The sequence below is a fragment of the Toxorhynchites rutilus genome, chromosome 1 (assembly GCF_029784135.1).
Source record: "Toxorhynchites rutilus septentrionalis strain SRP chromosome 1, ASM2978413v1, whole genome shotgun sequence".
Taxonomy (NCBI): domain Eukaryota; kingdom Metazoa; phylum Arthropoda; class Insecta; order Diptera; family Culicidae; genus Toxorhynchites; species Toxorhynchites rutilus.
Genome location: NC_073744.1, coordinates 93,682,727 through 93,754,815, shown reverse-complemented (window position 1 = coordinate 93,754,815; position 72,089 = coordinate 93,682,727). Strand labels below are relative to the sequence as shown.

The following is a 72,089-nucleotide window of genomic DNA, read 5'->3' as shown; positions in this document are numbered from 1 at the left end:
AACCATTGACAATTTTCAAACGTATTTAGACCTTGAAAATCAATTTAAAAACTTGATCAAAGGTAAAAAACGTGCTTATTGGCGAAATTTCGTGGGAGGTTTGTCACGAGAAACGTCAATGAAAAAATTATGGAAAGTGGCTCGAAACATGAGAAATCGCTCTTCATCGAATGAAAGCGAGGAACATTCACATCGATGGATTTTTATTTTTGCGCGAAAGGTTTGTCCCGATTTCGCTCCCGTGCAAAGAATTGATCGAGATATACCACAAGATAGGTGCGATCTTGATTCCGAGTTTTCGATGGTAGAATTCTCTCTTGCTCTCCTTTCAAGTAACAATTCGGCTCCAGGATTGGATAGAATTAAGTTCAACTTGTTGAAAAACCTCCCCGATGTGGCCAAACATCGCTTGTTGAATTTATTCAATAAGTTTCTGGAGCATAATGTTGTTCCGGATGATTGGAGACAAGTACGAGTTATAGCTATTCAAAAACCCGGAAAACCCGCGTCCGACTTCAATTCGTACCGCCCGATAGCAATGCTGTCTTGTATACGGAAATTGTTGGAGAAAATGATCTTGTTTCGCCTTGATCGATGGGTTGAAACGAATGGCCTACTCTCAGATACACAATATGGGTTCCGCAGGGGCAAGGGGACGAATGATTGTCTTGCGTTGCTTTCTTCAGAAATTCAAATGGCTTACGCCGAAAAAAACAAATGGCTTCAGTATTCTTGGACATAAAGGGGGCCTTTGATTCAGTTTCAATAGAGGTCCTGTCAGACAAATTACACTCTCGGGGTCTGCCGCCTCTATTGAATAATATGTTATATAACTTGCTTTGTGAGAAACATTTGAATTTTTCTCACGGGGATTCGACAGTAAGTCGGGTCTCCTACATGGGACTCCCCCAGGGCTCATGTTTAAGCCCCCTTTTGTACAACTTCTATGTAAGCGACATCGACAATTGCCGTACACAAAATTGCAGCCTAAGACAACTTGCAGATGATGGAGTGGTGTCTGTCGTAGGATCAAACGAATCCGACCTGCAAGGACCCTTACAAGATACTTTGAACAATTTTTCAACCTGGGCCATTGGGCTAGGGATCGAATTCTCCACGGAGAAAACAGAGATGGTGGTTTTTTCTAGGAAGCATAAGCCAGCAAAACCAAAGCTTCAACTTTTGGGTAAACCGATCACTCATGCTATGTCATTCAAGTATCTTGGGGTCTGGTTCGACTCCAAATGTACTTGGGAGGCCCATATTAGGTATCTGAGTAAAAAATGTCAACAAAGAATAAATTTTCTCCGTACAATTACCGGCACCTGGTGGGGAGCCCATCCCGAAGATCTTATAATGTTGTATCGAACAACTATTCTCTTAGTAATGGAGTATGGCAGTTTCTGTTTTCAATCAGCTGCCAAAACACACCTCATTAAACTCGAGCGAATTCAGTATCTTTGTCTCCGTATTGCGTTGGGATGTATGCCCTCAACGCATACTATGAGTCTCGAGGTTTTGGCAGGCGTACTCCCACTAAAAGATCGCTTCAAATTATTATCTCTTCGGTTCTTCATCCGGTGTAAGGTTATGAACCCATTGGTGATCGGAAATTTTGAGCAGCTGATCGAGCTAAATTTTCACTCCGGATTCATGAGTTCATATCATGAATTCATCTCCATGCAGGTTGATCCTTCTTCGTATATTCCCAACCGTGTTTGTTTTCCTGACTACATCAATTCCTCTGTGCATTTTGATCTGTCCATGAAGCAGGATATCCATGGATATTCAGATTATCAACGATCGAGGATCGCTCCAACGATCTTCGATTCAAAGTATGGGGGTATCAATTGTGATAATATGTACTTTACTGATGGGTCCTCTATGAATGAGTCCACAGGATTTGGAGTGTTCAACGAAATTTTTAGCACCTCCCACAGTCTTCAGAATCCTTGCTCAGTGTATATTGCTGAATTGGCAGCGATATACTGGGCGCTGGACAGCGTCGCCTCACGACCTGTTGAACACTATTACATTGTAACGGATAGTCTTAGCTCTGTCGAGGCTATCCGTTCAGTGAGGCCGGAAAAGCACTCGCCGTACTTCCTTGAGAGAATACGAGAAATTTTGAGTGCTTTATCCAGACGCTGTTATGTCATTACCTTTGTCTGGGTCCCTTCTCATTGCTCAATTCCGGGTAATGAGAGGGCTGACTCATTAGCAAAGGTAGGTGCGATTGAAGGCGACATTTACCAGCGTCAAATCGCCTTCAATTAATTTTCTTTAGTCCGTAAAAATACCATCGCTAACTGGCAACGCAAATGGAACGAAGATGAATTGGGCCGGTGGTTTCACTCGATTATCCCTAAGGTTAGCCTCAAACCGTGGTTCAAAAGTCTGGACTTGAGTCAGGACTTTATTCGCACCTTCTCCCGACTCATGTCCAATCTCTGTACGTTAGATGCGTTTCTCTTTCGTTTCAATCTTGCCAGCAACAATCTCTGCGTCTGTGGTCAAGGTTATCACGACATCGAGCATGTTGTTTGGTCGTGCGAGGTGTATCTGGTCGCCAGATCGAATTTAGAAAACACCCTTCGGGCCCGAGGAAGACAGCCCAATGTGCCGGTGAGAGATGTGTTGGCTCGGTTAGACCTTGATTACATGACCCAAATATATGTTTTCCTTAAAGCTATCGATCTTCGTGTGTGATTGTACCTATGTCCTTATACCCTCCTTTTCATCCATTGCGAGCGATTGGCCCCCTTGGTATAAACAGCAAAATAAGTTGAAATGTAAATATACAATAGATATACGAATAGATTTAAGAATCGAGTGTGATCATCAACATTGTAACAATTCCCTTATATCCCATCCCTTTCCTGAAAGAATATGTCACCCTCTAAACTTGAGTAAACCGCGAGTAATCGGTTTTCCACTAACCATAGTGTTAGGAAAATTATTTATGTATAGTTTTAAAACATATATTTAAGAATTCGGCTCCTTTAAACTAATGTAACTGAGCCTGTAAAAATAAACGATTTATATAAAAAAAAAATAGGACCAATTCACCCCACAGAAAGCTGTCCATGTCACCCCACACAACATGCAAAAATTAAAATGCAATTAATTTCATTCATTGTTATCAAACTTACAGTTTCGCTGCATCAAATTGTTCCTCTTCTGTAGACGAACAGAACTTTACTGCACAATACACGAAAAGATTGTTTAATCAGCGGGAAAAACCTTAAAACCACGATCGGAAAATTCACATTTTTTGACAATTCAATAATAGACATGACATTATAAAAATCCAAGTTGAGCCGTACTTTTTGAGATAAAGGGGTGGTCCAAATCACCCCGTATGTCCAACTCACCCCGTGTTACCCTTTCCATGCTTGGTTTAACACGTTTACAAATACTCACCCAAACCATCACGAATGCATCCCGCTTTGGAACAGTGGAATATTTTCCCACTATCTAGGATATTCCTTGAACGGTAGGCCCACAATCTGTTGTTTTGGGCGAGACTGCTGCAGGACAATTAACTTGTCATCCGAAAGAACAAAGTCTTGTCCACCGTGTCGTGACAGTAGGAGGCCCCTTTGAACCGTTTCTTCTTCGAAGCTTCCGTAACTTCTTGAATTTTACGTTTCATTAAAGTTTGGCATCTCAGGTAATGTTTGAGCATATCGTGCATTGTCGATTTCAAAACATTGTTTCACTCCCTGGCGTTCTTGATTATTTGCTCAGTCCTTGTTGAACGTCTTCTGCCGGATCTTTTCCGGTCATCCAATGGTAGGTTGACAAAATAGCTCAGGAATAAAAACGGGACGCCATGAAAACTGTTATGTCATAATATAGGGTGTGCAACATAAATCGCCCCGTTTTTTGCATGAAAAATACATTTATTTAAATGATAAAATGAATAAAAACATTATACAAAGCATTGGCCATCGCTAGCCCATTCTTTTACCCATCGGATTCCATCGAGAAGTGATCATCTTCTGAGCTTGAGCTTTGGTAGACTGTACACTTCGTAGTTGCTCTCCGTGATTGACCTGAACCAGCGAATTTGCGCGAATTCGTCTGTCACCGTCGACTATTTATAGCACCCCTAGTTTTATTGAGTGAATGAAACCATAAAAAAACCAAACAATTAGACATTCTTGGATGTAACTGTTCTCTAGAACGAAAGTACATTCAGATAAAGGAGCAACTTTACGAAAGAAAATATGATTTTAGAAAATTTTATCATATTTTTTTAAAATCCAGACCAACGTTCAGTAATTACAACTGGTACGGATCTTTGTCCCAACTTTTTATCTCAACAATTCCAATTCCTCTAATCATTGTCCGCTCATCAAACAAAATGTGTTGATGCTACTTTGAATAAAATCGAAGAAATTTTGTCTCCCTGTATTCCATATTCAACTAGACTTTTCAGAATAATTTGGACCTCATTAGCCAAAAACATTTCCTCCTTTTTGGGTGGAAGAATACTAAGAAAATGATCAAAATTAACAGCAATTTCAGCAACATTGTCTAAAGAAGGTCAAATTATGTTTGAAAGGACACTAACGATCTGTGGTGAAAAGTAACCGTAGTTTGAGACCCTTGTTTTCAAATTGATCGCGTAGTACAACAAGACGTTCTTCTTGTGAATGAAAATAGGAAGGAAATTGGATAAAAATATTGAGAATCCTCTCGATAGAAAGTCCAATGGAAGTCGCAAAAACACTTCAATTATTCTGCCTTAACACACAATTGGCAGACAAACTCTTTCCCTGCGAACGCAAATTTAAAATCCAAATTCGAAAGAAAAGCATTGATAATAATGATGAAGAAATAATTATATATATTTTATATACTCAAAATACGGTACAGATTGGTAAAAAATCGGGACAACCACAAATGATCGAAAAAACGGTACTGTCCTGTTCAAAACGGACGTTTGGTCAGCCTATCCAAGGGGGAAGTCTCACGATTCCTAATGGTTCGATAAACAGCAGAAAGCTTCGCTCTCAGATTTTTCAAACTTATGAAACGTTTTTAAGCCTGCTACCAAACCTGGGTGCACTTATTCCAAAAAAAAAGTTTAAGGTATTGGACACGGTGTAAGTGCTATATTCGGATTAATTAAATTGGAAGCAATTTTATGGGCGACTTTCCTGTCCAGACTAGGATTGGGCGATCTTGGATCGATATTTAGAAGATCGATCTTTTCCCTTCTCCGATTCCCGATTTTTTGGATCGATTCTTTGTACTCAAAAAAATCACGAAGATCGATCTTTTCTTTCCGATCTTTTTTTTCTGATCGCAGATTTTTTTTTTGTAAATATGTCTTTCAGCGAACATTGATTTTAATCTCACAAAAAATCACCTGACAAATTTCATAAATATTGGATCCCTTCCAAGTTTGTCAAATTAGTGATCGTAAATTTAGTAGAAGCAGTTTTGTAAGTTTGGCCCTTAAAAACAAGTGACCACAAGTTATATTTACACCATCACATTCACTAGACTGACAGTGAAAATTGTGACGAAATTGGATGGTGACATTAGATCCAGCTGGAGCGTTCTTCTCTAGAACTAGGACTGCTAGATGCCAGACGTATACCACGGTTGTATTTTTTGGTATTATTGTCAGCGGAGTTCTGGATAGATATCATTTGCTGAATCTCTAATGATAATTTTCAATTAATTTATTTAATTAAATAATTTCATGACTGTACAAGATGAATACCCTGAAAAAATAATATACAACAAATACATTATACAATATACACCTTTCAAGTTTTTTTGTGACCTTTATTCTGATAATTAAAATAAAATGTCTTTCATGTTTGAATAGAAATGTGAAATGTTTATTCCATGTTGGAACAAGTAAATAGATTGGAAAAAAGGCATTCGATTTATCAAAGATCGATTCTTTGGTACCGATTTATTCAGTGGATCGATCCCCAAGCCATTCAGAAAATTGATCCGTCAAGATCGATCCTTATTTAAGTCCTAGTCCAGACGTTTTGGATGGAAAACGATTTTGGTTTGTCCGATTTATGGTGTTTTCACGCAACTAGTAAATGCAAATCGATTTTTCTTAATGAAAATCACATATAAACAAGATAACATTTGAATTATCACATAGTAGGAAAAAATTCAACAGCACCAATCATTATCGTTTGTGTTTGACGTTTGTTTTGCGTGAGCACGTAAATTTATCCCGTGTTTCATCAGTTCTCATCATCGTTAACAGTTTACTGTGATTGCTTGGTAAGTGTTTCGCAGTTGACTATAAAATATAATCAAGTGTAATGTAATTTTCGTCCATAAAATTACAAAATAATGTGTCCGAAATTTGAATTCAATCTGTCCAAAATTTGATTAAGTGTCCGAAGTTTGATTCTTATTTGCTTCATTTGAAAAGCATTTTATTCGATGATTTTATTATGTTTTCAATCAAATAGGTACCAAAATAGAAAGCTTGAAAGCATACTGAACTAATTTATTAAAAATATCTACCAAATAATACCTGTGCATAAAGTTTAGATTTGTTTTCTGCATCATAAGTGTCCGAAATATGATTCGGAACGGTATATAAATCTGATCCAAATGGTGTGCAAGCTTGATGTTCACAAAATTTGTAAGTGTTATAATCCAGAAAAAAACTCAATGCGTACCTAATAATCATCTGGTGGTTGATTAAAAGTAAGCTCAAATGAGGGGCGCTTTAAAAGAAGGTAGACTTTATAGACCTTTAAAACATGTGAATCCGTGAAAATATTCTATAAAACTACTGTAAAACATGGACAAGACTATTTTATTTATATGTTTGGAAACATTTGAATACCTGATTTGGTATAGCTGAGCTAGTGCATTCAAAAAAGTGGACAAACCATGATCAAATTTTCGACTGAGCAAACCAACATACTTTACCTTATGAATGATACATGCTTTGTTTTAGCTAATTGTCAATTTCTATCATAGAACTTTTACTGTTGTAAAGCAGATTATGAAAACCACTCTTTGTTGCATTCGGAAATAATTGATACTTTTTAGCGTCATCCCACATTTGGTCGAATTACCAAAATCCGCATGAAAATATAAAAGTCAACACCGGATAGGATGCAGAGTGTTAAATTTTAATTGCTTTTTCGCGAAAATATTTACACGGTTTATCTCACGAAGTAATACGAACAATTATTTTTCTTCGCTCTTCTCCAGTCACGAAAAATATGGTTAATATATAGGGGACTGACTGCTGTGTGTGGCTGTCGCGGGGATGTGCGGCTCCATCCAACATCTTATCACTTCTTCTATCATAATGGAGAAAACCGGCCTACGAAGCAGCTGAATGAAAGCTCTCCACTCTGAGTGGTGGGTATATATGTGTATAATTATATCACCACCTTCAACTATAAAACCGCCCAGTTGTGCTAGCACAAACATACCTAATTATAATCACATGCTATTCATCAGCAATGAGACTTGTGGGGGATAATAATGATATTGGTTGTTGGGAAAAAGTTTTTCGCGTTTTTTTTGTTCAAGTTTTGACTTTATGTGAATATGTTTTTTATAAAGTAGTATATAAAATGAATTTCAACGAATTTTCACTATTCTTCGGGTACAGATAAACTTTTATTTTTTTTTTGTTGAAAACAGTATCAGGTGGCTTTCAGAATTTTTTTTGTAGATATTCATTATAAGCTAACGCATTAATAAAGCATTGCTGATGTTAATTCGATACGTAAGGTTAGACGGTTCAGTCTGTGAGGAATCTATACATCTCCTTTTTAACATCTCCTTTTTTTGGTTTTCTAGTTCTGTTGTAAAATATTAGGAAATATAACGATGGTTAGTACGCGTCGTTAACCTTGAACGGGTAAATACTAAACACTGCACAATCTTGAAAATTCCATGTGTGTATTTCAAAAATAAGCGATTCTAATATAGCTAATTTTATTTGTTCCTATGTGGAAAATCCTATGATTCCATAACATATTCAGCGAAAATGACAAAAAGGTAAAAATATACAGATTATAGAAGGCATTGTAAGAGCATTGCTTTGCATTGCTTTGATCGCCGGAGAATCATAGTGTTAATGATTACAGGGTTCCCATTCAGGATAAAGTAAAGCTGTCTATGTCATATTAGCATCATTAATCGACATACAAAAGTGAAGACGACATTGATTTACATTCCATTTTATTCTTTCGGTTTTCATCATTTATTTAATTTTACTAAGTATATTGAATGTATTCTATGACTGTTTTTAAATCAATAAATCGTTGTTTTTGAGCAACGCACCTTGCGTAATTGTGATATTGGCATTTTTTCGTTTGACTGAGCCACATTATAACTTGATCGTTTATTCATGCATTCAATCACAATATTACATGTATATTTTGTGCCATTTTGATATGTGATTATTAACTTCCAGATTTTCTACGGGTTGTTCTATCTTCTGTAGGAGCTTTGTACCACTGCGACCATTAGTTTGATCTATTGTAGTGCACTATGCCTCATTTTAATAATTGTTTTTTCACACAGGTGTAATTTTGCACATAATATTGGCCCATTTCTTTTACTTTTATTCATATATCACTTGTTGCGATTTTCTATCGAAAGTGTATCACAGTTTTCGGTTACGATACGTGAACGACGGATGCTATCACACCAGAATTCAGGCAGTTGTTTTTTTTTCTTGCATTTTTTTTTCTTCCATTGCTGAGAAACAGTGGATGTGTTTTTGGAGGCCGTATCATTTTGAACTTCTAAAGAGCAGAAACCTTAAAATTCCTGCGATGAATATTATTCCTCGTGAGCCAGCTTGCAGACAGCGGCAAATGATTTCAAATTTGGAATTTTGTACACTATAGTCTCGTCTGCATAACATGCTTATCGCTGGAGTAGAAACTGAATAAGCAAATGAAGATGATTGATCGTTCTCGGCTTTGCCTTCGGGCCATACGAAACAGATGTGTTTGAAAATCTATTTTCTTGAATCCATTTCATTATTCATTAATGCGTACAAATCCGCATCGCTTGGCTGTGATGCGCTGTTTCGAATTAGGTGTGAAGATATTGTATGTATATTTATATCAAAATCACGAGCCGAAGGTGTCTAATTTTGATACCGATGCACACAGTCATATGCGTAATTCAGTGTTTTGGTGATCCCAATCCTAACGTGCACTGCACTCAGCGAAAAACAGTTGTTGATTTTTGAAGGAACATAATGTTGCCTTCTTGTTCTCGCAGCAACAGAAAATGTCATAAATTAAGCTGCATTTAATTTAGAATGCATAAATTCCGAAACATTTTAATAATGTGTTTAAATGTTTGTATGAGATTATGTTACCGAATGTGTCCGATGCTCGCAGTAGGCTTGAGGAAAATCATTTGCAAGATGATCTCTCCAGTATCGTTAAAACGTAATTCCGTACTCTCAAGGCCTACTTGATGCTCAAAAGCAAACACATTTATCTTTTTTGACTCATACTTCTTATTTTTAATTTCTGGCGTAGCTAAGCTGCCTTGGATCGACTCACATGCACCTTTGATGTCCATCTTGCACCAATGTCTCTACCGCGGACAAAAGAATCCCGTGTGTACAGGAAAGAGAAAAATTCACTTCGAAGCGAATTTACCAAAGGATCGGCCAGGCCCGTGATGGCGATTCTTCATTGCGCACAACGAACCGCTGCGGGTTCGATGAGATGAGTATATAATTTTTCGATTTGCAGACAATAATGAACTTATTATTGACTATAAAAATCTCCTTTTTATAAACCATTTCATTTCATTTGAATATAATTTATTGATCAATGTGATTATCATAAATCCATATACGTAATGTTGTTCGCTTTTTGCCACTACATGAACACTGTTTTTTCATTATTCATTTATGTGGAATTTTCTCACCTTGGTGATTTTAGATATGTTAGCAAGTCATTATCGACCAATGTTGTCAATTCGTAGCGCTAGTCAAGTAATTTTGAACAGGGACAAACGGTACATGTGTATAATCATACTGGCCCTTAATCAGTCAGGTGGAAAAAATATGAATAATCTTCTGTGTAGCCTAATTATAATTTCAAAAAAGAGTATGGTCAATGGAAATTTTCTAATTGACCAATTTTTTTAAGTATACAATTTTTTTTGGACTTTGTCTCATTCGTCTTTATCTTCAAAAGCCATATCTTACTTATTAATATGTTCAATATAGGGTTACTTGTGTTGATTTCATTAATACAATGATCGCCGCGGCTTTTTTTTTGCACTGGTGTATACGCAAGCTCCAATTGTGCATCATTTCCGCTGGATTGGCAGCAATGGCATCTCATATTTTGACAGCAAGTTCATCAAAATGACGGTTTCAGCTTAAAAAACCAGTAATTTTATGATATCGAAATTTTCTAAAATTAGCATGATCCTCATCAATCCTCATAATGAAGGTTTACGAGAAGTTTTGTTGCGAAGAACAAGTGCAGCGGAAACTTATCGTTTACTAGTGGACGACAATGCTCCATCAAATACAGTTCGTGAAGTTGTTTCTTGTATTTTACCGCTTCGTGTGAATTATTTGCAGCTGTTTGTCGCTGTAACTTAGCCTTAACATTTTCATTTATATGAGGCGAACATCTCTTGTTTGTTTATATTATCCACAGATAATCGAGTAAGGGCAAAACCAGCCCGTATCGACATTGAGTTTGAATCCCGTTCAGAGTGGAAACAAACAAAAATAGACATCAACATTATTTAGTAGCATTCACGGTGGGAATGAGCATTGGAATTAAAGATTCTGCGACCAATTTGGGCTCATGAGCATTTAATATGACAGCAAGAACCGCAATATTCGCTGGACAAAACCTCTCCGGATTATTACTCTTCTTCTGATTGGTAACAAGAAAACGATTCGTCGATATGCTCAAAAAATAACACAAAATTGGATTCCACAAATAGGTCATCTAAAACATAGCCGTGGCTAACATTCACATGAAATAATCTTTAAAAAAATAAATAGCATGAATAGCATAATAAATTTCAATTTGTTTGTGTTTTAAAGTCTGCTTCATTTAATATTGGAACACAAACAATTACGTGTAGTTCAGTCATTTATTAACGAATTCATAATTTGTTTTTCATACAAATTTCTTTACTCTTTCATAAAAAAAAAATTAAAAAAATTATTCATTGCTGTTTCGAAGAAATTCTCGTACTTTTCCCGTAATACGGCACATTAGGCGGCGCACACCCTTTTCGTCCACCGTTTTGGCGATTTGATTCCACCAGTTCTTCATTTGAGTCATGTTCCTAACAAGTTTTCCCTTTGCCTCAAGCCTCCGCTTCGTGATTGCCCAGTATTTCTCTATTGGCCGGAACTGGGGGCAGTTTGGGGGGTTGAGGTCCTTCGGTATTACGCTGACCCCGTTCGTTGCGTACCATTCCATAACCGTTTTGCTGTAATGGCAGCTTGCGAGGTCCGGCCAAAACATTACTGGACGGTCGTGGGCACGAATAAACGGCAGAATCCGTTTCTGTAGGCACTCTTTTTTGTAGACTTCTGATGTCATTGTCTTGTCAGTGAGAAAGACTTTGGTTTTCTGTCCATAACTGCATATCCCCTGCCAAATCATGTACTTGCGGGCGAATTTATCCGCAAACACGAACTTAAATTTTGCAGGTACATCCCCCCGAGCCGTCGCCAAATAAAATTTTTGACCTGGGATTTGCCCAAAGTCCGCCTTCACGTAGGTCTCATCGTCCATCAGAATACATCCGTGGAACTTGGTCAGCACTTGGTCGTACAGCTTTCGAGCACGGATTCTGGCCACATTGTTCTGCTTCAGCGTCCGATTTGGCTGTTTGCTGGATCGGAATGACCTTATTCCTTCCCGGAGACGAATTCGTCGCACCGTACTGTGAGCGGCCTGGAACTTATTGGCCAAATCGCGGTCTGAAAGATTTGGATTCCTCTTGACGGCCTTGATGACTTTCCCACGCAGTTTCCGGTTGACAGTTCCACTCCGACGCTTCGAATGCGGCTTCCGAGCCGTCATCAATGTTTCCTTGTACTGCTTGATAACACACCATACGGTATTTCTGGGCATTTTAAGCTGTTTAGCTAGCTTAGATGCCGACAGCAATGGATTTTCAAGAAAACTGTGCACAATTTTATCTCTCCGTTCGGCTTCCATGGCGGTTGTTTACAAAATGCTATCGTTTGGTGTTATGACATAAATACATGGTGAAAGGTGATGAATTTCCGGACACGTGGGTGAAAAAAGTTTCCAAATCCGTCCACTAGGAGCGCCACAATGAGCAAAAGAATTTGTTCCAATATTAAATGAAGCAGACTTTATCTGTAAATAGAATGCTGTAAAATGAAACTATATGCTCAAAAAACAGCCTTTGGAACCACAGTAGGCATTGGTTGACAGGTTGATTTGTTGATAAAAAAAAGATGAGGGCTGAATTGAAGAAAATTAAGGCCCAGATTGTGTCGGACTCAACAAGCAAAGCGAAATTTGAAGAAGCGCTAGACAGAAAAAAATTGAAAAAAAACATTGTTAACAAAACACGATTATGTGGTTATGGACGACGAAACGTACTGACCTGGCAGTTTTCGATCAAATTCCTGGAAAGGAGTTAATGGTTTATTAAGTTTTCTACGATAATGCTTTGACGATTTGGCAGCTGGCCGGATCTTTAGCCATGGCCGATGAAATGACGAATGTCGGCATGTTCTTCAGCTCTTTCGTGGGCTTGCGTATCAGCTGCTTTTCGGTTTTATCACGAAAATATTAGAACTTCCGTTATAGGTTCGCCCAAACATTTTCTATCGATCGCCGCTGGGGGAAGTATTTACGGTGTTCGGTACAACGTTTAGCATACGCCGGTCCATCTCTTCCAGTGATCTCTTGGCAAAATGGGCTGAGGCCATTTCCGGCCTTATGACAACATCCTCTTTCGAGTACAGCGGCTTGGACTTACTCTTCTCGCTGATCGTCCTTCACAGACCTTCTTCGGGAACTTGATGTGGGTCGTATATTTAACGTGATCGCTTAGCACCTTGGTACGTAAAGTACCCGGTCATCTGCCAAACGTTTTCAACCAGGGTCAAGTAGGTCTCGTCATCCTTTATGACCACGTTGCGTTTCGCTGGAAAGATATTTTTAACCTTTTCCTTTTAACTTCCTCTTCAGCTTTTGCTGCACTTTAGATCGCGTAGCACTGTTAGGCGGACTGAACCAGGCTTCCGTTCGTCGCTCTAATCTTTCTCTAGAAATGAGATTTGTTCTGGATGTTTCGGTTAGAAACAAATTGCGTGTTCTTAGTTGACGTCCAGGTAGGTAGAAATTTAGTTTTTCTAGTAATTCAGCTGATTGTACTCGTTATTAACCAAAGAAAGCATTGCAAATTCTCGGCGATCTTTTAGTACTTGGAGCATGTAGCGTGCTTTATATGAAGCAAGTGGAAATGAGGTCCACTTCAGTTTATGAAGTGCAAATAGAAGAAATTGTTTCTGGACTGGCTCAATGCGTCCTTCATATACGACCATATACGGATTCCAAACGATGCTACAGTATTCCAGAACAGTAATATATACGAATGTGATGTCATTAACGTACACAATGAAAAGAAGAAGACCGAGAGAAAAGGATGACAGCCTTGTGGGACTCCCGAAGTGACTTTTACTGAATTTAAGAGAGAATTTTGAAAATGAACAATTTGTTCACGATTTGTTTTATAAGAATTGAGCCAGTTGAGGAGTCCTTGTTCCATTCCAATTCTCTGCAATTTGAAAAGTAGTAATGGAATGTCTATGCGGTCAAAGTGCTTTACTGAAGTCAGTGAAATAAACTTCTACGTGTTTGCCATTTTTCATTGCATTCAAAATAAAATTCACAAATGCCAACAGATTAGTTGCAGTTGAACGGCCTGTGACTGTGAACGGCCTGGACTGTGAAATCCCGTTCATAAAATGCTACAACTTTGTAATCATTAAAGTGTGTTAAGTTTTGTCAAACACTTCTCGCATAACTTCCAGGACCCATACACAATAAAGCTATTAGAAGCCATGTTGCATACACGTTATTCTATTCTTTACTTGTTGGAAGACTTTTTTATTCACTATTGCTTCGTATAGTTTAGGAATGCAAGAGATAATGGCAACTCCACGATAATTACGTACGTCAGATTTAGCACCTGATTTAGAGATGGGTACCAAAAAAGATTGTTTCCCTATTTTCAGGGAATATTCCAGTTTATAGAGGTGCTTTTCTCTCAGTTCCTGGTCCTTTCGTTCCGTCTAATTTCTTTAATGCATGTCATATTCCTTGATGTGAAAGATAGTTCACCGATATGTCTTTAGGGTATTCCGGTAAAAATTAAAATTAGTCCCGATCGCGATTTTCTCCTGAAAATGTGGTATATACTCCCTAAAAGAAATTTGCAAATTACAAATGGGAATGTTGATGGGAAGCGATGGGAAGTTGTTGCTTTTGAGATTAGACTTTACCTATTTATTTTAATTTATGATTTTTTTTAATTTTAATATTTTGATATTCCAGCAAATGTTGACGATTTTTGTCTATTTTCTATTTTTGGTGTGCTTTTTGTTTTCTATTCTTTAAATTTATTATTGAGCGTTAAACCAAATAGGATATTTGCTGGTTGAATTTCTTCGGCACAAATTTTGATACCATGTTGTTCAGAATTTTGTGAAGAATATGTACGGATAAGTGTACATCTCGTTCGCTGTTTAATAAAGTTTGCCATTCTCTGGCTTGTAGACTACATTTGATAACTTCAAAGTTCGTCTTGTATTATTCCGGTACTTCTTCATACTCCCAGTCGATGGGCAATTGTCTTTTTTGTATAAAGACTGAGTATTCAATTGCTTTGTGAAAGTTTTCATTTTTCCAAAGTCATGGACTCATTCTCACAAAAGTCGTCGGTGATGTTAGTGAATATCATGTCTAATAAATTATTTTGGGAATTTTACACGTGATTTACTTGATTAAGACCGAGATGTGCAATTTCGTCAAATATATAATGGAGGGTTTCATTTTCCCCGACGACTGGAAGTAGAATGCATTCATTATTGTTATCGGGAATGAAGTCTATTTTATTTCGATTGAAGTCGCCATTTTATTAAGAGAGTCTTATTTATTTTATATTATATTACATTAGTCTTATTATTATAGATTTATTAAGTCTTTCAGTAATGACCTTGACATGGTTACATCAATTTTTTTTCGCGGTTACAATTACAAAGGATGATGAAACTCTATCCGGCGTGATTTGTTCTTCGGTAATTTAAGTTGAAAATGTTAGAGTTTCTCAGATGGGTGCCTAAAAATTTAGGTTTCCCAATATTTCTACTGAGTCCACTCGTTGTGGTATGATGTCAATAATGAATAGAATCATGGCAAAGTTTCAATGTTTTTTAAGCTTTTCATGTTAATTAGCAAGCAAAGTTCTTCATATGGGGGAGACAAGACCAGCCTAGTTTACGAAGAGCAAAAAATAAAAATTGTTTTTTTACATATTCAATTGTGTCTTCGTGTGAAGTTATGTACGGGGACCATATAATACTACAATATTCGAGAACTGACCTGATGTTTGTTATGTACTATGTTTTATTGTGTACTGGAAATTATAGACAGAGCGTTTAATAAAGCTCAACCCATTATTATCTCTATGTATGATAGTATCATAATGATCGACGAAGGTTAGTTTGGAATCTAAGACTACACCTAAGTTTTTTACATGTTGACATCTGTTGGGGTTGGGGGACTGATTTTCCAGCTTAATACCATTGTTCGAAGGTGTTCAAACATTATTAAGAATTATTTAAAGACGCTCAACAACAACAAATTTGCTGGAATTGGTCAAGTTCATTTTGAATATAATGGATGATGGTAATCAAGTTGAAGCACTGACTTTAGTAAAGCTTTCAACCGTGTTAATGTACCATTACTATTACTCAGCGGCGTAGTTAGGTAGACAGCGCCCCGGCAAACTATGAAAATGGCGCCTCAAAAAAGTACCACTTTCTTTCGATTTTTCACTAGTTTTGAGATTGTGATATTTTGAGAAAACCACAACTGTAAACAATTTGCGTTCGTACGATGCCACTGTCTGCTAGCGAAAATTCATAGCACCCTCTCGATTTTAGGAGAAACTACTTCGAAAGAAAATCCGAGAACAATGTTCAGGATGGTCAGGGAATAGATTCTTCATATACGTCTTGAACACTTCCACTTCTGACACAAGTTCGTCTGTATCAAGGTCTGAAAAATACTTCCATCCGAAATATGCCGCAATTGATCATAGATGTTAGCCCGTCTTCCGTTATAAATAAAAAATCCGATCCTATATAGCCTTACCAACTGCAATATAATTTTCTCGAATATAGAGATAACCTCCAGCCGAAAACTATCTTGACTCGTTAGAAGGGCTGTGGAGTTTCCAGTTTTTTTTGGTTTTCCGTGGTCGAGTAGCTTTAAAATTGTTGGGGATACCGAGTTGAATAACCTTTTCTTTTGCGTACTGAATGACATGATTAGATGCTTCCTCCTTCATTTTCTCGAATGATGCACTGGCTACGTCTAAGGTATAAGACCTCTGGATTGTAACGATTCATTCACTTTGTCTATACTATTTAGGATTATTTCCCAAAGTTCCAGAGAACGAAGAAACTTAAAATCTATTTGATTCAGTAAAACTTCTGCCCCGTACACGGTGGCACTGTTGTGTTTGGTCGAATCTATCAAATCAGTAAGAACAAAAAAGACGGAGCAAATGGAGCAACGCTATCGACCGATGATTTCAATTGTCCAAGCCCGACAATTGAGATGATCGGAAGGGGGGTATTTCCGAGGAGGAATCGATTCCTCCTTTGAGCGTTAACAATTCTTTTCCGCTTAAAAAAATCACTGATAATCACTTTATTCGAACGTTAGTCCTACGTCCACCTTGCGGTTATATCAAAGATATAACCCACTTATAGTATTGTTACTCAATTGAAAGATGGAATATAATACGGGGAAATAATTGATATTGAAAATTCTAGGATTTTGGCGCCCAAATAGGTCACACTACGCTGCTGCTCCTACTTAAATATAAAAGATAGAGATAGACGTCAAGCTATTGAAATGGCTTCGAAAGCAATACTTGTTACATCTGGATTTCCATTGAATCATACTATTTGTATACGGTCAGTCAAATATAAATAAATGTTCGGATAAAACTTAGCTTTTGGAGACTGAAATACAAAATTAATATATTTATGAAACTTTGTTATTTTCATTTGGATAATTTGAAAAAGTAATGTGAATTAATTGCATAAAGTATTGCTATCAAGAAATATTTTCAAAGTGAGAACCATCTGAGAGGAGAAAGTGATGAAAATGTAACCGATAGAGCCACGATGTTACAAATGGAAGTGAAAAATTTGCCCGTCGCTACGTTCAAATTTTCGGGAACCATCTGCATATTCTTCCCTAGATGAAAAATTCTATATTTACAACAGCACCAGCACCGTCGGGGAATTGAACTGACTTCACGCTGTTAAGGTTTTTTTCCCATTAGAGGCAGGCGTGGCTCGACATGAAGGTTGGCGGTGTTTGCCGTAGGTTTGCCTTTCGTGATTCCATCTTTCGAATGTGAACTTGGGAGGTTTGCCATGGTGACACGTTATTGGAATAGTTTGGATGTTTCAAGAACAGAAGGAAATAAAGTATGGTAACAATACTCTTTTTCTACAGCAATTTCACTAGTTTAAGACTCTGAGTATAACTAATATAATTTCCATAATCGATCTGATCTTAATCGTTCGATCGTTCATCGGATATCTCTTTCAAATACCTTTATTTTTATTCATAGTCCATCCGTAATTCATCAATTCGAAAAACGGATTGAATCAAAAAGCAGATTGTAGAGTGGTTATTGTGAGAGATTGTTGGAAGTTTTTAAAAATGAAAATAAAATTTATATACGTTTATTGAACAAATTATAAATTCATTCTCTTAGTATATTTATCTGAATTCAGTTCGATGACACATGATATTTTCAGGTAGTAGGCGTTTTTTTTTATGGTGCGAAAAGGATTCTAAAAATCGATGAACATGACATCTTGAATGAGTATTGCTAAAATTCCATCACACTGTATGTATATTTTTCCTATTATTTCAGATCAAAATGAAACTTTTTTTTAACACTGGTACAAAAATCGCCCTGATGCTGATGGTATTCTTTCATAGTGCATGGTCCTTCTATTCTCATGTAAGTGTCTACGTGAAAAATATTGCAGTTCTTCTGACGGGCTCTTGATTAGTATTGCTTTCATACTCAATAATTTGGATAATTTCCTAAACACATTTTCTTCTGCTTTGGCTTTGCAAGCGAAATTAGTTGATATTGGTTTCATGTATGAATTGGGATTGGAAAAAAAGGAACTTTCGGTTTTCGTACGTTCCTATCCATACTTCAAAAGTGCTGTCACGATCAAATTTTTTATGGTTTCAGCGTAAAAGCTTTGATTCTTAATCGACCAGGTTTGGCCGTTCCCCGTTTAACATGAAGTTTGAGCCATGTAGAACCCGGGATCAGTGCCTTATAGCAGCGCGCCGGTTCTGTATTGTTTCGACACAAGATTGTTTTGAAAGTGGTCCTTTTTCAGTGGTGCTTTCAATGCGGTCCGATTTGTTCTGAGTGGCTAAAAGCACCGTCTACTGAAACATTTCAAGGATCGATTGTCCCTGGAAGGATCGGAAACCGTGTCAGAACGTCATGAAGGGTTCTAATCAGAGCCAGGATTTTCGGAAGTGGATACGGTCACTACCCTCGATGCTGTTCGCAGTACAGTTCGGACCAAACGCATCCGGGAAGTTCAGGCAAAAGCATTCAAATATTGGGCTGTTAAGTAAACAAAACAGGACCGTTAAGCAGAACATTACAGGTACATACTTATGGGCATATGCTTTACTTTGGACTTCAAACAGCTTCCAGGACAAAAAGTTTTATGGGGACAGGGTTCGCGGAGATGTTTTTTTTCAGAAATATAAATCAATTTTTGCGTACAAGTTTGCCGGTAAACTTATAATCTAGCAGTGAATCTTTGGCTGTTCCCGTGAGACTCTGATTCTCATCATAGCCAACATATGAACGGACAGTCATACATCAACGAATGCCTTGGAAAAAATATTGTAGTTCAACCCGTCAAGTTATGGCCGGATTTGGATGGTTGCCACTACAGTAAGAATGCGCAACGGTGATATCACGATAACAGAGTAGACTTCAGAGGTGGGCCCCCTGATAGGAATTAAGCCCATTCCAAATGTATCGGGGTGTCATCGAAGCTAAACTGAACAAGAGTGGAAAAATGGTCAATTATTGGATAAAGACAGCCGATTAGGTTGATCAGCAGCCTGCACTACAACAGAACATTTTCTTCTGATAATGTTTTATTATAAACCAGACAGATTTTGAGATATATCCGATTGAAAGCGTACCGATTCCGTACCTACCGATGGCAGGGGCTCAAAGTTCGAGAAGAAGCAAGTTCAGGGGGGGTACTCGCTGACAAGCTTGTTGGAATATTCCTTCCTTACAAGCGAGGCTATGAGCTGTCACTACAACTGAGAAGTACTGTAGTGGTATCGTACGAGTGAATTCCATCGAAAGGGATTTCAACTCGTCAAGAAACATCCAATATCGCCCAATCTGGAAATATTGCGCAATTATCGGATAGAATCGCGAGAAGAATGGAATTAAATGGTCGCTCAGGTACGGCTTAGGAAATATGATGCAGGTTATTCAATGAGAAGTCGTTGAAACCATATCGGAATATTTTGACGTAGGACTACGTCTAACCGGAAGATATAGGGGGTGAAATGAAAATCTAGGCACTGAACAAGTAGGAAAAAATGCAAGATTTGTTTATAACTCGAGCATTTCTCAATAGATCGCAAAGGTGTTTGCATCAATTGATAGGAAATATATCTACGCATCTATCATAACGAATAACATTTAATTTTTCTTGAGATAAAAAATTGAATAATTGTGAAATATCAAGCATTGTCCAAATTCACTATGTGCCCATTTTTGATTGGTCCATTTTGTGGTCCTCAAAAAACGGGCAACCACAGCAGCAGCGAAATCCAATGCAGCACGATTGGAAAGGAAGAAGAAAAAAATGAACGAAACATTGGTCGCAGTCTCACACATGCGTAATTCTCGAGCGAGCCAGACGATCATTCTCATCCAAACCGTACACCATATCGTTTCGCATCACATCACATCAACAAACTAACACAAGCAGCCATGTCTGGACATGGCAAAGGAGGAAAAGTGATGGGAAAGGCAAAATCCCGCTCGAACCGTGTTGGACTGCAGTTTCCCGTAGGTGTATTCGCCAATTGCTCCGCAAGGGTAGCTAGGCCGTGCGCGTTATTACCAGTGCACCAGTCCACCTAGCCGCCGTTATAGAGTTTCGGCTGCCGAAGTGATCGAGTTGGCTGGCAAAACTGCTCGCGTTTTGGTTCGGTGGACATCAAGACAACAACAGGTAGACGCAAACGCAATCGCAAAACGGCAGCAGGTAGCAGAAGAAAAGAGTTTGTTCTTTATACAATCTGCTTTGGTGGCAAATCCAGAACAAGGCAACATCGAGGGCGTTCGAAATGGTTTTTTTTATTCAAAACCACGAGTACTAAGTTTTCTAAATTGGAACCATTCCATAAAACACGGCGCTTTTCAGGGCCATTAAACCTTTCAAAGAAGATTTATTAAAAGTTTTCACAATACCAATGCATTCTAAAGTGACATAATATGACATATAATATAAACTGATTGATCATTCAGTTTTCACAAACCCATGCATGGTTTCAGAATAAAAAGTGGCTTCAAATTACAACACATTGTATGCAGGATGGCATTAACGATTTTTCTCGGTAGCAAGAACTGCTTTCTTTGGTTGATAATTGATGTTGAAAATTGACTGACGTTACATCTGCATTGTATAGAAACATAACTAAGGAGCAACATGATGAGCTATGTATTTCCTGCTGCTCTGTTCTTATTTTAAAGGACTTTAATCCTGTGTTAATTTACTGTTGCTTTTACAGAACGCTTATAGCTCGTTTAATTCTCGACAGATCGTAGAGTTCGTCTCCAAAACCTCAGTTCTTTTTCATTCCTATTTACTTTGTTTGCGGAGATACAAATCTTACAATTCATTCGAAACCACAGTTTAAGGTACGGTAATGTGCTCAATATTGAAATATATGATAGTGAATGAGCTGATGACCACCTATGCATTCCCTATCACAGCCATCATTTTGATTGTACGATATGTGCATACGCCAACAGATTCCCGGCGTTGAACATTTAATAAGCACAAAGCCTTCAGAAAAAAATCAAGAATCAACTATGAGATAGTGAGCAAACATTGAGAAAGTTTGTAAAAAAAAGCAAAAACACAACACAAAAGGTTCATTTCAGAACCGCCAACATGTTCATAAAGAGTAAACAGTAATCTAATTCATTTTTCAGGTAGATAGGTAGGTATTCACGTAGGAGAAGAAAATAAAATAATATAATTAAAATATATATTTAGCAAAAGCTGTCCCCTTTGTATAGTCCTACGTTACTCCGGTTATGTCCCCGACATTACCCACCCGTCTTTTTTTATATGTATATTTTTATCTCTATTTTTTTCGTTATACCTTCCCGCTAATTCCCACACTAGAAAGCTCAAATAGAGACCCCCTGGTAGTGGACTTTTCTAACAGACAACAAATATGACATGAAGAAAACAAAACATGTTGGATCACTGTGGAACATTAGTCTTTTGGAGGTATCCACTTCATTATACAACATTAGAACGATGTAGGAAAAAAGAAAAGTACACCCAGGTTTTTTTACGCGGTTTTTTTACGTATCCGTTTTACGTATTACGTAGGTTTTTTTACGCGGGGGATACGTAAAAAAACCGCGTAAAAAAACCTGGATGCAAAGAAAAACATTATTAGCCAAAGTCTACATATATATAAAATGGTCGGCATATTTACAGAGTATATTGATTTATGTTGATGATCATATACTGTTCCAGCTTACTTTTAAAATATGTTCATTGCTTATTGCTTTCAGATCATTGGGAAGTATGTTAAACTTCAATGGACCATAACTCTTAATGCGTTTAAGCCCCAATTTCGTATAAGCTCTGCTTCTCATTAAGTCATTTGCATTTCTCGTATTTGAAAGATTTATTCGAGTAGAGAATGTGATATTATGGTGAAAATGACGGTTTTATATAAAATTACGAATATAATATATAAGCGAGGAAAGTTGAAAACTACTTTCCCACATCTGTTTCGCAGCGTTTGATTTTTTTTCAATTTTGATTTTGCAGCATGACCCCAGACTACAGCAACAAAGATTACAAAGATCATTAATAAAAAGATCGTGTGCAACTCCTCTTACCTCTTAAGTTTTTTCAGTGGAATTTCGTGGTTAAGAATGTCGAAGGCTTTCTTGAGATTGATAAGTAAGCCTCCTACGATCCTTTTTTGATCAATTTCGCAGATCAGTTCGTCGACGAGCTCTGTAATAGCGGCCATTGCACCACAACCTCCCCGAAAACCATATTGATGTTTGTATATAATATTGTTGGCACAAAAGAAGCCGGTAAGTCTACTGCTCAAGAGTTTTTCCAAGATTTTGTTGAGAACAGACAATTTTGATGTTGGTCGATAGTTCGAAGGATCACTATTGTCTCAAGATTTAAACACAGGTGAAACTTTGGCGACTTTTAGAATATTCGGATGAACTCCAGTTAGGATTAATCTATTGAAGATTTCGGAAATGATTTCATAGAAACGACCTATGTTGGCCTTTATCAAGTCTGCAGTCAAGGTGCGAACTTCGTTCGCGCTAGCAGGTCTCAGAAAGATTTCTTACCCCTTTTTTTGTTTCAGATAGTCGAAATTTTGTACTATTAATTTACTAGCCAAATTGTTACCAATACTAGAGAAATAATTATTAAATACTCCTGCAATTTCAAAAGTTGAGTTAATGGTTCTATCATCAACTCTTGGTTCAATTTGCTTACCAGAGAGACCAAAGACGTTCAGTTCTCAGAGAGAGAGACGTTCAACTTTTTTCATACATTGGAGTGATTAGAACCACTGAGCATAGTTTCATATTTTTTGGATACATAAACTAACATATCTCAGCGCGTACATCATTGGGCCTGTTTTTCACTTTTTCGGGATAATTATTCTTGATCTGTATCAACTTCCAAAGTCTATGAGTCATCCATGGACATGGACCCCTTTTTATTGGGTATGTTTAGTCAAGGTTCTGGCACGGCTTATTAACAGGTTGTTATAGGTTGTATTAAGAGAATCCAAAGTAGCGTCAACATCGTCAGTAGCTACAAAATCATTCAAAACAATTGAGGACTGTTTTTCAAGTTTAACATGATTAACAATATTCATTCTCAGTTCTTTTTAACTCCTTCCATTAAACAAGGGAAAAGAAGAATAGGAAGATGGTCGCCAACATCATTGAAAATAGTGTGAATTTGTAGATTTTCACCAAGGTTGATCGGACATATAAAACGGCCTAAAATATTTTTACTTGCTGGACGAGTTGGAATTGTATTTGTACACACATAACTATAAGATTGTTTTGATTGGTTTGTGTACCTGTTTACTACGTTGTTGTTTTCCAGATTGATTGGAATATTGAAATCTGAAGGAATTAGAAATGGGTTTGATAAAGTAGCAGTTGATACCCAACCTTCTAAAACATTTTGAAATTCGTGGTAATTAAACGAAGAAGGACGATAAACACCAGCAGCTGTATAGAGTTGACCTTCAAGTTTGAGTTCTAAGTGGATATAGTGGAAACTGTCAACTGTTTGAGTATCTATCAATTTGTTTTCGAATGAACTATTAACGAAAACTGCTAAACCACCAGAAGGATTATCACGGCACGAGAAAAGCGCGCCAGGATAATCCAGCCAGGAATATTGCAAATGTGTTTACTTTCCTTCTTCATCCAGGTTTCACCAATAACAATAACGTCGATATCAAGTTTAAATTCAGTTACAAAATAATTTCATAGCACGCTTTGTTTATATGTCAAAAATCGAAATACAAGTCATTTAGTCGCGATCATAAAGTTGTTTCCGAAATGTCGCGGATGGATTTGGAAACTAAAAAGAAAAATCTGCACAATTGGTGCACCGAAATAACACCCATACCACAAAATAGCATAGTTTGGCCAGAAAGGATGACGAAACATACGTCAAAGAAGATTCAATAACGCTGCCGGAGCCTCAGTTTTATACCAAATCAATTGGAGAGAGTGTACCATTAGCGGATACGACTGTTGCGATGGAAAAATTCGGCCGAAAAGTGCTCATTGAACGTTACTGGGCTATTGTCAAGGCCAAGTTTAAGAAGGAAGGTACAGTGTCTAAAGATATGTCAGAGTTCGAGAAGAATTGGTCTGCATCGTATAGAAAGTGCACAAAGACTACTGTGCAGAATTTGATGAGTGAAGTTAAATCTATGGTTCGAGCATTTTTTAGAAATCAATAATAAGCTTGATTTTTTCATTTCATTGCTATTTAAACATAATATCCTTTAATAAAAATCACTTTTGTAAACACCTTCTGAACGTTTTCAGTTTTATTTTTATGTTTGAAAGTTTAAAACCACTTTTCGATACACTTCTTACGTTCTGGCTTACACCCAAATGTATTTCATGTTGATTAACTCTTGATAATCTCTAAGTTCTTTGAGCAATTCCAGAGATAACGAGGTTAGCTCATCACACAATGTCACATGCATTGCTCTCCCGTTCACCATAAATCTTGAATCAATAAAAGTTTTCTGTTTTGAAAGACAATTCTAATAGGAATCAGAGCATTATTGCTATTACCATTGTTAAACATTCGCTCAGGAGAAGTGACAAATTTATTATTATCGCTTATTCCTAAACTGGAAAACACTTTTTCAACAATTTGAGATACATTTTCATCTGAAAATTTCGGAATACCCCAGACTACAATGTTATTAACTTATTCAGCTTTATCAGATTTGTCAGTATGAGTTTGCAATTTATGTACCATCTGTAAATGATTTTGAGACTTTTTCAAACCCTCAATTCCTTTTATTAATTTTTCATTTTTTTGCTTGAGATTTTTGAACTCAGTGACAATCTGATCAAGCTTTGGCAGATAAGAATTCCTATTTGTGTTCCTCAACAGTTTTGTTTCGCCAAAACCCTTCCGAGATAGAGCTGATTTAACGATTCCCAACACTAATCGACGTATTTTCAAATTTGCCGCTTCGTTGGCAAATTACGAGAATTATACGACTACTTTGGTTTGTGATATATTTTTATGCAACGTCGTATTCTATTGAATACTAGCTGATCCGGCGAACATCGTCCCGCCCAAAATTATTTTTTTGGTATGAATTCTTTCGAATTCTTTTGTGGGTTCAATCGCGGAACCCTTCATTGATTGATCTTTACAATTTCCATTTGATTCTTTAGAATTTCTATTTACTATAAGTTTTTTATTATATCTGTGGAATATATAGGAATTACTTTCATTTCGAAGTTTCTCTAGAAGCTTTTTTAAAAATTTCAAAACTTTTTCTCACCATGACATTGATCTACGGGAAATGAAGGAATACAACAAAATAAAGACAGCTCAAATCGTATAATTCTTCCTTCGGATTTTGCGCTTATCGACACACTTTCGTTTTTATTTATCTAGATTCTGTGCAGGTGTGCATGAAGAATTTTGTTCACCGTTTAAAACGTGTTATCAAGAAAGGGGTGGTCAAATCGAAAATGTCCTAAAATAAGCTTTATTTTAGTTTTTTAATATAAAAATCGGTTAACTTTTGTAGAAGTTATTAAAATTTGTTGCGTGAGCATTTAATCTGAAAGACCCTGTACAACAAAATAAAAACGGCTCAAATCGGATCATTACTTCGTCTGGGTTTGCGCTTAGCAACACTTTTGGCATTCCATTTTTATTTATTTAGATAGAAGATATAGGAGTGCATTATTTCGCCTGAAAATCCATTTCCACCTTCGAATAAACCCCAATTTCGTTAGCGCAAACATCGAATGGACTAACAATGCTTATCATTATATAATCTTCGAACATATGTGAATTCAATATTTCTACTTTCCTTCAGAGTTTTTCCAAAATTTTCCAAATTTTCACTCCACTATATTGATCTATATGCAGAGACAAATACAACAAAATAAAGACTCAAATCGGACCATTACTTCTTGGGGTTTTGCGCTTCCACATTTTGACTTCCATTTTTATTTACGAGTATATAGATTACTTCACTTACATTAATCAAAAAATTATTGGGAAATAATCATATCCCCCTGCAAAGATGGTTTTCATTGATCCTTGCAGATCTCTGTGATCTTCAATGTGGATTACGAATGACTGGACTGAAGGTCCTATTTTTCGGGTGCAAGGTAAGATAATTTTAACATGAAGTTTAAAGTTAAATACTCATGGATTTCTTTGCACGTTGAAAATTAGTCGTTGGAATATCGACATTTTTTCATGTTTTTTGTGCAATTCTATCATTATATTATAACATGCAATGAATGTAGTGTATATCGCGTAGTTTTACGGGAGCTGGGAGCTCCTGAATTTTGAAACATTGAAACAATGTTCGTCAATGTGAATAGAATGAAACACACTTCACTCAAGGGACTACCATTTTCCGATAAATATTCTTCAGTGTCAATTTTTCAAACAAAATTTCGAAACTATTTATTGTAACTTTTGATCCCAATTTGCGTCGTCGTATTGAGTTTTATTCTTGAAGTTGTATCACGAAATCGTAGAAAAAAGCCCAAATAACACAAAATTAAAATGAAACATTAGGAAATACGAGTCAATAATGGTTTGCATTCAGTTTTGTGTTTATTACTCCTTTCGATACACTTCGCAACATTAACATTAACGGTTGTTTTTTGGAGTTCTTCGCTTTGTTAGATGAGTTCACCTTTTTGGATGAATTATTAATGGAAATTGTGTTTGTGTTATGGAATCTAAAACACTGTTTGATAACCGAAGAATACAAACTTATGATTTTGTGTAGATTTTCCACAGTTTCGTTATTGCATATTGGATCTTTCGGGAAGAGGATCCTTCATCATTCTCGCTTGTAAGATCCAAAGGGGAAAAATTACCATCTCATAGTGCACTTTTTCTGCATTCACATTGTTCCCAGAGATACAGCCAAGAGTGACTTGCATTCGCACTATAGCAGCTTATTAGGGGATCAATTTCACCTGTCAGGGATTGATAAGACGGCATCGAAACAACTCCTTATTGAAGACGTGTTCATGGCCCTGAAGCTCATCGGGACTGTTCGAGGAAATATCAGAACCAAACACACTGTGTCTTGTTTATGCACGAGGAAAAAAAAAGAACGAAGTGGAGCCGCCCGACCGCAAACGCAACTTCGTTCTCACTCCGCACCCAAAAACGCTCTAGCTAGCTAGCTAGCATAGCGCAAGCAGAGCGAAAGATCTTTGGTCCATATACGAAAACATTGCACGAACACAGAGAGGAAGCTGGACTACCGATGAGTTGGTGAGCATAGCGTTGTTGGTGGTTGTGTGAGGAATCATCACCATCTAAATTATAATAGATTTCGAACCGCAACTCGACAAAACGAGACGAATGAAGCCAAGACCTTCATGCGCGCCGGAGCGTTCCGTTCGGGTGTGTGTGTCGAGCCATGCTGAACGATGCAAGCGATGCACGTAACCTAACGCAGTTTGTGATGGTCCGTACACTACTGTTTATCGGTATTTGTGAAGAGAGAGTAGAAAAGAGCGATAATGAAATGCTTTGTGTGTGTATTTAATTTTAAATTTCTATCCTATAAGACATTCTTCATTTCAATCGGCCATATAAATAATTGTATATAGCTATCACATTTTTGTATGAAAATAGGCGGAGTTATTGCGTGCGCAAATTTTAGCTCGTATGCCAGCCTGCAGGAGAGAGCGAAACCGGCAGCAGATGATACACCTCTGCGTGAAGGCAAAGCAACCATAAAAAGAGGCGGGCTCATAAATTTTGTCGCTACCTCTCGTATATCCCCGCCGCAGTAGATGAATGTTGATTGACAAGGCAGTGTATATTTGCCTTCGAAACGCGTACGACGTGTTTACGAACGTCGCTCTCACTCTTTATACATATATTGAACCATAAGAAAAAAATAGTATAACATTAACAGTAAACCAATAATCATTTAAATTCGTTTTTGTTAGTCATTTATCACCGCACATCGGCAAATTTAGACAAATATATGTATCGCTATGAAAATTAATAACTATTTGTCGCCGCTCGAAGTGGTATCAGTGTGAGGTTTCTAGTACTACAGTTCTGCACAGTTCAATTTGACTCCAACGGGTCCGAAACATCCAAATTGGTTGTGTTTATGAAGAGGATAGTAAAGCAGCTATCATGGCAGAAATTATATATCACACTTCGATGGCAGCGAAGAAAGTGTGACGTGAAGAGTGAAGTTATCGACGGCAGTTTTTTTCTGGAGACCCAAGAATAAAATCAACGTGTTTCGTTCGACAACGATCGCGACGGTTCAGAGGCCTGCTGTGATTATTATAGTTTAATGTTATGTTATTATCCTTTCGGTCAACTTTACGCGCGGGCTGATCTATCTTTACCGTCAGCGAAGTAATAGACGAGAGAGAGAGGAAGAGCAAGCGAGAGAGCGGACAGGAAGGAGAGCCTACTATGTTGTAGAATTTGTCCTCGTCGCACCGTACCACATACACACACACCCTTACTCATACTGACGGCTCCACAAAAAAAACCGCGCATCGAAATTGAAGGAACCTAGACAGTGTTCCGCGTGAGCGTGATAAATCATTTCTCGCTCATCACACGCGCAACCGACGACATTGTGCAAAGAGCTCTCCTCGTTCGCTGAACCGAAATGCAAGTAATTAATAATCTTTTTTTGGCTGCTAAAATTTCATCGTCGCGGTAGACGTCGTGGGATGTTTGTGTACTGTTTTTACTGTTCAGCGAACATTTTTCGCATACTTTTCGCAAAAACAAGAGACAATAATTTCGTTCGTTCGTGAATATCGTCGCGTTACGGGAGAGCAAGCGTATGAAAATACTGATCAAATTGAATAAATCACGTTGCAGCAAGTTGGGATGAAACTGTGATTCTAGTTTAACTAAGTGAAACGTAATTTAGGATTGTAACATTCGAGGAAAACAAAGTATACGTAAGTTGGGGGAGTGTAAAGCCATTCACTGGAACTCGCTACTCGGTCAATGTGCGTGTGTGATAGTGTGGAAAAAGGAAATTATCATTAATCAAATTCCGAGCGAAACGGTGAACACCTCAAGCATGAAGAAAATCTGGTGTAATCCTGTCTAGGCGAGAGTAAAATATATTTATGTTTTCCCTAGTTTCATTCCCTAAGTTTTCCCATCGATTGTATTTTGAAATGCCGCAACTTTGCAATATCGCGATTTTCCATGAATAAACGGCGGGAGTGTTATCGGTATCACAAAAAGCTTAAAAGTAAAGCTTAACGTCGCGTTCTGGAACAAGTAGTGAACAATCATCGTATACGAAAAGTGGCAATAGATATATACTGAGTGTGAGCATAGGTGCAGTAGTTTTAATTCGCTAGTGTCGGCTTTGGAGTGACAAATATCGATATCGACGGCCACACACATCGTAAAGATTGATGGCACAACCTAGGGTATGTGAAACCGTATTACTATAGAAGTTTAAGTTGCTAAAACCACGATTAGAGTAGTAGAATACCGACTACCTATGCGCAATCTTGTCGCCTCGACGAAATATTTCGAGAATTCGGTGCTTATCTCATCTCAACAGTTCGCAATTTTATTGTACTGAAACGGTCTTTGTCTCTGTTCATTCCCGGTGTTTGTTATCCGAAGCGTTCATCTTTAGTTTTGGCCCCAAAAACGTCTACCTAAGCATATGGCGGAATCACTTCTCTACGCCTACTACCATGCGAAATACTTTGCATTGCGAAATTTTGAATGTGAAGAAAGGATGTTACAACCGTAGCAATAATCCGTTTCTCAAATAACGCTCCACGGTTGCTCTATTTTGATCCATACGGCTGCATCTTTCCAATTACTGCTTTGTTGTACACGAGAATGACCATCCTGCCGTGGGAGAATTGAAAATGGCATACCAACAATAATTGCTTTCAATCGAAAATTCTTCAAGCTGCGCATTTGGTTGCCCAAGATTATAGCAGCTTATCTCCGTTATTTAAAAAAATGCAAATCCAACTTTCATTTATATAGATGACGGCAAACTGAGCATAACAAAAACGAGCGAATGAAAAATTCTTAATGTTGTTGAATTTCGCAAGGCATAAAATCCCTTTTTCGCTTGCTCCTTTTTTTTCTGGGTTCGCTCTGTTAGTCTTCCTTCAAAACATACACTCGATCCGTTTCTAGCGAACAAGGGAAAATGATATTTTCTTAGTTTATCTTTGTTTGTACCTCTCTGAAGGTCTGAAAACTCGAAAGATTCGCAGAAGAAGAATCGAAAGAGCTGATGCGAGAGGTGGTACGCACCAAGGTGTTCCACTCACATTGTTTGTGACCCTGAAGATTTTGAATGTCTGAATGATGGTTTTCAATTGTAGTTTCGATTCGCTGCGCTTTCGCAGTTTGATCACCGTTGCTCCTGCTCCTTCCAATGGTTGAACACAGAAGTAGAGTGTTGAGGCTTAAGGGGGTATTCTAGTGTAGAGACACGAATTTCGGACGTTTTTTCGAACTCCGTAAAAATAAAACAAAGAATATTTTTACTATCCATTATATCATTATTCGTTTATCTATCTTTCAACAATAAAACAAAAATAGGACGGAAAAAAAATATTCATAATTAGAATAGTTACATGCTGGTGAAGTGAGGGTGTTCAAAAAAAAGTTGTGCCATGGCGTACACGATTCCAGTCCTTCTGGTTATCTGAAACAAAAAAATCGAACAGATTCTGAATCAGTAAAGATGTCGCTATGGCATGAACCTCGGACAGGTCAAAAACATGGGTTTTAACAAAATGGCGGCCGTTTGAAAACAAAAATGCTGTTTAAAACGTTTTTTTTGCGTTTACCGATTTTTTAAAAATAGTAAAATTAAAAAGTTATATTTTTTTATTGGTTCATGCGATAGAGAGATGTATGCAGATTATTTTCATATAAATTTGACATAAATCGGTTCAGTAGAACTTGAGATATCGTGTACGCCAGTTAGAAAAAAACTAGTTCCGAGAGAAACGCGTTTGAAGTTCATTGTGATGGCCGTAACAGGTTAGATACCACATCACTAAGATGGCTCTAACTAGGTAAATAATAGGATTTTCGATAAGTCCTTTCTAGAGTATATTCTTGAATGCCTAAACTACAGAAATATGGTAAAAAAAAAATTTCGATTTTTTCAGATTTCTAGACTAGAATACCCCCTTAATTGTTTGGAAGTTCTGAACGGAAACTGCAGAATTGTTTCAGGCACAGGGGAACTGTCTTTCTGCTGAGTGTTTTTGTGGAGAATTAATCGCCCTATGCAACGGAGAAACAAGGATGCCGTTTATACGGGAATGGATTCCAGTATTTGGTGAAATGCTATGAGTTGTTGGGTGCTATGGTGGTCAATCGAGAGCTGAAATAGATGAACAATTCAGCAAATGGGCAGTAAAATGAACTGTATGATTGGAGCATTTCCAATAGTTAATCGACAGACATAACGAATCAAAGTTTTCTCTATTTGACGCGTATTATTGGCGTTCTTCTAACTCTTCCGCTCTTCAATGATATATGAGATTATTTTCTCAACGATGTAACAGCTATTATTATACAATATAACTATCTCACAAACTTCAGAGGTTCGCAGATAGAAGAAAAAACAAATTTCAATTTCCTAACTCGAACGGGTTATTGATTTTTTCGTTATGCCTTTAACACGTTTTTTAATAAACGAGGGCATATTTTTGATGAATCATACTGGAGTAGACTCGTTTCTTTCGGTCATAAGTGGAAAGGCAATTTCTCTGCACTAGTAACCCCGTCGGAAATCAAGAATAGAGACGATCGTGTGGCGCGTAGAAAGTAAGAAATAAGAAAAATCACTCACACGCGCTTGCTACAGATCTCAGCGTCGCTAATAGATAGCGTGATTATGGAGCAACAACACAACAACAGCAACAAAAAAAATCGAGATTCGTTTCTTCAAATTGCGGCGGTCAGATTATGGCTCGAATGATGAATGTCCGCCTTCGTCAGGCTTGGACGCTGGACTTTGGACGAGTTAAAAGCATCACTAATGTGATATGGGAAACAATAGAATACATTCTCGAGGCTCCCCACAGCATCATAGAAGGCGTTGATAAACGCCGTTCAAATTTATGCTTGCCTTTCCATACACTACCTACAAACCTACAAACAGAAAGCAGGTCATGGATAATTGAAAGCTGAATCCTCGTCGAATTCATCAATAGAAAGATAGAGTATTGCAATCTGATGAAATACATTTGAGGTTTTGTTTTTGTATTCGTGACGCACTCAAGAAAATTGACAATAAGGATATCTAGAGAAACTATGCCATCCCACAATCGGTGCATTTTCTCCAAAGCACAGTTGGGTAAATAGCGCAGGAAGAATGTAAAAAAAAATTAACATTTAACCTTCACGGGCTGTACGAACCTTGCTCAGACTGATGCTCTGTGATGAAATTCAAAATGGCTGCGTAGTAAAATTGATTGATGATCTTTTCGTCTGTTTTCTGCGTTCGCTTCGCCCAAGAAATTATTATTAATACGGGTTGCGTTTTCGCTTTACTGTTTCTCCCTTGACACATTATTTTCAACAGTGTATGACACCACGTATGTGTTCTATCGTCGCACCATTTCTACCAACATAATCTGTCGTCATAGCCGCAGAATGCATTTTTCGCTCTCTCTCTCTCTCTCTCTCTCTCTCTCTCTCTCTCTCTCTCCAGTAACGGAATTAAAAGTTGTTACTGTTGGTGCTTAGCGTATGATCGAGGAGTTGAGAACTAAGAACTAACTTTTGTATAGAATTTTGGACGATTTTTGGTTTTCAATACAGTCACAATTGTTTGAAAATATTGAACGATGTTTCTTTCTAGAACAACGATCTCCAATGTACCGCGAAAAAATAATATTAGATCCTAAATGATTCCAAATAGTTACCTAGAGATCACCCAACTCTGAAATTGTTTCGCATTTTGTGGATGAGATTGTCATTGAAAACATTGATTATTTCTTTCCAAAATTGTTGAAAATTCATATGGATTCAGCAACGTACCAGAACATCATATGCGTGTAAGATTTCCCTTTTACAGTGTCGTCGGTTCATGGGAGCGAAGAATTGCTTAAATCGATTCATATTGTTCAGCTTTTTCATGAAACGAAGCACTGATCCGATGGGTCGTGTCAAGAATGACGCTAAACTGAGCGAAAGGATTGTTTAGTTGCATAAATTCACCTGCACAAATGAGCTTTGAACGGGGTATCCCAGTGTAGAGGTACGAATTTCGGCTGTTTTTTCGAGCTCCGAAAAAAAATAATCAAAGGATGTTTTATTTCTATCATTATTTGTTTGTTATTTTTTATTCGTAATAATTCGTAATTCGTAATTATAATAGTTACAAGTGAGAGGGTTAAAAAACGTTATGTCATGGCGCACATGATTCCAACCCTTTTGATTAATTGAAACAAAAAATCGAACAGATTCAGAATCAGTAAAGATGCCGCTATCGCATTAAACTCGGACAAGTCAAAAACATGTTTTTGGCGACTGTTTGAAGAGAAAAATGCTGTTTAAAAGGGTTTTTTTCTACGTTTCCCGATTTTTTTTTTAAATACGAGAATTGAAAAACTGTAAGTTTATGTTAGTGCATGCGACAGAGAGATGCATATAGATTGTATTCATATAAATTCCACATAAATCGGTTAGGTAGAACTTGAGATATCGTGTATGCAAGTTTGAAAAAAACTAGTTCCGAGAAAAACGCGTTTGAAGATAAATATTATGGCCGTACTAGATTAGAAAAGGCATAGCTAAAATGGCTACAACTCGGTAAATAATGGGATTTTCGAGAATTCCAGAAATATGAGGAAAAAAAATGATTTTTTTACAATTTTCTAGACTAGAATACTGTCTTAATGCAACGCATGATTTTGTTTTGAAATGAGCAGGATTTGCCATATTACGAATAAATGTCCCCTTGGAAACTGCAGCATTGATTAGTAAGCCATAAAATTTCCTCTGCAGTGTTTCATCTATTCAGAGGACTTTTATTTGAAGTTAAACATCTTGCAATGTTTTAACAATTATTTTCATGGCTTCCTATGTGCACCATTTTCAAAGACAAAAAAAAGAAATGTTCGCCATTTTTTTTGTTTTTTTTTCTCTCGCATACGGGTAAACTCAGGTAGAATAATAAGAGTGGAGTTCTTCTTCTTCAATGGCACTAACGTTCCTAGAGGAACTTCGCCGTCTCAACGTAGTATTACTTGCGTCATTTTTATTAGTACTTAGTTGAGATTTCTATGCCAAATAACACGCCTTGAATGCATTCTGAGTGGCAAGCTCTAGAATACGCGTGATCACAGTGCAAGTCAGAGGAAATTTCTTTGACGAAAAAATCCCCTGACCAGAACGGGAATCGAACCCGAACACCCGGCATGTTAGTTATGACGCTAACCACTCGGCCAAGGGAGCATTGGATCGCCAGAGTTATTGGTAGTGATAATACAAAAAAAGACTTCTATGTTTTGCCATGGGCGCAACTTTATGAGTTTATGAGTATTTTACAATATATCAGTGGAAATCATCATCGCTGTTCATGATATAGAACTGAATTGAAATGAGAATGGATGTTAAATTATCATTTTTCTGATTGATTTAACTCTGATTTAACATGTAATGAGTAAAATAATAAAAGTGAGTAAAATAGGGAAAATTGCAGTTACAGATATTACAGAGGCATGTGTTGAAGAACAGAAATAATAAAACTCATTTAGGTTCAGATTATTTCAACTGATTAGTTTGCTTCCACTTCTAATCCTTGAATAATATAAGCATTTCTTATCTTACATCGAGTTGCGCTAGTTTGGGCTTCAGACCACGCCATACTGAAAATGACGGAAAATACACGACGTAAACTGAAAACTCGTGTCATTTGTGCAGACCGCCAATCCCGTACCTACCTGTATGTACCCCAAAATGGTGTGCTAGATTATGTACAAGAAGCGAAGGGTTCTCTCTGTCTGGTGCTCATTAGAATTTTTCTCACAAATTTCCCTCGAATAGCTGCTATCTTGCATTTCCACACTAATTGTACACATATTCAACTTTCGTAGTTCCGCATCGTTTGCCGAGCGATCTGCTTTTGTGTTGGGTTCTTTATTCACGGTATACCTGCTAGACGGTTAGACGCCATTTTATCGAGAAAATGGAAACGGTGTGGATACATCAAAAATAAAAGAAATAGAGTATTGTGGTACCGTTTCGTGGGGTTCAAAATCCCTCTATTTGTTCTTTTGTGCAACTGTAATCGTGAGAAAGGGGCCAGGAAATGAAACGTAAATCAGAGAAAGATTGTTTTATTTTATCATTTCGCAGAGCACAGCGTTCACGATATATAAAAAACTTTATTCCTCAAAAGTTCTTCTACACCTAAAAGTTATGTCCTGTAAGACACTCTCCTTTGCTAGCATTATTTCATATACGGATTGAGTACATTTCCGTAAACAATTCATCGAATTCTGGCCGATTATTGTAAATATGCTATAAAATCGGCCACCCGCGTTTGCGTTTTTCGTTTCGATTTGGCTCGTTGACTCGCTAACAGAATCGAATCTTCGACGCTACAGCTCTGAGTGGAGATGATCCGCGGCGTTGGCGTTGTTTCGTTCTCCGGGTTCTCTTCGACGCTTCATAATGGATAAATTTCTAAATTAATTAAATTAACACACATCAGACACTTCAATGAACCGGCATAACAGGCTGATTTGTTTACGCGTTGCAGCGATCCGTTATGCTCCATCTAATTTTACGCTATCACTCTGATCGCTGATGCCGATGCCGCCGCCGTCGTCACCGTGGTCTCTGGAAGTATACCACGCGTATGTACATGTACATGTATTGCACCCTCCACAGCAGCAGCGGCAGCGGCAGCTACGTAGTTATTCGTGCTAGAGTAAGCTCCAAAATTCACCACCGCGATGAATTATAATTTTTATCGAAGAAACTCGCGACGGAGGCAAAGTTTGTTTGACGGCTCGGTTCAGCGCCACATATATTTGGGTACAATGTGTTATTGACTAAACATAGTCCCAATGGAATGATTTTGTTTCGAAATGAGCAGGCTTTGCCAATGTCTGACAATTAAATGTCCCCTTGGAAACTGCAGCATTGATTAGCAAGCCATGAAATTTTCTCTGCAGTGATTCATCCTTTCAGAGGATTTTTTTTTTTGATGTTAAACATCTTTATTTTCATGGCTTTTCATAGCTTCCTATATGCATCATTTTTAAAATTAAAAAAATGGAATGTTTGCCATCTTTTTTGTTTTTTTTCTCACATACGGGTAAATTCAAGTGAAATAACAAATTGGCGGTGAAATTCCTGTCGTTGAAAATATTACCAAAGTTATAGGTAGTGATAATACAAAAAGGGCTTCTATGTTTTTCCATGGGTTATGAGTTTTACTATATAATTTTATTATAACAATCTTGTCCCGAAAATTGTTGGAACTCGAATATCATAATTTTGTCGGTACATTTTCTTCTTCTGTAGGAGCATTGAACCACTGCTATCATTAGTTTGATCCATTGTAGCATGACTTTCTTTATGAAGTTTCTTACCTTTTTGGTTCAGCAGACCAAATCTCATTAGGCATAAAAATGCCATTTCCAAGAACCCGCAGTCTTCGCTGAATTAATACACTGCATTGACACGGTGAATGTTCCGAGGCACTACAATAGATGAAACTAATGGTCGCAGTGATACAAGGAAGTTACAGTTTCGAAATACAGAACGGTGCAGTCGGTACAATAGTTCTAATATTGAATTGTTACACGACTTTTTTTTTAATCTGTATTATAGTGACTTTCAACTCATTTGGCTGGTTCGTCACTTTAACTTCCATTTTTGGAAGAATGTCGGGAGTGAGAATTGAACTCGTGACCTTTAGTGTGAGAGGCATGAATGTTACCACTACGCCAGATCACCTCCTTGTTACACGACTGCAGAACGTTTGTATTTCATTGTCAAATGTATGTTTTTGGAATGACTTTATGTAGCTCCTAAAAACACTCATTGCTTGAATCTGGATTCACGAAATCTAGAAAAAAAAGAGTTTGATTATTGAACTTCCAAGAAAAATATTTGAAAAATCCGATCCGATTTTTTTTTAAATTATGAATTGTTCTTCCATATTTTGTCATATTTTGGACACTTCCTTGTCTTATCTGAGCGGTCATTTCACTTGGCTATCTTTTCATTTCTGTTGCACCCCAAGACACCTGGTTACTCTTGTAAAACTTTTGCGATTGAGCGGATTAGGGTCCCATTTTTATGAGATCCCGTTCGATGTCACGGTACCACTAAAGTACTACATGGGCTGAAAAGTCCCGGAACTTTAAATGAAAACAATCGTTTTTTTTGGGCAAAGCTGTATTTATTCATAGTTTCCTTCGAGGGCAATATACTTGGTATAGCGAGTTTCCAACATTTCAATTCCATTTCTGTAGTACGAAACGTCTAGGTCTTCGAAGTATGCCTCAGTTTCTGCGATGACTTCCTCATTTGATGTGAATCTCTTTCCCTGGAGCCACCGTTTGAGATTTGGGAACATATAGTAGTCGCTGGAGAATATGGTGGGTGAGTAACCAGTTGGAATAGTAATTTGTCCATCTTGGCCATTGCATTTAAGGACGTATGCGACGGTGCGTTGTCGTGATAGTAAAGAACTTTCTTCTTCGCCATATGAGGCCGTTTTTTTTTCTTTATTTCGTCGTTCAGTTTGTCCAATAACGCTGCATAATACTCTCCGATAATAGTTTTTCCCTTCTGCAGGTAATCCTTCCTGGCCGTCCGTTGGTATTTTGGCCGCTTTGGCTGGCTTTCGTGGCTTATCATCCACTCTGCAGACTACATATTAACCTCAGAATTGTGGTAATGGATTCACGTTCCATCCATTGTCATAACGTCGAAAGAAGTCCACTCTATTACGCTTCAACAACGCCAAACCGGCGCCGCTGTTTTTGGTCGACGGTCAACAAACGCGGCACCCTTCGCGCGGATAGCTTTTTCATGTTCAAAATGTCGTGCAAAATGTATCCCACTCGTCCTTTTGAAATGCATACGACCTCATCAAACGCGCGTAACTTCACTTTATGATCGTTCAAAACGAGTCGATGCGCTTGTTTTACGATTTCTTGATTCGTAGTCTCTTTTTGCGTTCCAGAGCGAGGTGCATAATTGTTGTTCCCAAAGGAGCAGAAGTGGAATAACATTTCGTCAACCACTGCATTGATTGTTCAGGAGTTTTTCGCATCAAAAATCAATGTTTGATCAAATACGATATTCCTTTTTTTCCATTTTCTATACGAATGAGCAGGTAGTGACACTTAAGCTATTGTAGCTTGTGAACAAATAAACGAAATGTCATGAAACATCACACTAAAGCTAGTGACAGATGAACCTCTCGAAATGAATCTCATTATTTTTTTTTGTGGTGACAAAATCCCTGCACTTTTCAGCCCATGACTGTTGCTCATATATCTTCGAGTTCAGAGTCCTGTTTGTAATAGAACCTTCGGTTTTCTGTTCGCACGCTAATTCCTTGACAGATCATGTCGGTTGCGAAAACTTACTAAACTAACTTTTGGTCTGAAAGCTCATCTTCATGTACGTTTCATTGTCCATGAGCAAGCATCGGTAGTATTTCTTTAGAACCTTCATGTGCATCTCCCTAATGCGTATTCTTGCCACTAGATTCTCTTTCGGCGCTTGATTCGGCTATTTAATGGCCCGAGAAGTACGTAGCACTCGCGGATGGATTCTATGGATACTGTTCTCAAGTTACCAGTATCTCTTTTACGATAACATTTGAGGATGTCGTACAAGGTAGATGTAGCCAACTCAACAAGGATTTTTGTACCTGATAAAGTTGGATTTTTCTTCACACAGCAATGTTTTTTATGGGTTCCTGTGTGCACCATAAGAACAGGACAAATAAATGACCATTGGAAACAACAGCATTGAATAGCAAGCCATAAAATTTTCTCTGCAGTGTTTCATCTATTCAGAGGACTCTTGTTTGGGGTTAACATCTTGCAATGCGATACAAAGGGTTTTTTCTCACTTAAGGGTAAACTCTAGTGAAATAACAAATTGTCTGTGAAATTCTTGTAGATTAAAATATAGCCATAGTTATTGGTAGTGACGATACAAAAAGGGATTCTATGTTTTGCCATGGGTGCCACTTTATGAGTTTTCGAATAACATTTTATTATTTCAGTCTTATTCCAAAAATGGGTGGAAATTTGTACCTGATCAAGGTGGATTTTTCTTCACATAACAATTTTTTCATGGCTTCCTATGTGCACCATTTTTAAAAGCCGTTGAAAAAGACGTACTCTCAAAATCAACTCCTATCGAAAATCACAGAATATACTGGCCAAAAAGGACCCAGCCATAAAATGACCGGTGAATCGGGATTCCAAATGACGATTTGTAAATAATCAATTCCATGCCCATTAATTTTCATTAATAGATTGTTCTGGCTGCTGATAGCTTTATGCACAGTGTTGATGGCATCATCCATTAGCATCACAATTATCAATTTCGATTGGCCAATATGTTGATCGTAATACAAGATGGACTCTTCTGAATTTTTGCTTCTTTTTATAAAATATGCAGCATGTTGAAAATGTTTAAAACAAATATTGAGCCTTCTATAAGAATGCTCCTCCGGGCGGCCTTACGCCAGTTGGCAGGAACCTTAGTCATGGTCGATGCAAGACGGGTCTATGGTACTAGGTGAGGCCGTTTCGTCACTAAGTTGGTTAGGGGAGCGGTATATGAAAACAGTACGGAAGAAAGCAGAAGGGGAATTATTTCCTTGAAGCGTGAAAGAGACAGACTGATCACGAGCGAGCTTGGACACAAGAGTATTGTGTTTGTGAGACTTCCAAGATGGCTGAAGAGTGGTTTTAGCAAGTTGGCCCACCTTAGGATATACTTCTACGCGCCTTGGGTCGATGAACCAAGGGATGTTGGCATGTTCTTCAGGTCTTTCATGGTCTTAGTGATCAACTGCTTCCCCATTTTGGACACGAAATCGTTGGAGTAGATCCTCCATTTGAGGTTCGTCCATAAATTTTCTATCGATCACAGCTGGGTGACGTTGGGAGGGCTGGAGGTTTTCGGCATAACGTTTGTCTTCTGCCGTTCCACCTCCTCCAGTGCATGTTGGCCCAAAGCGAGGTTCGGCCAAAAGACTGGAGAATTCGTGTTTTAGTGTAAAATTGCCTTAATTATTTCAATCATTCCAATGCTGGTTCTAATCACGCGTTGATATCGATCGGTGTCGTTTGATGCAAGTCACTACTGTACGATCCAACATTGGCTGACTTGAACCAGGTTTTCAAGGAGCACTCGTTGTCATACTTGTGGATGATATTGTTTACACTTGTGTGGTGTACTTGAAACCGTTTTACGATTTGGTTGAAGGTAACACACTTTTCGGTACACCATGTGTGCAGAATTTTCTTTCTTGTCTCAAGATCAATTCTAGTCATAGCGAAAACGAACAACTTAAACGGAATGAATCGATTGCACAAACATTGGTGACATGTAAACAACCTTTTACTTGCATGCACACAAAAACAAGTTCACCTATTTTGGAGTAGAATCATTATAAAAGTTGCTAATTACCTTTCGATACAGTTCTTATTTTGTAGACTAGATATTAGTAGTTTTACGAAGAAAACTTTTAATGCAATATTGATTTCAAGTTAGAGTAACTTATACGTTGAATAGTATTAACTGCTGGACATTTTCGGTATGATCTCATGAAAATACTTTCTCTTATTTCTTCTTTCAGTACGATGACGGCCTGCACGGCTACGGAATGGATGGTGGCGCAGCGGCGATGTACGATCCACACGCTGGCCATAGACCGCCAGGGTTGTCAGGTTTACCTCCACATCATTCACCTCACATGAACCATGCTGCGGCTGCATCAGTCGGAATGCATGGGTATCATGGAACCTCTAGTCATGTATCACCAGCCACGAGTCACATGGGTGCGGTGCAACCAGATGTGCATAAACGTGATAAAGAAGCTATTTACGGGTAAGTTATCGACATGGTTAATCGTTCGACGGTAGTAATTGGTGACGTCCCTCAAAAAATCAAACATTTCCACTCGCGGACTTTGCTCACACGCAGACAGGAGGTGGCTTTCCACACCCGAATCCACCAAGAGATCTAACTGCCGCAAAAGTGCTTCCCCCTATTCTGAAGATATTGTCCTCTTGATATAACGTCGAGGCGGACTCTGACTCAGCAACATTAAAAAACCATAAATCATTGGTATATGCAGCGCTCCAAGACAAACAAACATCAGCGTTCTTAATTATAACTCCAGAAATTGTGGAAATTTCAAAAATTACAACCTTTTTGGGTGTCGAGGATACGCTTTAATGGGATGCCTCCTTTATTACTCGCTCGACCGGGCGAGGAAGCGATCTCGCATACACCCAAAAGATAATAGCGATTATCCAAAACACCATAATAACATATATTAAATTAAGGACAACGGGCAACTGTCGGGAGGAGATGATGCAGTCAGTTAGTCAGCCCGTCAGTCATTCGGCTCGATAAACAATGTTCTAACGTTGTGATCAATCTATTAATCTTAATTATTGGTCACATGCTGAAGATTTTGTGTGCAATTTTTGTGAAGTTGTGCTCTGATATATGATAATCATACCACACCACAGGTTGATGATGCGCTGGTGGATATAAAAAAACGGTACAATAATAGCATTTTTACCTTTGCTGCTCTTTTTTCATATCATATTTTATAATTTCTCTTCTTTGTGGTTGCATTCGATATCGTTTCAAACATCTGTCGTCTTTTCGACACTCTTCAGATTGCCGGTAATTGTTCGCTTCGTTCGAAAATTATTTTATTTTGATCGTATTCGTATCCCATTAATATAATTTAATAGTGCTCTTTTTTCAAATGGTTCTACTGGTGTCTTCTCTCCACTCCAGGGGGAGGAACTTCTAGCCATTAGAATAATAACTATTTTGTTTTATTCTGTACAGGTGATTTGTCCGGGTTACCCCTTGTGCGATTTAATTTACAATTATTTTATGACACCTACAAATTGATTATAACAAATAAAATTGTATGGCATGTTGTCCGTCCGTCCATCATCTTTGCCTCAAGCCCTTGTGGTCAAAGGCGGAAGCGCATGTTTGAGGAGTGGCGAAAGCAAACATACATGATTAATTTCTCCGTTGTTTGATATTTGTTTTGAACCTTTTTTATTCCTACTTTTCTTTCTATTTAGAAAGAAAATGTTTGGAAGTAGCATTTGACACCTTTCTGCTGCTGTTTTCTTGAGCACTGTTCTTTAATGTATACACACAGAAGGTGATGACCAACTCAGACCACTAAATATTTAACTTTTAATTTTCACTCACTGCACTCTTTTTGTTTTCGTCTGCTTCTGGTTGACAAATTGATTAAGTGCTGTCTACATTTGGTTCGAAACGGGAGGAATAAAGTTTTCCTCTTGTTTACCCAATAAAACCGGCATTCGTGTACTGTTTTGCCAAAGTTTTGGTCATTTTCAGTGTTGCCGACACAGATGATGCTTAGAACTTCCGTGATGTATTGTTTTATTATTTTTTCATTACACCATCAAACGATTTCGATTGTTCATTTACCGTTGAATGAGGATACTACTTGAATTGGATAGGTCCATATCACGGCCTCTTCGTATGCGCGTAACGATAATCATTTACAGCCAATTTTAGCCAAACAATAAATCCAGTCTGCTGCTATTAATAAAATGTGGTATATTTTATTTATCTCGGTAACGTTGTATTGGCAACTGAATGCTGCCCATCTCCGTCACGGGATCTTCACCATATCTGGTTAAAATTTATAACCCTGCAACCACGTCGTAAACGTAAACCATTTAATCTGCCTTTGAAGAGTGTCTCCCGTTTCCATCTTTGTTTCGAAGATGAGGTTTACAGCCACCGACTCTATATTGTTTTTTTTTCTTCTACACGCTGATGCTGTGCCATATGGATTCAGTCGGTATTTTACTGCTGCCGTGCCCCGCGCGCACTTTGTGCTGTCTGTAGCGCTGTGGGAGCGGTTATTATTCTAACATTGGAACCGGACCTTAACCAGTGATTTGGCTTCAAGACGGCCGCATGGAAACTCATTTCAAGTAAAGTGTTTTCCCGCGAAGACTTGCACTGAGGCCGATGATGGTCGGATTTGTCCACAGTGTAAAGGAGGAGAGCCGAAAGACGACAATCACTTTCTTAATATCACACTTTGTGCTCAAAATCGACCCTTTATTCGTCAGATATAATTAACTGACCACAAAATTTCATTTTATTGCATATATTTAGTTCTATTTAGTGTTCTTTTCTCACAGGGCGACGGCATGCCGCCCAACCCACCATATCTCAGTAACGAGAGCGAGAGAGCAAAAAAAAAAAATACAAATTGTAAAAAGTGTTGCTCCTTATGGAGATGGTGCGGTGGTGTCTCTTAAGAGAAAATCAACATTCGACCGAGTGCCATAGGAGAAAAAAATAGTAATAAATTTTTTACGACCATTGTTTTAACGCGTGTTTTGCTTCGCTTCTCTATCTCCTTAGTTTTATTCATAAAAATGAACACGATAGAGAAGGCATGCAATGCAATGCACCTTTGTGTGAAGTTCTGGTTCCGAAAACCGATACAGAAAACGCGCCAAGCACCAGGCCAAAACTGTATCGGATATTTCGGATACACGTGAGATGAGAGAAAGAGCTCTAGTGTGTATTATTCACTTATGGACGGTGGCGACCACACCGCGCTGCAGCTGCCCTGTAACGGATGTTTTCACCTTCAAATTTACACACTCATCCCATGCAGACTGTCTGACTCGACTTAAAATGCCGTAAAAGCAGGAATAAAAAGAGCGAGCGAAGACGTTTATGGTTTGTTTTAATCACAACAGTTAACGAGATGAAACGATATTTAAATTTTTATTATATTATTTACTCCATCATAGTCCGCGTCCATCATATATCGCGGTCATATTCTGAGGAAAAGTTACACTTAGGAGTTATTATCATTCTTAAGAAGCATACTGTTCCAGGTTCCAGATTTCCGATGCATCCCTTTCTAACTCACGTTAGCAAAACCAACTAAAAATGTCCTGCCATAGAGATCGGAACTCTATAGTTGAATGAACCGTACTATTTCACAGCTGCCATTTCATGTTTACTCAGCACTCCGACGCATGACTGTTATTTCTTTATTCTGAAACTTCCTGCTACACTCTGTTTCAATATGCCATCGTCTTCTCGGCGACTTTTAAAGTTAAACAACTATCGAAATCATCCCGCAAATTACATAAACAATTGGTAAAAGTATAATATTTAGTGACATTATCAAAATATTTGTGTACTCCGGCGTGGTCGCGGTCTCGTGTAAGGCGTGCATTATATTTTGATCTTCTCCGTTGTTCATTCATGGGATGACTACATATTCTAACAAGAGTTGATCCGTCACGGAAGTCAGCTGAGCTGCAAGAGAATGTTTATTCCAATTCTCAAGCAGTACGGCTCCATCACTCGAGTTGTTGAATCGGCTGTTTCTAACGATGGTGGCCAAGAACTGACTGACTGAGGTTTTTTTTCCTCGAATTAAGTTATCAAAATTGGCCATGCGTTTCGGTTCTCTGCAAACAACGAACGGCACGAGAGGACGTTACACAAAGTAGGCCTGGCGCTTGGTTAATTTTACGATCCCGAATGTGACACAACCATATATTGTTTACCATTTTTCTAGGTTAGATATTGTAGCGGAGTGTCACTGCCCTACCAAGGTATGCTCTGCTACATGTGTCAATATTGATCGCAATAAAAGGCGTTAGACGCACAATGACATGATTGCTTCAATTGCTTGGATAATAATGACGGTTTTGAGGCTACCCCAGCAGCAGGTTTTATTTCGTCAAAGTGCGAAGTGATCTTATCACATTTGGGACTATGAAATTCTAGTTTGTTATCATATGTCTACACACATAATCTTTCACCGGTTGCAACGGTTGGGTTCAAACAAAAAATAATTACCCACAATGCTTCTGATTGCAAATTACACTTTTGAACACACATTTCTCACATTTTGTTTTTTTTTCCTCTATTTGCAGACACCCGCTATTCCCTCTGTTGGCACTTATATTTGAAAAATGTGAACTAGCAACGTGTACGCCTCGGGAACCAGGTGTTGCGGGTGGTGATGTCTGTTCGTCAGATTCCTTTAGTGAAGATGTGGCAGTATTTAGTAAACAGGTAAGTCATTTTTTGTGGTACAAATTTACTTATCGCACACACATATGCCCCGCTATGCAAGCAGTAAACATTTTTCGATTGACGATTTGGACTCGTTGTAGATTATCACACGGCCATTGATAAGGAATCGTTTTTTGTTGTTATATATTCCAAACGGTGTTTGCTCACGCATTTTGTTTGCGTTAGGCCAAAGAGACAGATCCCGAGAGTCGGTCGATTTTCCGTTGATGGTTTGGAAGAAATAATATTTATTTTACGCTGATTGTGGCTGTTATGCGTGGCGTATGACATAAGTTCAGTAACGGTTGAAGATTCGCTACACAGATAATCAATTCCATAAATTTTCAATCATACAGGGTGATTCTGGATAAATATTTTTTTAAGGATCTCAGGATCGTCTATCCAAGTCTACCCTTTATCAATCAAAATTGTACTAACCAATGAATTTTTGAAATGATATCTTACCAAACCGGAATAACAATGCACAATGTTTATCAGGTTGCAGTTGAAAACTATGCGAACCCTTTGTCCGTGTAAGATAAAAACAATAGCTTTTACTTTTTTTCACTGACTGTTGGTTGATAGTCTAATTGCTTGTATTTTCATGTTTGTTGTTCTTTGTAACGACGGGATATCGTCACGGAGGAGTTCACACGGCTAACACTGTCCATAAGTGGAGTCGTAACAGAAGATATGTAAATGAAAATGTGAGAACATCTACACTCTTTCGCTTCCTTTCCAACGTTCCAAGTGATAAAACTTTTCTGCCTTTCATTTTCACTTTTTATACCAGAGTAAAGCTACATGCTACACTTCTGAATCGATACTGTTTTAGTTATTTTTTCTCTGTTATCTGATAAGCACTTACGGTGCGCACTGTACTCTTTCTAATCTGCGACTTTGTGTTCTGCATTAAATACCCGTGATTAGTGAAAGGTAATACCAAACAAAATAACAGAATCTTGAAGGATTTTATTGTTCGATACAGCATAACTGTCTTAAGTCGATGGCTTCAGTGTATGATCGATCAAATTCAATGAGACATATTATTATATATATATATATTGTTCATATTGTTCACCTCGACAATTTCTGGGTGCGCGTGTGTGTGTGTGGCTATCGCAAGCCAATATTTTTGGAGTAGCCCAAATGTAATCAAAATATAGTAGCAACGTACGGTACGACATTATTGATAATGATAGCACTTCTCCGAACGCAACGATAACACATTACCAGTCGACCCTTTTCTTTTGTACACACTCTTATCATCGATTCCGTCAATCAGAGAATATTTGGGGAAATTGAATTCCTACCGCTTGAATCCTCTAAAATCAGCAGCAGCAGTTTACGTTTTGAACGAATAATTCAAACATTGTATACCGTTCGTATCAATTTGTAACTATTCTATCGCACTTGTTGTTTGGGAAAGATATACTCTGACAGACAATAACAGAAGTGTCGGAAATAATATTCAACTGAAATTTGAACCGTGATACATGTCTAGCTCAGTCCATTTTCAGATTAATTAAGTTTTACATGTTGCTACCGTGGCCGAGTGGTAAGCGTAAGAGTGATTTTGAGAAAAACGAACATGAAGTTCAGTGTTACGCAATTTTTGAAGCATTAATTTTATTTTGTTCAGTATCGTTCCCAGAAATGTTATCTACTCTCGGACAATACTGTGGCGTATGATAATTGCAAGAAACACCAAGTCTCATGCCCAAAACAGACAGCTGTTTGCCTTCCTATACGTACATGGTTCACTCTGACTGAACCAATGAAGCACTTTTTAAGACTTGGTTCACTATGACTGAAAAATTTCGAAATATTTTTCAATCAAACTACAGTTGTGAGTCTTAGTGTGCCATTCTGTTATGAAAATTAGGACGAGATGGGGTGTGAAGCTGAAACTGGTTGCGTTCAGCATAATAGTCTCTGCCATTTACTATACTTCCCATTTTCTATCATCTTAGGCAGTATTCCTCAATAGAATGGTCAAATTCGAGTTCATTGTCATCGCTACAGTCTAAACCGCAGCATTTTTTACTGATCTGTTCAGTCAGAGTAGGAATACCGTCTGGTCGGAGACGAGACGATATACGTATATGTCATATTTTACAGGCATATGAAACCGTATATAACGATATACGATGCTTTTTACACTGATATTCGATTTGACTCGACATTGCTATATAAAATGAATAGAATGTGCGCATATAGTACTGCATATCGCGATACTAGGATGATCGTTATACCGATATACGACTTAATCCATCAAAGATATGAAAAATCGTATTTTAGCGCTTTATACGATTTCGGATACACATGGTGAATCATTTGACTGATATTTTATACGATTGTAATTTGATACGAATTTATTTGCGATCTAGCATGTGCAAAAGTTATACGATTTAATGTTTGCTGGGCACTTAAATCTATTTAAATGTATTTATTCAACATATTTATCGGACGATCCATGCGGTGAAAATACACCAGATGTAATGGCTTTTGTTCTGTACGAGCTCGGCTTCGATCGGTTTCCGAGTCATCAAACATCATGCGCAATAGTTTTGGAGATAATTAATGGATTTCAAGCTTTCATAATGCATGGAACGCAAGAGCTCCTTCTGCAGCCAAAATCTTGTGAGCGATGTGATTTTTTCACCACATGATTGAGCTTGGATTTGGAAGTGGATTAAAATTGAATATTCTTTTCCAAATCAGATTTACCTGTAATGGTGACAAAATAACAAAAAGGCATAAACCGCTATTAGTTATCCACACTTATAAATGATGTACAAAGCACTCAGCCTCATAATCATTACATCTTTATGTGAGAGAAAGGTACTTCGGGTGTAAATTATCGGTAAAATGACATTTACGTTCAGACATTAAAAAGCCAACTTGGAATATCGATACAAAACACAAAAAGGGGTAAATGGAAACTTCGGATAAAAACCGATGGATCTCGTGGAAGATGTAACTGTTGCTGTCGCAAAATTTTAGTCACCAATAAAACGGGTTCGATTCCCGTTCTGGTCGGGGGAATTTTTCCTCAAAGAAATTTCCACCGACTAGCTTGCCACTAAGAATGCATTCAAGGCGTGTTATTTGGCATAGAAATCGTAAATAAGTACTAATAAAAAATGACGCAAGTAATACTGTGTTGTGACGGCGAAGTTCCTCTAAGGAACGTTAGTGCCATTTAAGAAGAAGAAGAAGAAGTTGGAGTGAACCAAGTTTATTTTTTTTAATATAATCAATGTGTGTGCCAGTGAGCTTCAATAACATGTTTTGTTGGTTTTAATTTGGCGCTTGAAAATTGTTTAAATTCAATATACAACTGGTTTACATATGGTTCATTCTATCTGCACGTGATATAGTGTAATATCGCCATGGTTAATAGCACATGATTCGCTCTGAATGCATATTAAGAGAGGTTTCCGTTGATCATTCATAACAATTGACAAATGATTTCCCAAATCAGATAAATGTGGGGTATAGCTTACGAAATGCTTAATCTAATGCAATCAATAACTCGATTTTGTTAAATTTTCCGACTTGGTCCTCTCTGACTTAATACCTCCGTGTACACCGACCTTTTCACGATCTCCCATAGATTCTCTATAGGGTTCAGATCCGATGACTGCGTTGGCCACTCCACGACGTCGACTTCTTTATCCTGGAACCACTTTTTGACGGTCTTGGCGGTGTGCTTCGGATCGTTATCCTGCATGAACTGCCATTTCATGGGCATCTCCTACTCGGCGTGTGGCAGCATAACATCCCTTAGGATTTGGGCGTAGAGGTATTGATCCATGATCTTATCCACCTAGTACAGGGTGGAGACCCCGTACCAGGAGAAGCCCCCCCATAACATAATGTTCCCTCCTCCATGCTTGAATGTCTTCGGGGTATACTGTGGCATGTAAGTGCAACCTATAGGGCCATGGACTCAAGCTTTTCCGTCCGAGCCGATAAAGTTTACCTTCGTCTCATCCGACCACAGCATATTTCGTCACTGCTTTTCCTTCTCCGGATCGATCCAATCGAAGTGGTCTTCCGCGAACTTCAGTCGCGCCTTCAGATGCTTCTACGTCAGCACCTTCCGGGGGTCTTTACCGCCTAGCCCCTGCTCCACTAGCCGCCGATGAACTGTTCGGGAACGCACGGACAAGTTCAGTTCGTCCCGAATCTTTTTCGATGATCTTTCTTGAAGGCTCGCTTTATGGCAGAATCATCCTTGGCGGTCGTTTTCCATAGGCGTCCAGTCGATTCGGATTTTTTTTGCGGTCGTGGAGGGCATTAAACTCGCAGGGCAAGGGTAAGGTTTTGGACCGTCCGAAATACTCTGCGATTTCGCGTTGGCTGTTGCCTGCCTTGGACATTTTGCGGATGACCATCCGCTGTGTTTCCGTGCAATTATGCGCGCGATCCATTTTTCGTTGACTGTAACTAGAATACGAGAATAAAAACGTTACATGCATTTTGTTTACTGTTTAAAAACAATTAATTTTCTTCAAAAATCGGTCAAAACAGCACTCGAAATAACCGAAACGAGGAATGTCAGTTTAGTTGTATGTAACGCATTTTTTAATGGATGACTATTGTTTTAACTACAAATGTTATATTTTTTTTAACAAAGCAAATAAATTATTACAAATGTATTAGCACTGGATTGGATTATTTTTTCTCATAGTTTTGTCACTTTGTGTTTTTGCTTGAGCAGTGGTCTTAATGTTTTGTCCGACACTGTATATTGGAAACGCGCCCACAGCCTACTTCGGTCTGTTTATTCGTTTTATTTGCAACCCAATAAACCAAGATTCTACTCGTAAAGTAGAATAAATTCATTATCCTGTAGCATGTGTTTTACAAATCCACCAAACAAAGGGACAGTAAACTTAAAAAGTGTGAAAATACTACTTAATGCGGATTAATAATGCACCACTTGTCCCTTGTTAGTATTTTGGTTCTTTTCAGTTATAAAAGAAGGAATTTGACTCTTTGAAAAAAAAAGTCACGACTTGTATGACGTCACACAATGTCATTTAGTGTGGCGTGTTTTGTCTTCTCAATCCGAAGACGTCGTCGTCGTCGTGGCCGTCTCCTTGATGCCAAAGGCACAAACGAATATTTTCACCAAAATAGAATCATGACGGAGTTCATTCGTGCCAACGACGCCGAAGTTATGCTGCGCACATCATAAACGTAAAATCATTTATTTTCGCCTCGTGGAAAAGTATTGGCCAAGTATTGAAGTTAGGACTTTGGCGAATGATTGACAGAATGCTGTGTCTAGAGCGAATAATGGACAAAACATATCATTGTATGAAGTTAACATCCAGGAAAAAACGGCAACAGCTTCTTCTTTGTACACCTACTAAGTGGATTGGTCTGGCTGCCACATTTTGCTTATTTTCGTTTTGGTTTGCTTGGCAAGTGCTGCTGATGTAGTGCTTGACTGCGTATATATTTTGGTTCGCTTTCTCGCGTACGGTAAATGATGTACACAGAAGTATCATCAGAGAAAGCTGAGGAGCCAGAAGTGAGGGATTCATTATCATCATGCCAGCCAGCATCTCCAACGGGCGCGCAGTCCCACATAACTAGAGAAGAAGATACACATTGTGACAGACGGTGTGTGGGGGGGAGAGTGAGAAAGGATGAACGAGGAGTGAAAATAGCATTACCAAACATGCAAACCAGCAGCAGCAGCAAAGTCAGAAAGAACAACGCGAGTGACGCGTGAAGTATGTGTGAGTAATTCTAAATCACACGAACTATAATTTGAAATCCTGACACATTGAGTTAACTTGTTGTTTTTATTCCAATACTATTTCAGTTCAAAATGCGGCATAGTTTCAATGAAGAATTTTGAAGATTGAAATTTTGACCAGAAATAATTTACGCTCAGTGTGTCGAGATGATCCATAAAATTGTGTGCGGGAGCATTGTTGTGTTACGGATTGTATCTCGTGTGCGAAATGGAAACTCATCCGTAGTGTTTTATTTTATGGTCTGTAACAGTTCATCATCCCATATACTTGTTAGAGTATTTCTATCGCGATCACGTGGATATAAATACACATGCTGGCTTGATGCTTTTTTCGACTATCAGAATTAGGAATTATAAAAACGTATGAACTTGAACATATATTTCTATTCCGAATTATATCGGTATATTTCCATGATCGTGACTTCAATGTTGCTGGAGTTTTTTCTACACATATATTGAAATGTAACATTTACGTTTAGCTCACGAAGGGGAAACAAAAACACTCATATATGGAACCGACCCGCAAGGTCGAAAATCGAATAACATTCTTCTCGAGGCGATCATGCAAGATAGCGTTTCATCAAAATATTAGACCAGGCCAATCATTCAATTTGAAGCTTAAGCTTGACCCACTATTCTTCGAATCCCTTCGGCATTTGGGGCATGCATGCATATTTCGTTATTTCCATCTACCAACTTCCAATATGGGCCTCAAATGCGTACGTATTTTGGCTTATCAGAGCAAATTAGAAGAATTACAGAGAGAAATACGGCGAAGCCGCGAAATGAATCCACATGCGCATATTAATTGTTTTGTGCCGCCATAAAAAATATGTTAATTTCCCAGCCAATAAAATGTCCATAGATTGATTTCTTCCACCGCCGTGCGCACCTTTAGCGCCATTACCTTCTCCTCCGACTATGCTTCCAAGCTCACCAAATTGTTCCGAAGCGCAAGGCGAAAGCGTGCTCTTCAGTGGTTCACAACTCTGGCTTTTTAGGAACACTCATTCCATCATTCACGCCAGGCAGAGAGTCACATCATTGATTTATCAATATCTTGGGCCGCCGTGGAATATCTCGCGGCTGGTGCGCTAGGCGAAAACGACACACTGTTCGATATATGATTAGAGCAATAAACTAATAAAACGAAATAACAACACCATATATACATATTTTACGGACATATGATCAGTGAAGAAAAGCGTAATAAAAATGCCCTCGATGTGTGCGATGTGGGCACATCTTTAGTGTTTTTGCCAGCGTGACATTAGTTCCCAACGATGATTCGTGCTGTGTGCATTGTGACAATGATTTTTTGCACTACGTTGGCTGAAAAGTTTCGAAGCAAACTAAACTTTCGGGAATCAGAGCAACCCTAGTTTTGTGAAATCAAGAAGTGGTTACGTGACATACTATGATGTTATATCTCACATTCGATAGTACAATCACAAAACATTCAGAAAAAAAAAATTAATTTGAAATATTAATGTTTTTTAAACATTACCTTCTCATGAAATGAATAATCCGGTGGCGGGTGATAATTTTCCCCCAAACTCCAATCACAGCAACCAAGCAGCTCTGCAATTATTGACGAAGGGATCTTAAGCTTCCAACGCCCGCTATTATGGAATGATTGTTTTTGTTGTTCATGGAGTCGATCGCCATTCACAATCCGTGAATAAGATATACGAGGGGCAGCAGCAGAAAGAAATAATTCGTGTAGGCCAAATTCAATAATTATATGGTGAAACCGTAATATGACTATAATGACAGTAATTTTCGAGTCACACGCCGACGAAAATATGGAATGAAAACGTTTGACAATTTAGAAGCGTGTAAAGATTTAATTAGCCCTTTTTGTCATAAGACGATCAAGCTCGGTCACATCGCTGCGTCGATTATATTATATTATATCAAATCGAATTGAAGTTAAGTTGGTGTCGATCAATGCTTATGACGATACATGTGTATTCAGGTGTTGATTAGTTTAATTTGATTTGTCTTCGATTTGCACGTATTTTTGAACATGATTATTCTAGGCACGCAAGAATTATTATTTTTGTTTTTGTTTCGTGTGCTCTGCGCTACGTCAAAAATTATACGATAGAGAGCGAGAAATAAAAAAGAGACATAGAGGAGATTTGCCTTTGGATGGTAAAGCATGTTATAAGCTTGTTTTGATTTACTATCCGTCGATTGCATCCTGTATCGATCAGGCGTCGATGATCGTTTATGTCACCATATATTTGAGTTCCACTATAAGGTGTGCAAATAGAAACTCGTCGTTAGGAATAGTTTTTGGTAATAAAGATCGTTTTAACGACGTTACAATGTGAGGTTAGGTACTTGTAAAAAAGCATCATCATTTCGATTATTTTAAATAAATCTACGGCTGAAGCGCATGAAATTGAATGAATCTACACATAATGCCGATGGAATCTCTTTATTAGAGTTCGAGTTAAACGCAACAGGAACTAGCAAAACGATTAAGCGCAACTCGTATTGTCTGTCGGCTTTGGGAATGATCCAAAAATACGAGATGTGGATTCTATACGAGTTGAACTCGAGAAACATTGAATGGCATTTGTTTGTGTACGAACAGCACATCCAACGTCTGCACTGGGTTGCTGCTAAGGATTAAAATGTATCCATCATAACAACCCAAGGAGATGAAAATCCTGAAGTTACCGCGGTCATCAACCAAGATCGACGGCTAAGTCACACATCCAGGGTGTGAAGCTCATGTCGGTATTTGGAGGGAGCAACTCGGCGTTGTATATCACGAGTTGTTAAAACGAAACCGTCACAAGGGTTCACTGCTGAATACAAATTATGTGTATGAATCGATCATTGAAGGAAAAACGACCGCAGAATGACCGCAAAGACGCGATAAGGTAATTTTTCTGCACAACAACGCACGGCCACATGTTGCTCAAGTCGTTGAAGCTTGCGAGAAAACACTTCGATGGGACGTTGTACCACACCCGTCATATTATTCATTCGCTCTTTCCGATTACCATTTATTCTGGTCGATGACGCATGGCCTGGTAGAGCACCACTAAAAGTTGGGTAGATTCGTGAGTCACAATAACGGAAGCAGTTCGAATTAATGCAATTTTGCCATCGATTTCATTGATTTGTGATTTTTCCATTTTTTCACAAACAAGAGTTGCTTCACTCTCAATGCTGTGACTCACGAACCAATCGACCGATTGCTGTCAAATTTTGACACGTATCCATTGAAAGATGGTGCTTTGTGACAGTCAAGTAGATTTTTGCAAGAAGCGCCGTTTAGACGTCAGTCTTATGAACTTTTCGGCCGAACTGTTAGTTAACACGTTTTGGGATAATCGTTCGTTTACGGTTACTTTGTCTCGTGGTGTGAAACTGGAACGGTGGACTTTTCAAACTGTTGTATCAGAAACAATCTGATTAAGAATCAAATATTGTCGGAAGAGAATGTTCTGTATTTATCTTAGTTTCAAAATACAATATGGGTTTTGGGATTTTTAATCCGCTGTGTAGACTAATAAGATCCAATTCATTTTATAATGTGGATAGCGTGGTCATGTGAAAATGCTTTACAATCCCTGCTTGGCATCGTTTGGGGTTTTTTTTGTACAATTCCAATCTGACACTCGGACTGATCAGACTGATCGAATGAGACATACAAGCATTTTAACACTCTTAAAACAGGTGGTTTTATTTGTGCATATGACGCCTTGACACAAGAAAAACATCTTTTCTGCCAAGAATGATATGTTTTCTGTCAACGCTAGTTTGGGTGTGGGTAACGGAGGAGCGTTTAACCCATTTTTTCGTTTTCGTTGGTTGGTGATTGGTTGTGATGAAAAACAGGGGTCTTCCGGGCACACCTGCAAATACCCTGGCAGATCATCAGCTTGACGGTCAACTTATCCGCTAACGAGTCCCATTTAACATTGTTTCATTTTCCATAAGAATCCATTCGTTGAATTTGGCCAGCACCTGGTCATACAGCTTTCGGGCCAAAGTTTTTTGCCGTATTGTTTTGCTTTACGAATGCGTATAATCGTAACTGCACTGCGAGCACCAGCACCAAATTTGTTAGCCACGTTCAAGTCCAAAAGTCCTGGATTCGCTTTGAAAGTCTTTTTGACGCTCTGACGCTGTTTCCGCTCTACTGTATCGTTTCGAAGCCTCGACCGAGCCTTCCAGGGAACAGACAAAAGTTTCTTGAAATGTTTAGCACTGCGCAGACGGTGGTTTTGGTCATTTTAACTCCTTTGCGATTGCTGTAACCGATCCTTCACATAGGATTTCAGAAGATAGAATTTTTGAACAAACTGCAGTCAAAGATTGCAGAACCAGCCACTCGTAGCAAAGTTACTGAACAAAAAGAAGCGTAACGATTCTAAATTGGCAGAGCTTCACCTCGGACGTTGGGACACGTTTTTTTCTGTTCAAACTATACATGCGATGAAATATAGTCTATGTTTGTTTTCTAACAAGAGCGACATTATTCAAAATTGGATTGAAATGCGGCAATCCAAATGATCACTGAACTTTTTTGGCATCGTTGACTCGGTACTCGTACATTCACCTCAGGTTCATCGATTTGTTGATTAGTTTGCATAAATCTTAGAATGCAAAGGCCAATTTGCGACCACTCAACGCAATCGATGTTATCAAACTAAACAACAAGCTAGACTGAGGATAAGTAACTGAAAATGTCAGATTCTCGTTGATACTCACATTTCCAATAAGCACTGTGGTAAAAAAAACACCATTTCTGGTCGAAACACATACGGAAAGTATACATTTTGGGTAGTGAAAAAAGCACGTGGAAGGCATCAGTCAACACCGAGTCAATCGTAATTGTCAGCAACGGCATTTAACGCCCTTAAAATCTGTCACCGCTCCCTAGCTTATTATGGTTCCCAGTGATGAACTAGTTTGTTTATATATTGCTTCAAACAACGCAATCATGACTTTACTAGATAATTCAACGATAGATTATCCAGATATTCCACCTAACTTGACTCAACCATCGTTCAAACATCACATTTTGTGAAAGTATGAAAATCGTCTCAATCTTTTCGTAACTATTTCTATGTATACAACCCAGCCAAGTCTCATATGGGGTGGCATGGAATAGAACAGATGCCGGATTCTGTGAATCCTATAAGAGCAGCCATCGTGTGATCCCTTGCACGATCACAAGAAATGTGACCTTTCCGAACCTGCCTCGTCCCCTCTCATTCTGACTGACTGTTTCTATGCATGTAATGCTCTCGTTACATCGCACATATTTTGGAACGCTAAGAAAAAAAAATGAAGCAGAAGACATACAAAAAGTCTCGTTCCAAGGACTGTTGTTGCGAGAATGCGCAGTTTGATGTCGCTCATCCCAAATCCGCATCCTGGTGGCATGGCACAGAAAAGTACAAACAGAAAAATGTGGAATACAATCTGCTCAATTGTAATAGTTCGAAATTCTATACGGCTTTGTTCTTTTTTCGATTTTGTTCCTGGCAGCAGATCTTCACGACGACGGTATGGAGAAAGTGAGCACGAAGAAGAAAAAAAAAACCCAAATCCAATTCAGAGGCCTCAAAGATGAATTTAAGGACTGTCTTACTGGAGTTGGGATTTAAGGGGTTCGCGCCGCAGGGGTTCTCAGAAAGATTAAACGTTTTCAGTAGAAAAAAAATATCATGGGTTTATAATGAGATTAGGATTTTGACAAAATGTGCATATGTGTTTGTTCAGATTTTCACTTAATTGTCGAAAATTGTATACCACCTTTTTTTTCGTGAGCTTTCTAAACACAATTGTCATAATAAACGGGTTCATATATTCGAGTGAAGGGACAGCGTTCATCATAAATGTAAGGAAAAAGTTTGTAAGTCGTTCAACGCCAACCTACACTCTGCCAGCAAAGTCAAGGTATATGCTTTTATTGCTGTTTGCTTTTTATGTGACCCTAGCTATTGTTTTATTACCCGAATGGTGTGTAATTGCTAAATGACGGGATGGGAATTGTCGATACTTATGCCGATACCAAATTGCAATACAGGGGAACTTCGATATAACGTACTTTCACTTTCAAAATTGTACGTTGTATCGAGTCGTACCTTATTTCGAAGCATAATAAAGAACCTACGAACATAGCTTATATTACTTTATTGTGTTGCTATTTGAGTAAGCTTAGTAAATAATGATGAAATCGTTCAACTAGAAGATGAAACCAACTTTTTTCATGATGTTTCCCCCCACACTGTTGATTAAAGCTTGGATCATTATTTAGAATTCGGAATCACAAAACCAGCTGTATCTCGGGATTGGTTAAAGATAGATGATTTATTTTTCTTTTAAAAACATTGAAACAAATATTCCGTCACAGTTTTGATAAATTTTCGCAAAAGAGAGTTCAAACTTTGATGGAAGTATCCGAAGAAAAGGATACTTCCATCAAAGTTTGAACTCTCTTTTGGTCAACTTTTGCGCCCATTTTTTCCACGATTTCTTCATGTCTGCACATCCCGAGTCGAGCCAAAACTTCATCGGACGTTTCTGCAGGCACTATCTCCTATACATTTTTGAGTACATTGTCATGTTTGTGATGAGAACCTTGGTTTTCTGTCCACAGCTGCAAACCCCTTGCCGAATCAAGAACGTTCTGGCAAATTTATCAGCGAAAACGAACTTAAATTTGCTGGGAACGTGTCCTCTAGTAGTGGTCTTATAGAATTTCAGGCCTTGGACCTGTCTAAAATCCATCTTCACGTACGTTTCGTCATCCTTCAGTATGCATCCTTCGTTCTTCGTCAAAACCTTGTTGTACAATTTACGAGCGCGTTTTTCGGCTGTTGCTGGTTCACGAAAACGTTTTAGCTTTTCAAAACAAAATAGATCAACTGTAATATTCACCGTCGAAAGAAACAGGTTTTCCAAAAAATTTGCTGTCAAAATATTTGAGATACGCCTACTATAACCGCTGCTATAAAATGAACGGTGATTCCGAAATCTAACTGAATGAAACCTTAAGGGTGAATAGATAAAATGACCGCTTGCACCTTTATTCTTCAACACAAGTGTTCAAGCCATATTGCAGAGCATGCAATGCAACAAGGCAAATTTCATAGGAATGTTCTGACTTTGTTTTCAGATATATATAACAGTTCGGCTGAAAAGTTTGTAACGTAACACAGTAAAACTATTTTGTTTGAAAATTTCAATTTTATTATTCAACATAATTGTCTTCGAGAGCGATACAGCGATTATAACGATCATGTAACTTATCGATACCATTTTTTAGTACTCTTTCGATTTTTCCTCAAAATAGGCCTCAGTTTCGGTAATCACTTCATCATCGGTCTTAAATTTCTTGCCAGCGAGCATTCTCTTTAGGTCTGCGAATAGAAAATGGTCGCTGGGGGCCAGATCTGGAGAATACGGTGGATGCGGAAGCAATTCGAAGCCCAATTCATGCAATTTTGCCATCGTTTTCATTGAGTTGTGATTTTTTCATTTTTTCCCAATAACAAAAGTTGCTTCACTCACAATACTGTAACTCACGAACCAATCGACCGAATGCTGTCAAATTTTGACACGTATCCATTGAAAGATGGTGCTTTGTGATAGTCAAGTAGATTTGTGCAAGAGGCGCCATCTAGACGTCAACCTTATGAACTTTTCCGCCGAACTGGATGTCCAATATTCTGATTGAAAGTCGGGAACCTATACACAGACCACTAAGTGACCTTTGTTGAATCTGTGAGATTGACATGTATCTATTCCGAAAAGATTCTTTACACATTGAAAATGTGTACGTTATATCGAGTGACGTTATATCGAAGTTCCCCTGTACTGTTTACTAGAAAGTACAACCATTCTGGGATTATTTTTTATGCAGCATGTGCTATTGGTTATACAGTACAGGCAGAAATCTTCTTTGTATTTCCATGTTTGTCGTTTTTATTTGTTCGGGAACAAAACTCTACAAAGGATATTTGCTTGAAATTTTTTCCGCTAAAATATTTTACTTATGGTGTTTTAAAATTCACTTCATGTGCATTTTTTTTGCTTTCCGTACATGAAGGGAAACAAAAAATTACAATCTAAGAACACACACACATTATAGTGGCGCCACATCTTGATCGCTGCCTGTGTTGACAGGTACATCTTCCACTGACGTTCTGTCGAAATTTCATGACGGTTCGTGGTCACGTTATTGCTTTAGCGATGGAAGTTCCAACGTTGGGATGTGTTTTGGCTGAGCAATCGTTTTGCCGAAATGCCGCAACCGATGAACATATACACAAAAAAGTACTCTAAATTCATGCAATAACATGGAAGTTATTTTAAAAGCAGACTGAAACGTAACATCCTTTTACAACACATTTCCATATAAGAAATGCAACTTTGTTGCTGAAAAATTGTTAAACATGGAACAGTAGCGTTAGTGCGTTAAACTTTAAGTTATTCATAACCTAGTGAATTTATGATTTTCACAATGGACGCAGAACTAGTGTAGGGAAAGAAGGTAGTATATTAAAATACACTCTTCAGTATGCCCTGTTTGCTTTGGAACAAGTAGATGACAATAGCAAGAAACTGCGGTATTGAACTCTTTTCTCGCTTCAGAGCGTTCCCTAGCACTACAGGAGAAAATGAGTGTCGAAGAATAAACATGAAGTTTTTTTTGTTCATAGTAGGTATATGGCTCTTGATCTCAGTTGGCTGTGATTGATTGTAAGCTTCGCGATCGACTCTATGCGGCGCATCATGCTGTTGCGCTGCGGGGCCTATCCCTCTCTTCATTCGTCGAACACCTTCGAACTCTCTGCATGCCCGTCGTGAGGAGAATTTGATTACAGATCATAATTATGATTGATTAATGATTTTCTTTTTTTCTCTTTTTTTGGTTATGCATCTGCAGATACGACAAGAAAAACCCTACTATGTGGCGGACCCCGAAGTAGACTCATTAGTAAGTATTAAACATGCCCAAGTGTTTCTAAACCTTTTTTTTGTAGATGTTTTCAACAGAAGAAAGTCGAAGATTGTTTTTGTTGTTATGAAACAGTCCATCTCGTGTAGTGAGAGAAAATAGTAGAATATTTATACTATTCATGAATCACTAGATTATGATCAATTGTCTAATAAAATTGGGTAACACCACATTCGGTTGTTATTTTTTTTCACAATTTCATCCTCACATTTTTACGATCGTGTTAATAAACATTCTTTTCGATCTTCCTTATAGATGGTGCAGGCTATCCAAGTGCTACGGTTTCACCTCCTAGAGCTCGAAAAAGTAAGTCATTCAACCTTCACATTTATTATCTTTTGCAACTCCAGAAAACATCCTAACTGAATGCGACATATCTGGGCTCTCCCTTTGACACTAGACAAACTACTCGCACCGTTAATACTAGCAGAGGACTAATAAATAAATTAATTGCCTATGACAGAGAGAGAATTGAATGTATACTTTTATATCATTTTTACAACGTTGTCGTACCAAACTCCCTGTGCCCTTGCCAAGAATGCAACATCGGGTGCCATAAAATTTTATAACCCTTACAATTCTTCAGTCGTCTTTGTTTACAGTGTTACGCGGAGCTCACAACGTGTTGTAGGCAAATATATTAATTTCTTTAATTGAATTAAATATGGAAACGTGCGCCACTTGTGTTTCGATCGGGGGTTTTTGGTTCGTTTAATGCACTGTGCCGGAATGCTGACTTTTGGATAGCCTTCTTCCGGTTGAAAGCAACTGGCTGAGCACATCTGCCTTATCAATTAAACATTTCTTTCTACTCGGGAAACACCACCGGCCGGCTCATCAAACACATCATCGCACAGGTGAGATCTATTTTCCCTTCAATTCCCCTTTCCCCCTCCCCGATCAACGCTTTTGAGAACGCTTTAGGTGAGCGATATAAAATACAAATTAGACAATGAACGAACAACGCGCTTCGGTATATTTTTGGGTGGAAATAAAAATGGAAATTAATTTTATGATTACAAATTTTTGGTACTAATCACTTTGCATTAGCATTTGTGAATCAAGACGGACACGGTTTTATGTGAGTTTTTTTTCCACACCGAAAGTGCACATATATTTTTTCTCAGTGCGTAAATTTTACTACCATAAATAATATTCTTATTGTTGGACATCGTTTCCTCCGGGTGCTATCCAAACAATTTTGTAAGTTGTTACTTGGGGGCTTTGCTCGAACTAGGAGAATGTTCCTAATTTTGCGCCTAATTGAACCAGGGCTGCTTTGTTTTGTCTTTTTGGTATCAGAAAACACAATGTGTTTCGTAGTGACTATAGCTACGGTTACTTGGTTAAACTTCAATGGCGGCACTTCACTAGTAGGCGCTGCCTGATGTGAAATGAATCTTATGATAGCCAGTGTGTGTATTGGTGTGTGTGTGTGTGTATGTGTTTGAAGAATAGAAGAGGAACATTACAAATAATATGCACCCATTGCATACATTAATTCATCAACCCTGTTGATTTACATAATTTGTCATGAGTTTCGCCAATAGCAGTTCGAATGAGGTAAAACTGTTTAACGCAATGTTCCCGAAAACTAGCCGAGAGCGAGAAAGTATATATCGCAAAGGGGAAAGAAGAAACGCTAAGCTGTTTTATGTATGAATATATTAAAGAAATGATACGTAAAATATTTTATCGGTTCAGTATACCTTCTGGAAGGAAAAATGTGGCCGAGGAAGGAGTGCACGATTTCCGCAACCTGCTTTTGGTGGTTGGATATGTCTTCGTCTTCAGTGTTATTGTTTTTTCTTGTTTTTCATTTTTTCGGAGCTTTCTTGTTTGCCGGGACCGGTTTTTTTTCACCAGCACGAAAGCTAAAAATGACGAAGAATAGAATGTGTGCTCACCATTCGTCTAAATTGTAATATTTACGAACGTAGCCAGGGAAGCTAAATACACGAACCCTTGTCAAAAAGACAATCGATGGATGAAGAAAAAAGGTGTGTCCGTCTATTATATAGAAACGTTCCCACTTTTTTGGGGCAGCTGACTGACTTATAGCAAGTTACCCTCACTGCCAGAGTTATCCACCAACGCTAATGTATCTTTCCTGGTGATCGTTTGAGCTTTTTTCGGCTCTAATGTTGTAGTTATTCCTATTATCATATTAATAAAATTTAAATTATCACCAATCTTCATCAAATTTGTTCGTTTTAATGTTGGCCCTGGCGTGTTTATAATGCACATCCCAAACCACATAGCTTGAAGATGGTTTCCAGATAATTGTTTCACACTATACTGAATTTCGCAGGGGTTTCAGTTTTTAGCCCAAACGCCGGGTTCTGTTCTGTTCAGCTGGCATTAGAGGTTTGGAATACATTTGAAGCTAACACAAAAGGTGGCCTAAATTATCGTCCACGGATGCGCAAGTACGATCAAAATTCGGGCGATTGTAGAGTCAACCAACCCGATTATGGTTAGCCCACATTTAATTTTATTTGTTTTATCGATATATTTCGATCTGGAAACGACTCCAGGAAGTTCGAATCACACTCCAGTTTAAATTGGATTGAGAATAACGTGCGGAGTTTTCGATCATTAACCCCAACTATCGACTCTTTCAACTAGTCGCTGTTGGAAAATGAGAAAAAAAAAGAAACTCATGAGAATAGATCTGAAGCGGAAAATGTCGTAAAATATTCATTCATTTACGGTGTGGTTCTTCTTATGTTTCGAATTTTCGTTCATCACCATGAGACACATTTACGAGATTTTAATTTTCCGGGTTTCTTAGATAATAAATAACCAAGACTTAATATCCATCGCTTTTATTTTTTCCCTCTCTTTTGCCTTACTTACGAGTGCCACTGATGCCACGCTGTGGTCGTCGCCAGTATGATTCATCTGACCAAAGTTTTGTTATCATCTGACAGTGTGCTCAGGTTAAAACTGGTTATGAATAAATTTGGACCAATAGCACACACACACACGCACATACACGGCATGGTCAGTTCACTATTGATCTCTATGCCCATTAAATCGTGGACTCGGCTCACTGGACGTGGGTTCCACAAAAATGTAAAATATCAACTCGTAAATTTGGGATACATCTATCCGTGAATCTATTTACTTCTTCTTATTCTTCTCCTTCTTCTGCTGCTTCTTCTTCTCGCCAAACTTTTCATTATAAAGATCGAAACCTCCTATGGGAGAAACATAATCACGGGGTTTGTGCCTGGAAGATATTGATATTTATGGGAAATCCAAATAATATCTTATATTTGAATATGTCTCGCAGTATCCCACCCCACTGTGTTTTTGGATTCATCCGATCAAGAGGAAAAAAAAAACCGGAGACAATCCTGGGCAGGGAAAAAGACAAAAATCAGTTGTAACGAATCAACTGAGAGGATCGTCCGCGTCCGTCTCTGTAAGCGTCTGAATAACAAATTCAAATCAAACAGATTTTTTCCGATCTCTTCCATTTGTGAAGGCAACGCAAACGTGCGAAGAGATAAAGAAACCACCAGCGAAACAAAGAAGCTTGAAAAGTTCCGAGGCGAACAAGGAATTCAGTTTTCAAAAATGTTAGAATCTGTAAAAGATAAAATTAAAACGTCATATAAGGCGAACCGAAACCTAAGCAAGGTTAATCTTCGCTTCGCTTTCGCTTTAACCAGCATTTTTTTGGTGGCACCCCGAAATAAAACTGTGTATTGAAAAAAAAGAACAAAAATATGTGTCTTTTCACTTGAGCTTTTCTGAGATTATGGCTCATAACAAGCCGCCGCGAGTTGACACTGGGAGTCATCGGCACTTCGATTCGCGAGTCGGTTGTTTCGCCGCGATCGCAATTAGAATATGCTCTGGCCAATGTTCGGAGGACAATTTGTCCCCGAAAGCAATATGGGAAGTAAAAAAATCTATGAAGAATGATCGTGTGCACAGAGCATGAGGTGCTGCTGCAATGACTCTGATGTGTGTCTCTCATCAGTGCGAGTATGCAAATTCGCTTGCTGATTTGATGCCGGAGGTAAAAATGCTCCTCGATTCCAAAATGAGGCAGTGAATACAAAAAAGGAACGAGAATAACAGATTGTGCATACATTTGAATGTATAAAAACAAGATCAAGATTTTTTGGGTGTTTTCTGTACTTCTACGGATGTGTTAGGGCGATCTTTTGAGGGGTAACATTGGGGCAGGCTGAACTCTTAAGCGAAGCCATAATCATTCGTCAAATTCGGTCATATTTGCTAGCGATATACGATTCGATCTAGCATTCGTTCCTTGCATCCACCTAAAGCGCCTCACTAATGTTGATTTGTATTGCACGTTAAAGGGGGCATTGCAGTTGCACCCAAATAATGTGCTGCACAGTTCATGCGCGGTAAACACGGAATGTAAACAAAGGAATAACAAACAGACAACCCTGTTTAAAGTGCTCAAACATTCAAAAAATGAAAAACACATGTCTACGAAGTGTAGGGACCAACCGCTCGTTTTTTTTCCTGAATTTGGTGCGCGTCATTCAGCGAGATGGCGACCATAGAAAGACAACGCAAGGCGCAAGACGACCTCCGCGTGAATTGCCGTTGTGTCCAGTCAGTGAAATAGTTTAGAGTTTTCTCTCGCCTAATCTCGCGCTGACGTGTGATGATGCATCAACTGAGACGGGGTTAGCGTTGTGCTGCACAACCACAAAAAAACTAGTCCGAGAACAATGTTTTGGGGCCAACACGAGGTGTGCTGTGTTCCTCACCTGTTGTGTTAGCAGAGTGCAAATGACGGTTGTAATGTTGTTTCCAGCGTGAGGTTCTTGATTATCGCACGGTGATCGTCAAAAATGTTGCATGACTTGTGATTTCTGTTCTATCTGTTCCACTCTATTCTCCTTTATGAATTGTCATTTTTATTGAAAAGAAAATATATCCGAACATGCAACGTGGTCGCTCGCCGAAAGTGCGGCGGGTATCAACGAATAATAAAATACGGACTGACGACGTCTCCAAGGATAGCCGACGGTAGTTTTCAGTTGCCCTTTAATAGACTGAACGCTCCTCTTATTGTGATGATCGAGTTGATCGTGATTCTTGATCAGAACGAATATTTGCCACCCAAGAGGGTAACAATCAATTCTCTCATCGTCGTTAAAGAAGGTACAGCCGACTGACTGACTGACTGGAGGAAAGCTTTAATATATTGCATTGAAATACCGGAGAACCCAAAACCCGACTGACACTATGTTTCCCATCTCTAACTTCTCTTACAGGTGCACGAATTATGCGATAATTTCTGTCATCGATATATTTCATGTTTAAAGGGTAAAATGCCAATAGATTTAGTGATTGACGAACGGGACACCACCAAACCACCTGAGCTAGGCGGTGCCAATGGCGAGGGTAGAAGTAATGCAGATTCAACATCACATACAGATGGAGCTAGCACACCAGACGTTGTGAGTACCCCCTTCGCGGGAGCACATGGTCCTATATTGGCGAGCTACAATGCGGTGGTGCACCCATGTTCGTAGTACGACTATGACCTTCTTGCAAAAACGAAGCGGGTGCTCACAATGCCCTGGGATAATGGCCAGAACTTCGCTTGAGATCGCGCTGACTATGCTTGAATGTACTACTCTAGATCAACAAATTAATAACAATATTACCAAAAAAAATAAAGCGAAAATCCGTTAGCATTGATTCAAAATTTCCAGTTTAGAGAAGAAAAAAACGCTAGTAAACTCGTATACGCCAATGAAAATCTGCATTAACATCTTACAAGTTATTAACGCACTACTGAGATGATTAATGAAGTTTGCAGTATGTACAGAAGCTACAGTTACAGTCCAGGACACACAACTCGTCGCATGAGGAATTGAAAATCCATGTGTTCAAAACGTCTGGATACGGATAATGAAACCAAAAAAAAACAAAGTTTAAGAACGGATGTATGATAAGTGTGCATGTTTCACAGAGAGAAAAACGGAGAGAAACAATACAAACAATGGTGACAGCGCAAAAAAAAAAGAAGACTAGGAAACAAGTCTGTGAGTGCAAACAATCACACGGCTCAGGTGCAATGCTTCCCTTGTGTGTATGTATAATCTCGTTTTTCATCTAGCATATAACAATGCCTCGAACCATGAATCCTGTCCATAACAAAGCTTGAAAACAGTGAGCGAGAGCGAGAGAGAGAGGAAAAAAGAGAGAAATAAATTGCATAAATCAGACAATTTGAATGGATTGTTGTGGATTCTGTACGTGCTGCAAACAGTTGAATTTCAACAGCGTTCAAAGTAGAAGAGCAGGAAAAAGAATTGTAATACTACATCTTAATTACGAATGCAAAAATGAAGAAATTATACGGCAAAGACGTACGAATCTGTATAGATTATAAAACGCAACTTTATATACGTAATTAAAGTATGAGAATTGAAAATTTATTAAAAAAACAAACAATTTCTAATTTTGTTGGAGGAAACAACATAAATCAGCTGTTAAGGAAAAAGCCAGGAAAAAAATATGAAGCAAATATAGCATGTAACCTTCGTTTTTGCAAGAGGCCCATATAGCTCGCCAATTTAAATACCCGGAATGATTTGGCAACAATGCGCGCGTGTGTGTGTACACGTGCCTGACATGGCTAACCATTTACATCACATACACTTCCAATACACCTATATTTTCACAGAATAATCGAATAGTAAGGATTTTGGTACCCCGACGGCTGCGGCGGTTTTCCATTTCAATTCAGCGAAAACGCAAACTATTCGTTGAGTTTTGTGCATGGTTGGTCATGATTTTACGGAATAAAAAATTGCGCTCGCAGGTTCCTACGATAAATTTGCTCAATAAAACGCGCGCTGCACTACAAGCATCACCACACACACACACACATCCAGTGTGCTAATCAATCGCACATTGTTGTCAAATGGTTCCGTTTTTGCATGTATAAATGTATTTTTCTTCTATGACAAGGTATTCTGTTGTGTATTATTTTTCCTCTAGACCCAATAGTCAATTTTTTTTCTCTTATTTTCATTCGAATTAAACGATAACTTTGTGACAAACACGGCAGGGCCAACTAAGTAGGCTTTGTTGATATTCTACTTTTTGTTTTGTTACAACCTTTATCCTTTCCACACTATTGGAATTGAAGAATCTCTTCCGTCGATTAGCGGAAAAAAAGATCATCGAATGCGGAAGCAGTTTGCTTCCGGAAATCATACAGATAGAGAGGGAGAGAGTGTGTGTTATATTATTGCGACATAGTATCTCCTATTTCCAACTTCTAGAAGCATAGATTTATATAAATATAAGGCAAAATCACTCATATTTCGCGGAAAATCTAGAACAAATTTATGATTTTTCGCATAGTTCATTTGTTCTACCAATACCTGTTTCTACCCATTGAGAAAGGGTAGTACATGTTGGTGAGCTAAACGAAACAAAAAGATGATACATTCATTTAAGGATGAACACAGACGATATACGTAAATTATATGTGACTGAAATTTTATTTTTCTCTCGTAATAGTAATCTTCAGAGCCGATATCTCGCCGTTCGGTTTCTCAAATACTACTCTTTTGATCTAGCCGAAATACGGTGGATAGGTGACGACACATGTAGAATACGACAAACTAATGTATACGATTTGGAATCCTCAATTGTACGTAAGCTACATCTATATCTCATCACAGTTGTTTTTGTTTTTCCTGTGCTGAACAAACTGGTTATATTTTTTTTCGATGTCACCTGCGATGTCACTTTTTAAGCGTATCGTTTCAATGCTATTGCAAGAATTGAAGCGTACACAATGTATACCACCTGAGCAAGAGGGGCATCGATATAACGATTCTATATGGGCAGAGACTATTAAATAGATATACATAGTATACTCACGTGACAACAACAACAAGAAAAATTCAATCAAATCGTGATTCACTGACCTAAATTGTAATGCTTCTGCGCTAAAACTAAAAGTGTATTTCTCGCTTATTAGTATGAGAAGTTACATTTCTAACTTTTCATGGGATACTTTTTCGTTTTGAAATCTGTTGAGTTTATATTTCACGTTCACACGACGATTTGCTGGCTTCTGGCAGTGACGATGAGTCAATACTGAACGAAGGAAGCATCAGACACAAGTTGAGTGTAAAGTAAATTTAAACGAAAACTAGAGTTTGTACCAATGTTTCTCCGTTGAACCAACATTCAAGGAGTGCTAAGCAAAAGAAAAATCCAACCTTATATACAATTTACCTAGATAGTTTATAAGTTGAGATCTAAACTTAACATGATGAAATGCGTATACGAACTATATTTAAATGAAACGGATAACAAAACAAAAACAAACTAAGGGGAAGAACAAAAATATTTTATTATTGAAATATTTTTTGTAAGTATGTAATAAAAAAAAGTATATTTAAATTAACTCAATCTATGAATAATTAAGCAAAAAGAGAAGATAACCTAAAATCATTCTCATGTAAGAAATAGCTAAACTCGCTTCTAGCGGACATACAAAAAAAAACAATGAATTCTTCTTGTATCAGGATACAACAGCGAACAAAAAAAAATGATGATGATGATGGGAAGAACAAGCTATATGGGCATTTTAGTTTGAATCGTAAGAATATCAGACTCGAGCATGGGGAACACTCCCTTCCGCTTGAAAAACAATAATTAAAAAAAAAGAAGTAACAAGCAAACAAAGAAAATCATACTGAGTATACAAAAAACGTAAAATTTGTGATTTTAATTTATATTACTCTAGAAAAATGTAAGCAGTGAATGTTTTAGACAATTTTCATTATGTTTGGCAAGGCATGTTCTTTTTTCGTCGTTATGATTTATTATGATAGCTGGCCATTGGAAAACAAACCAAGTAAAATCTATCCATGTGCGGGTTCCGGTAGATGCTGTGAGAGTATATGCGCGGAAGGGTTCTGCTCTGTGTAGTAATTCAATTTTGTGTTCAAGAACTGACCGTTGAAAATTGGTCCAAAATATGTTGCTTAATTTGATTGGAAATATTTATTCGCGCCATTTAGAACACATCACTTATCATAGATAAGCCTTGTTTTAGTCTTGCTTTTTGTGACTTTTGTTTTGAGAGGCATCCCTGACTGAATACATGCCCACAGGCCGCTACCGGAATTGGATAAAGCACATACCCACACACAGGCAAACAAAAGAAAAAGAAAAAAAAAGAACAAACGCGTAAGAGATAGCTTTTAGTTAGCATTTGTCTGTTTTTATCATTCTTATTATAATGTCTATTGATTATTGTAATTTTGATTTTTATATTCTATGCAGCGTAACATAAAATTATCAAAATTTAGAAAAGAAAGGAAGAAAAAGCAAATCTGAAAAATCTGCGGCCCGGTTCGGATGAATTTGGCCGGGGTTGTAACATATAAATATTGAATATATATGAATTATTTTTTAACAAAATAAATGTTTTGTTGTTACAATATACAAGCTCGTGTGTTGCATTTTCACTAATATCATAGAAGATCCGGATCCGGATTGGGGATAAGGATAAACTGTGTTCGTCTCAAACTGCACTCATTCGTCCAAATGTGTCAACAACAAAAACGGAGAGGAAAACGCCACTTGTCATTATCGGCTCTAATGCACACATCAGTAACCAGAGGAATGGAAGCAATAAATGTGCCCTTTGTGTACTTTGTAAGCGAGATTCGGTTGGTACTGATTTGTTGTCTTTGCCTCAGAAGTCACTCACAATCAAAACAGAGCCTGCTCGGATCAAACGAGGATGTGATCAGAAAACGCCACAAGCCAGAAGTCGGGAGGATGCAGGAATATCATCACAATACTAAAACCAAGCAAGCGTGTGCCGAAACTGTGTTTTATTGTATTTTCAAACGCCCGAAAGCAGCAGTGTGCGCGGCATTTGCGCATGGTGGGGTGATTAGTAATGTTAGGAAATTACGTGCGCTCATGCTCTTAATCCTTGTTTCATCAACAAACAGCTATCATTATAAATTCACCGTATGCTTTGCACCCTCCAAACCCACCGAAAATTCACTTCACTAACTCTCGGCGCGTTCGAAAATAACAATAACACGTCACGGCCTAGCTGATGTGAGTGTTTGGTGATAGCGCTTTTGACAATACCAGGATCAGGAACCGGAGGAAGTGGCCCCTGCAATTCGTTCCATTATTGTGCGGGGAAGCAAACCGCAAAGCAGCGGCCACAGATTGGAGGGCGATTTCTTCCACACGCGTGAGAAACCAGAATCGCTGCTTTTATGGTGATTTTTATTCAAATGGAATGCCCGCTTACAGCACTTTTTATGGCGCGTATTTCCCCGAGAGAGAGATTTCGTCGGATGCCACTACCCCACGCCCAGTCTTGCGTCGTCGCCGCGGCGCTCACAATGGGGACGGGATGAAGATGCTGTTAGAATCAATGTTTTCGGGAAAAGTTACCTCCTGTTTTCACGGCTTATTGCAGTACGTGACGGGATTCTGTGGTCTGAGCGTAAAAGCGGAAGGAAATGATTGAAAATTTGCATAATTTTCAATGGAATTCAATTCGCAAGATCAAACTTCTGGTCAAAGTTAACAGACGCCCGCGAGTGCTTTTATTGAATGAAATGTCGAAAATTTATCGCTTCGGTAGAAGTTTTCTGCTCTGAATTTTATGCTATTACTTTGCTTCCGCTGGCAACTTTGATGATATTATGTTTCACCCTTTCGGTGCAATAAATAACAAACACCGATGAAAAAGATTTAATAGAATCAACCAGAGATTTAATTCTACTTCTTGTGCGAAAATATCTCGAAAATTGTTTTTTTTCCAAAATATATATTTTTATCAAGGTTTATATGGCGTTAGCCTGACGGGGCCGGGAGATCAATATGTTGACAGTTTTTCTTATTATCTATGTTAGTAGTATGTAACCGATTACTCGCGGTTGGCTCGAGGTTAGTATTACAAGTGTTCTCCTAATTGGGATGTTGCTGTCTCCAATGCTCTGTACGTGTGCCCGACATGGGATACTTCCTATTGGGATGCAGCTGACCAGGATCATGGCTACCTAAGATATCCCGGACGGGAAAATTGGTTTTATCAGTAGGGATCACTCCCTTATTGATTATTCAGTTAACATCAGGATCCAGCGACTCCAAAATCATTTTCATATTTCATAGATAATGAAATTCCTTGGTACGAACAACTTGCACCATAAGAACCGATAAATGAATGCTTTCACTGAACGTTTCGCGAAGCAATAAAAAGCCAATTTAACAGGTTTTCAAACTCTCAGAATTAACATATAATGTTTGCATTAAAAATAGGACTTTTTTTTTGGATGTTGATAAAAAAACTAAGACAGATAATTGAGTTTGATAAATTTCAGTTAACCAGAACATTCGCCATGGTGGACGAAAACATGCGTGTAGGCATGTTTTTGAGGTCTTTATTCGGTTTATTTACAATTCCTTCTCAATTTTCGCGACTAAATTGTTGCAATAGATTTTACGCTTCAGGTTTGCCAGAAATTCCCGATGGGACGCAGCTGGAGGACGTTGGTGGATTC

General features: G+C 38.2%; 1 protein-coding gene across 1 annotated transcript; it reads left to right on the top strand.

The window, feature by feature from the left end:
• Window positions 1-28,206: 28,206 nt before the first annotated feature.
• On the top strand, window positions 28,207-70,002 carry LOC129769714 (homeobox protein homothorax). The gene is made up of 6 exons (XM_055772151.1): window positions 28,207-29,826; window positions 41,247-41,497; window positions 45,601-45,742; window positions 60,448-60,498; window positions 60,775-60,825; window positions 65,790-70,002. Exons 1-6 carry the CDS (start codon window positions 29,812-29,814, stop codon window positions 66,048-66,050), a joined length of 771 nt encoding a protein of 256 aa, XP_055628126.1. The 5' UTR covers window positions 28,207-29,811; the 3' UTR covers window positions 66,051-70,002.
• The last annotated feature ends 2,087 nt before the right edge of the window (window positions 70,003-72,089 follow it).

Excerpts from the sequence above, each read along its gene's own strand:
- LOC129769714 (XM_055772151.1), top strand. Across the intron at positions 45,743-60,447 it reads TGGCAGTATTTAGTAAACAG|ATACGACAAGAAAAACCCTA; the intron begins GTAAGTCATTTT and ends ATGCATCTGCAG. Across the intron at positions 60,826-65,789 it reads ACCTCCTAGAGCTCGAAAAA|GTGCACGAATTATGCGATAA; the intron begins GTAAGTCATTCA and ends CTTCTCTTACAG.